At 42.3% G+C, this 60611-nt stretch overlaps 1 long non-coding RNA gene across 2 annotated transcripts; it reads left to right on the forward strand.

Annotated features, from left to right (window-relative positions):
- Window positions 1-29059: 29059 nt before the first annotated feature.
- LOC119215868 (uncharacterized) lies at window positions 29060-31980 on the forward strand. 2 transcript variants are annotated; one of them, XR_005120064.2, is made up of 4 exons: window positions 29060-29264; window positions 29793-29863; window positions 30171-30274; window positions 30603-31980. It is a non-coding gene; the product is annotated as an uncharacterized LOC119215868 (long non-coding RNA). The 2 variants fall into 2 exon arrangements; XR_009942530.1 differs by having other exon boundaries at window positions 30171-31980.
- Window positions 31981-60611: the final 28631 nt, after the last annotated feature.

The following is a 60611-nucleotide window of genomic DNA, read 5'->3' on the forward strand; positions in this document are numbered from 1 at the left end:
AATTTATTTCCCTTCGCCCCGCTATCGCGAAACGTGCCTTCTTTTCTGTCAGTGGGGAAAAAGTCTCTTGTAAGAAGCCAATGTAATTTAGGTTGACAAATGGAGTTTTGTTTCAGGGCTTTGCAGGCATGGAGGGGTGAGACTTGGAGGTTCCCACGTCTCTCCCTGTGCTCACAACGGTGTGATCTTGCACTTTAACACGACACCAGCTGAGCTTAATTAAAAGTGCATATGAAAAAAAAACGGTTTTTTTTCCCACATAACTCTGTGGCTGTCTAGTTTTTCATTGTTACTATGCAGTGGGTGTGTTTTTATCTCAACAACGATCAAGGGGAGAACTGGGTCCCATCGATGGCTGTGCCACGCAAGTAGCTTTACAAAAGCAGCAATCTACCAATAATCGGATGTTTATTAGTCTCCAGGGAAGAATTGTACACTGTTGCCTCAATCTGCCGATGGAAAAAAACGAAAACATCACTTCACCTGAGGTGACTCCCAGGCCTGTACATTTTTTCATTTTTATATTCAACATTTATCCTTTTAAAGATCCTTTACAGACAGATACACGAAAACACCCCACTTGGAATCCTAACCATTGACAAAGTCTTGCGAAATGTTAGCGTCTCCCATTAGCTTCTCTCGTTGCACGCGTTTAACGGTCAAATAAAATACGTGCTACTTCACATGAATTGTTCCATCCTCCATGTTTACGGAAGACTCAAGTTTTCCACATCACACTTGAGCATATTTGATTGTGATTAGCTCCTTCATCGGAGAGTTTAGAATTGGGGGAGATGCGGTAGAGAAAGAAAGAAAATGAAAGAAAGAAAAATGGCCATTATTCTGTGAGCATGGAGAGACGTTTTCCACTAGGACCTTTCTGCAGGTGTCTCTGAGTGATGAAGGACCCCCCTTCTGTGGGACAGAGACAGAGATTTTTGCAGCTGAGTTTGCTGCCTCCGTGACGACAGAAGCGCTGGGAGAACATTATCAGGAGAGAGATTGAAAGAAGGACAGGAAGGAAAAATGAACCCAGAAAATTACCTTAGACTTCAAAGGTTGCAATAGAACCAGATTCTCAGATGTAAAAAATGTGATTGCGGTTCCATTAATCTCAAAAGAAAATACAATTACGCGTAAACGCTGCACACAGTCATTGGATTAAGTCTTTCTGGTATTGCATCTTGGTGCCTTATGATTCATTTTTATAGGCTGTGCAGGAGATTTCCTGCTGTTGGAATGGCAAACATTTTCCACATTACACCAGATGAATAGCTCTACATGGGCAAACGTTGATTTTATTAGTATTTTCTCTAATGTTTAGAACATTAATGTGTCAGTTGCTGTGTATGTCTTATCAATGCAGCTTTACAAACATCAAAAACAACACCAATCCCCATTTACATTTAGGCTTCACTGCGTGGGTTTGACCGTCTGCTTCTTCAACAACTCACCTCACTGTGATGTGACTGTGATCACGGTGACGCAATTCCTCTTGTAAACTGCAGTAACTGAAACTGACTTTAGGTTTAGAAAGCGACAGCAGTGGAGGTGGCATTGCTTTAGAGTGCAACCCATAAATCAGCTGCTGGATTTGTCTACAGCAAAGCAAAAAAAAAAAAAGACTACATCATCCAACCTCATCCAACTCCCTCATCAATTGGCTGCCATAGAAAGAAACCCCTTATCTAATAAACTTCAAATCTCGCTCTCTCTGCTGCCTAATTGTTGATGAATGATTGATGGGCTTTGCAGAAACGACGAGCGTCTCTTTGTCCCGTGGAACCCAAGATATTACACAGTCTTTGTCTGTTGTGAGGAGTCATATCTGGCGGAGTGATATTGAACCGTAGAGGTCCAAAAGCTAATAATATGCTCACCCTCAGGCCTTGGTTCGTTAGAGGAGATAAGGATATTAATCTTTGTCCCGGATCCGTGCAATTTCTTGTGATATTGTTGGCGTGAGATGCTTTCTGGGAGGAAAAGTAAACGAATGAGAAAACTACAACGAGAAGTGGAGAGAGAGAGAGAGAGAGAGAATAAAAAGTGTGGCATCTGCAGGTTTTTCCCTCTTTGATGGTGCTGAAAAGAAAACGTTCTGGAAAGACAAACCACGCCTCTGGTGAAATTCTTTCAATGTGCTTTCATTTTTAACCCAGACACTCTTCTTTCTTCCTTCCTTTCCCGCAGCCTTACTCGCATTCGTCTCCTTCCCTCCGATGCCTCATCCCACTTTCCTTCTTTGAGGACTTCTCCCTCTTCCCCCCTTATCTCTCGTCTTCATTTCAAACCATTGCAGCCTCTCCTTCCCCCCCCCCCCCCCCCCCTTATTCCTCTGCGGTCTTTTGCTAACTCCTTCACTCTATATTTATACAATCCTTCTCTTGCAAACCATCAAACCGTAACCCTTTCTTCTTGCGGGCCCCGTTCTCCTTGCCAGCTAAAGGTATAAATTTAGGTTGCCGTTGTTGCATGAATGGAGGCCGCATTCAAATCACCTCCGATATCCGACCAGGCACCTCGCTCACACGGAGCCGTGGAGACCGATCAGCTGCCTCAGCTGACCCCGTGAGCTGAATTAACATTCAGAGGCTCAATATGACCACAGCTCCCGGTAATCCCATCGACAGCCAACTTCCCAAAGGTGGGGGGGGGGGGGTATAGAAAATACACCAGTTGTATAATCAATGTCCTCAAGCAGAGGTCGAGCTGCGTAAGGCCTGCTGTTGGCTTTTATTGAGTGCCGGATCAGCGCGCTCGCCCTTCAGAGAGTGAGACAGCGACCTGATTGAGATGCAGGGACAGAAACCGATTGTTTCACTGTGAAATTTCAAAGAAAACGACCCATAGTCAGATCTCGGACGGATTATGTCCGAGTGATGGAATCATTCAGATTGTAGATGGAAGACAGACGTTTACCCTTAATCGGGTCTCTCGTCTTGTTTTCTATCTCTTTCTGCCTCCCGCCATCCCAGCCTCTCATTTTCTATATTTTCTGTATTAACAGCACAGACACACACACACACACACACGCGCATGGTCCTCTCCTCGTGCTGTTCGATGCTATTATTATTTTCTGTGAATTTCCGATGTGGAAATGTGCAACGGAACCTACATGGAAAGCAGCCTCCAATTAGGGGAGCTCTTTTCATGTGGAGGCGCCGCGCTGCATATAAAACGGGGAGGCGGATGCATGAATAAGCAGGAGGTGAGCTGAGTCGCACTTTCTTGCATTTGCACAGAGACGCACAGAGACGCACATGCATGCACGACCCTAAAAAAAAAAAAAAAGAGACTAAACCCCATCCTGAGTGCCCGCAGACTCTCTCTCACTCCTGTTCACCTCCGAGGCTGTTGAAATAGGAAATCTTTGTACCATTTGCAACGGGGGATGAAATAAAACATTAAAGGGACTTTTACATCTACCCACAGTGCCTGCGCGTGATTGCAAATGAAAAAGTTCATCTTTCAAAGTACTTCCTGTAGAGCAAATACTTTACAGAGCCTGAGGTGAGATGAATTTTCTTTTTTTTCTCTCTCTCCGGTAAATCAAAATCAATCAATGCACTTTTCCTAAAGATTTTGATGACGTGAGCCTATCCAGGTCCGTCAATTACAGATCATGCCGTAACCGGAGACTCAATCCACCTCCTCCTTTTCCTTATGAAAAAATGTAACATAAACCAGCAGGTACTAAAAGTGATGTTTATCTGGCCCCCTTCTTTCTATTAGTATCACATCTTCTTTGCCTGCCACCGGCCTCATGCTTGGTTTCTCTGAGTCGGACAAAAAGCATCCGTTATAAACCTCTACGGGGCTTTTCTTTGTCAAAATATACCAGGCGGCCAGGAAAGCAAGAGGGATTTGGATGCATTCACAGCCACAGGGGGAGGAAAGAGGAAAGCAAAGGGAGCCAGCTGGGAGAAGACAATAATTCAGAATCTGCCAGAATTGTTCTTCAAGGCGTCTTCCCTTCCTAATTCCCTCGGGGAGAGGTGCACTTAGTCACGTAAGCTCTCTGGCCATGTATCATGGAGGATTTGGATAGCAAGGCCCTCTACTGTAACGGAGGCAGATTTAGACGTCAGCACCGGGGCTTCCTCTTGATACTTAAGATACACCCGTTCTTTCTCATGCTTCAAATCACCCAAGTTACAGCAGAAGTGCTGAGCTGGAAAAAAAAGCACCGTCCACCCCACTGCGAGTTTGGTACACGGACTGGTGCCTGGCTTTTGCTTTATGTGCAGTTTTGTTAATGGACTGTTTATCTCTCCAGCACAAAAGGGCCTGTTGCTTACTTTGGACTGTTAATGGTGGACTTGCAGCCCCTTTGGCTCCCTCACTTAACTCAGCAGCATCAAGCTTCCTTCTACAACAGTGTGAGTGAGGAAAAAAAACCAATTTCTTATTCTGGATTACAAGAGTCTTCATTTAGTGTGTGCGAGATGTATTATACTTTAGCTGACTCTTTCCTAGTTTGGGAAGAAAGGACATGAAATTAAATGTGAATTTGTCTTTCAGGACCTTTGCCTCACTGAGTATGACATTATTTTGTGATTGACACAATGAGACGGCTGGCGGTACCACAATTTAGCATTTCATGACTTTATAATCTGACAAAGGAACGTGTTTTTTTTTGTGGGAGAAAGTTTCCGCTTTAATCTGCTGTTTTCTCTAGTACCCTCAGCTATGTAATTAATATATTTTGCATCCCTAATTGGCCATTGTACCCTTCCCTGGCTTTCAAAGTGAACCCTATGCAGAGAGGAGAGTGAGCTCCCAAGAAGAGTGACACAATCAAAACCTTAACCACATCCCTGTCATTGACCATGACGGTCCCCTTAACCTTTCCAGGTTTCATATTTCAACCCAAACCATGATCTTTTTCTTTAAAGTGATCGCCATTGTCACCATGGTCTCATTATAAAACTAATGAATTTTGGAACGCTGTGGAGGACGATGTCGTCAGGTATGAAAATGGTTACAGATGTTCTTCTGGAGGTAACAGACAGATAACAGTATTCCTAGTTATTATTTGACACTTATGCTGTATATTTATCTTTAATTTAATGCAACATGTGTATGGAGTAGGTGTACAGGAATGTTTAGGAATAAAAGCAATTCGCCACCATAAACCTTTTTTACTAAGTTCTAATAGCCACAGATTTATTTTCTAATGAAGAATTTCACTTACAGCAGGCAGGGAGATACTTTTGGCTTTTTTGTTGTTCCTCCAGTTGCGAGTCTGGAAGCTCATTTCATCACAACATTTGAAATGTTATGCAACCCCACATTTTTGGAAAAATCAATGTCTGCCAGTGAGAGGTCAACGGCAACACCGGGGTGCGAATTCCAATTTCTCAAACTAAGGAATCTGGTCATTTTTAAAGAGGTAAAAAGCTGTTGAAGGTCTCAAGAGAATGAGTTATTGATCCTATTGATCCCGTATCATGCATAAACATTTGAAAAAAATCAAGCTCATTCACATAACCCTTAGTCAATCATTTATATTGTAGACAATGAGCCCTAAATGAGTTATCGATTACATTTTTGTTGAATAAGACACATGCATGAGAAATTCATTTGAGGCTAGGTCTCTTTACTACAGCTCTGTCCAATTAAAAAAGATTAAACGAACCAGTCAAGACACTGTGAATTAATTAATCCCGACCACATATCAAAGCCGCACTATATTTTTATTCTGGCCGATACCACGCTTGAAACGTTTTTGAGAGAGCGGCCGAAACGACAGGGAGAGGATCATCTCGCAGAGGAAGCCTCTAACTGGGTCACGGGAAGGCAAGAAAATAGAGAAGGAAATAGAACGGAGATAAATCTGGGTACGGGGCTCTTTTGGAAATAGTCTGCATGTGAGGATAAGAGGTGCGATGTGGCTGGTGCGTCTCACTACATTTGACACGTCTCTCAGCCTCTGGCATCAGATAAGCCACTCCGCTCAGAAGAAGTATTTTGAAATCTACGGGCTTATGTTGGATCCGCTTAGTAGGTAGACTTGAAAGATGAACGCGGACCATTGAAACAGTGCAGAGAGAAACAGTAGTTTGGCTAAAGCCATTTAAACAAAAGTAGTCAAAGTAGTCCACCTTTCAAACACCTTTTGTTTGTTGGGGAAAATCTTTAGGTCCAAACCTCAAAAGGGATGGAATGATAATCTTTCAGTTTGATGGTCTAGACTTTTTTCTCCATTATATTTTTTGACCTTTTCTCAATGACATTTTTCTACTGAACATATTTTGACATTTCTTCAAAAGAATTGCATTTCTTCTCGGAAAGATACCATACAAGTATGACGTATATCAACTGTTACTTACTTTCATGATGAATTACTTTTAAAATAACTAATTAACTATTTAGCAAAGAGAAAGTAAAAAAACAAAAAAAATCCCACATCACCATGAGAAGCTGTTTGGATTCAAACTTTTCTTTTTGCTTTTTTAAAACAGTCTAAAAGCCAACGATGTTCATTCAAATAGTTGCGTGTTAACATCCTTTCAACAGATGGTATCACACGGCAAAATCATTCAAAGTAGCCAAATAAGCATTTGTTAATTACATTACATTTGTTTCTGTTACTGTTACATAACTGTTCAGGTTAAACAGTCAATGCAATCAACTCCTGCGTGTGACAGGGTGACGCCAATGGCTTTTTTTTTGTCGACATTTTTAGCTTAAAAGTTTCCTGCTGGACATTGTTTTTACCCACCGCCTTGTCACACACACACATTCAGACAATGAAATACACAAAATACTTAATGAAGCAACCACACAACCACATTCCCTGTGGAGGGCAGAGGGGGGGGGGGGTCCACTGTCTACCTGTCAAGATACTCTGACACAGAAGGCCGTGTCTCAGTGTGTGTCTGTGTGTCTGTCTGTGTGTGTGTGTGTGTGTGGGGGGGGTGAGTGTGTGTAAATCACCAGTGGTATTAGAGAGCATCCCGCGGTGTCTCTGTCTGGATAATAAAATGACTCGAGGCTGCTTCCCGAGAAGAACACAGCGCGACGCCACCTCCTTCCTTAATCTGCAGCCCCCCTTCTGGTTCACCGTGACCCGACTCTCCATCACACTCACTGTGCCATCAGGTGGATACTTGTGTACTGCCCTCGTCGTTCTATATGTGTGTGTGTGTGTGTTTGTGTGTGCTTGTGTGCGTGCAAACAAACAATCTGTGTGCGTGTGTGTGTTTGTGTGATATCTGCATTTACCTTTTAAAAACAGATCAGTGTTGTTAAATGCAGTTGTCAAGATGGTGGGAACATCCCAAGCAGGAGGTAAGTGATAACTTACAGTACAGTCTGCAACCACCACACATGAACCTAAGAACGCCACGTTTTGGATGGAGACATGAGTCACATGGCTATGACATCGTGCGCGGTCATGATGGTGGAGGTGGATTTTTTTTTTTTTCGGGGTCCTCTACCTTGGTCCAGTGAACATTAGTGTCTCCGTCAGGGGAATTGGTTCAGAATTCAAACAAACATCCACTTGGAATCAATAATGAATTGATTAGACTGATGATTACAGGCTCAAGTTGCTGTTACTGCCTGGCACCGGAGAAAGTGATGAATCGCTGATATTTTGGGCGGACTGCAATTAGTTGGCTGGCAAAGACTTACAACTGCGGTTTCTATATCAAAATTCTTGACAAGAAAAAAAACTGCTGAATATACTGAATCAGCTCTGAAGCTTTTTAGTTGTTGCAGTTTTGGTTCCCCAGCATTGAACAAGTTAATCCCCCCCCCCCCCCCTCCCCCCCAAAGTGTACAACTGCTTCAAATCTTTTAGAATGTAATTTATTTATCACCGGTTTCTTTAGTAGTAAGAAGATGTGAAGATATGTTGAAGTGAGAAACATCAGAAGAACGTGTGAGAACAGAGTGGTGCCCCAGTGCTTTTTGCTTCAGCCAAATTCAATCCGTGCCATGAATAATTTTGCAGTCGTGCGAAATATACAAATATAGCCCATCGGGTGGAAAAAGCAGGTGTAGTAGATATATGGAGAAGACAAGAGACGAGGAGATCGTATCAGAGTTCCCTCGTTGCTGTGCAGTGCATAAACGGCTTGCTCCGTGCCTCTGTTATCTCTCGCCATCCTTCATATCAACTGAGGCCATTCTTTAAACTGAAAATCCGGTTACGTGCGAGATGAATCTGCAGATGCGGGGATATCGCTTCAATCTGCTGGCTTAGGAACTGTCCCGAATCCTAGCGTTTTCTCTTAGCTCGACACATTTCTCAAACAAGGGGACATGTCCACCATCGATACTTCACTTGTTGCACAGTAAAAAAAACACCCTGTGGGTGTTTCCTATACACCATGTTCAGGGTCAATTTTGACCCAGGCCAAGAATTCCCTCAAGTGTTCATACCAGATTTAAAACAGATCTACTTATAGCCTATGCTTCATTAATACATGCATCGATGATCCTTGCTAAATGTTTCAAAGAGCTGGGAGAGTCTATTTTTTAAGTTTTAACAGCATTCATTTTTGGAGAAAAACTCCTACAAGACATGATCATTTTTCACGTTGAGGTGAGTTCCAACACAAACGCTCCCCTCCTCCTCAGAGTCAGCTCCATCACGGGGGCTGTAATCAGAGTTTTCATCCACGTGGTCTCCCTGCTCTGGCCCCCGAAATCACTATCAACCTCCTCATCTTGGAAGAACAGATCAAAGGGTCTGTGGCACACCAAATCCCGCTGTTATGATTTCAGTCACTGAAATGGCAGCTGACCTGAAAAATAGTACTCTTAAAAATACACGAGTATCCATAGGTTTTGAGTATTTTTTTCAATTGTAAAAGTTAGATAGCTATTTCAGCTGAGCCACATTATATAAAAGCTTTTTAGATGCTGCAGTGACGTTGACAGTATTAAAGCCTGTCTGCTCGTCACTAAGCGGGTAAGAGACCGTTAGTTCTGTTTCTCTACTTGGCTCAGCCTCCTTTTCTGTACAAATGACAGTGTTCTTCACTGCAAAAAGGGTATAGCCTGAACATGGTGAAACATCTTGTTTGGGCTGGAAACCTTACCAGCCATCAGAGGCGTTTCACGGTCACCCTAAATAAATAAGGAGTTTAAATGATGGGATGAATGAATTTTTCTTTTAGTTTTGTCGTCTACGACAACCACAGGAAGTGCACATCTGCTGACAAGAAGACCCAATCAAAACCTGAAATATGTTCTGTGCTTAGTGTAGTATTTCAACGCAGAAAACCCAAATGCATCAGTCTCATGCTTATTTCATGCTGTGGGCAAAGCAACGTTTCGTGAATATTTCAGTGTCCTATTACGCTTCAAAGTTGTATTTGTCAGGTTCTCAGAGTCTGTTTACGGTTCAAACTTTTCGGAGTCAGTTTCACGCTGCAATTTCCTGTTAATCTTCTACGTCCCCGGAGCCCTCAATTCCCTGTTTTCTTCCTGATTCACACCATTTTACGTCTGGACCTGGAAGGCAGCAAAAAACCTACGTTTGACAAAGTGTGAAGTGTGACGGGCAGCGACAGCTTTTATCCTCTCCCGCTCTTTTTTAACACTTGGAGTTGCTAAATCTATAGCGGCTTCTCTTTCTGTTCTGTCGATTTGTGTCCCTCTGTTTCTTTCTCCAAACGTCCCATTGCACCTTTTCTTCTGTCCACCAAATCTAAAAAACAATATTTTCACCCTTCTTGTAGTTGGACTGTCCTTCACGGGGCAATTCACCAAGCGTTGCATTCGCTCACCTTTCAGCCCCCCCCCCCCCCCCCCCCCCAAGCTTTAAAGACCACTTTTTAACAAGAAAACCCGAAAGGCTAAACAGCTAAAGGTGGAGAGCAAGAGGGAGGGTAGTTGAAAGGGAGGATGAAAGACTTGGTTCAATGAAAGCGTGATCTCAAAAAAGCGTTAAATCAATTTTTGCCAGCTGGGAGCGGAGTGATGGAGGAGTACGGTAACACGACGAGTTGTGTGTGTGTGTGTGTGCGTCTTATGGTTAAAGAAATCTGCTCTTGTCCATTGTTGCCCAGTCTGTAATGGCCCCGTCATTCAAACCCCGTTCTGCTGACGGCCCGCAGTCTTTTTGGGATCATTTCAGATATGCTTAGCCACAAACCTTCTCGCCACTTTTGAGCATCGTCAGATTGTTGTGTGTCTGTCGGGGCTGTGACGTTGTGTAAAAGATTCGAGACCATTGTGCGTCAATGTGGTCCTTCCTTGTATGTATGAGATTGACCGGTGGGTCACCGGTGATTGACGGTCAGCTGACATCCGGCTGGGGGGGCGTACCCGTCTGAATGAGTCACGGTCAACACGTGCTTGACAGAAACACACAAAGAGTTCATTCTCCTTGTTGTTGAACAAAATACATACATTACACAAGACAGCAGGCCCACAAGACCCACAGGCCTGCGTAAACGTTGTGTTTGCGTGACTGCATGCCAGTTTAAATTGTATGCAAACCAGTATGCAAATGTTTCCCCATCTCCTCAATGCATCAGCGAGTTCGGATCGGACAGCGGCTTGGCAGAAGAGCCCGTCGCTGCTCGTGCCAACCTGACGCCTGCAGTAAATGTTTATGGAGGTTTTGAAGCCCGAAGTAGACCCACATCATGCAGACAAATCAGCTCTGGTTCCCGCTGTGTGTCCCTAAGCCAGCGAATCTCATCACCAAACTTTTGTCACGTTAGCAGCTCAGCATTCCCCCATGACAGCGTGGAACGATGCCATCTGTATCGCAGTTCCAAGAAATTGGTGTCGCTAATAGTCCTCTCTGTTAATCGGTTTCTTTCAGTCACGGCATTTTTCCAGATATAGTCAATTTAGACTGATGTTCGAACGGCTGCGGGGCGGGAGCTGCACAAGCAAATCAAAAGCAAACGAAGGAAAAGATGTAACCAGGTGAGACGTGATAAGTCGAGGCAAGACGGGGCGAGGACAAAGAGGGAGGGCCTGGGACAGGGCGGAGAAGGACGGGACACGTGTGACAAGACAAGGGGAGGGCGAGGCATGGCAAGGTAAGGTTGAGATAAGACAAACGTCTTTTTCTTGGTTATTCAAGGATAAATTATCCACCAGCTTTTGTGATTTGAAAAACTTAAACCAACAGATATGTCCTACTGCTTAGTGAAAGTTATTCTCCAAAAAAGCTTTACGGGGTTTTACACAACGTCCCGATTTGATGTGTTTTTTCGTATCTTTTCTACCTTCTCTTCTCCGTTTTCTCTGCACTGCTGCTCAGATTTGATGATAACTTAAGTGGACTCTATTTTGTCGGACAAAATCCTCGCTCTCTCACTCTCTCTGTGTGTGTGCGTCTTACCTCACACCTGTACACGACAACGTGCGACACGGGCCGATGAGTTGTGACAAAGCGCTTTGGGTCACGGAGATTCTCTCCGTCTCTGACAAAAAGCAGACGTGGCATCGTGTGTCAACAAAGGACCTCCTTGTTTGCTGCTCCGGCTGTAATCTCTACCCGTATAAATATATTTACTTGTTGAGGTGTTTTCTTATCACGAGCCAGCAAAGATGCCTCGGAAGACGGCAATAAAGTGAAGAGCTAAGCCCGGGAGTGGACCTGGTCTAAGCCGGGCTTATAGTGGCACATCTTGATCCCATGGTGTGTTATTCCGGTTAACTCAAATAAGCAATGGAAGCTTTGACTGTGAGAAGGATTGCGGATCCTACAGTCCTAAAGGGGGGGGGGCCTTGGTGGACTGAACCAAAGCCAGAAGTAACTTTCTTATCATCAGCATGTTGTCATTTTTTTGTCGAGGAAAACAGACAGAAGCGGCAGTGGGTAAGATTGAGTGCTGCCAATTAGCTATGACAGGCACTGGCACTCTGGAATCCATTCTCCCAAAAGGCCGTTACACTTCCTCCATTTTCAGAGTAGTCCAGGCGAGTGCTAAAAAGTGCTGGATGTGAGTCGGGATACTCGTGAAGCCACAGTTGAGTGGAGCTGTGACAACTTTTTTTTTTCCAATAGTGAGGCTCTGCAGGTCTTGGCAAACTTCTGAATTTGACAGGTCAAGAAATTTGAATCTGTCTCCTCTGCAATTATGTTCCCACAACTAAACTGCATTTTCAATTTTATGATATCATATTATATTGATATAATATGTAATATAAGGTTTTTGCCATGTTACAGTTGCAGTAATCAACAAAGGGAACTTATATCAAACTGCATATTCAGCATATCTTTTTCTCTGATACTTTATTTGAATTGCGCCTTGTGGCTCTTTCACTCAAGCCACAGGAGTGGATGTGCCTTATCAGCCTTTTTAACAGAGATAAGGGCTGTAAATGACTTCATCAATCATCATTAACAAAATGCCATCAAAAGGCCTCTTTGTATTGTCAACGATTCAGCTTTTTGTATCTTTTTTGGCAATTGTCTACATTAATCATCTACATTTTAAACATGTTGATTTTCCTCAACAACAAGCTTTTCTGCTGATGTTTGAGTCACTGTGTCACCGCGTGATGCAGGCAGTGGGGGTGCCGGCGCTCCAGCAGGAGCTGCCACGTTGCATTATTGAATTTTTACCTGTGTGATAGAAATGCAAAGGAGTGTCCTTTAATGTCACGGGTTTGAGGACACGGGTGGCGGAGAGCCTCGTTTGTACGGCTGAGCTTTCATCATTCGTACCGGATGCAAACTGACTGACTGAGACACTCTCCCCCCCCACCTGGGCTTCTCTTTTCAGTCTGTACCTAATTGAGTGTCAACACTAATGATGCTCTTTTTATGCGGTGGCGATTCTCCTGGCTTGGTCTGTCGCTCCTCGCCGCTCCTCTCCCAGAGGTCACCTCGGGTTTACCACTTGCAGTAGATCTACGTCAACAGTGCGTGCGTGGGTTCTCTTTTTTTTTTTTGCCAATCGAGCAGGAAAGTTTTGCGGTGTTCGCTTGTCCAAGGGCCCATGCATCACAGCTGTCTCACCCTCAGTCAGTCCACCCTGTGGAGGATGCCTTTTTATAGAATGTGGGTCAAAATAAATATTCAGAGATGATAAATGTTAAAGGAGATTCCCTTTTTTCCAGGATGGGATAAGTATCTATCGTTCTACAACAGCATGGAAGATGGTGATTGGTTGTGCACTGCAACACTTTTAGTTGGTCATCCTGGAACTCCATAATCCAATACTTCATATTGATCATATTAATTCAACAGATACTGTACATACCTTATACAACATCAACCATTTTTTTGTGCTTTATGTTCAACTCATGTTCACCTGTGATTGTGTTTCATTACAAAGGCTTTTAAATGGGCTTCAATAGAATTAGCCTCAATGGCTTTTAGAAGAGGAAGAAGAATAAATTATACAATATACACTTACAATAACACTGAACTGTCAATCCGCTGCTTGCGTAATTGTAATCTTGCATGTAATCTGACTTTATAAAAGGATTTAGTTATTCAAAGGTGAGAGCTGGGCCAATAGATGACACAATAACAGGATTTGGCCATCATCCACTGTTCCACTGCAATTTAGTTATTACATCGGGTGGTTTGACTATTAAAAAAAACACAAGAACTTACTTTGTTTGCTGTCTGTGTTAAATAATATACATTTTCCTACATACTTTTACCAAGTGTAATGGTTAAAAAATAACTCAGCGTTGTGCAGATGCAATGATGGAACAAGTGAACTCCCTCAGCCTGAGTTATATTCACACTATTTAGTGCCAATCATCTACTGGTTTAAATTGATCAGACAAGGCAATTTAAACTCAAACCACCAACGAGCGCTTTTCCATCTATGTTTTGTTCTTTTCTTTCCTTCTCACCCTTCCAGGCGCTTGTTCCGGCTTTCCCTCTAATGAAGGTGCTAACAACCTACACGTAAGCGATGTCTCTCTGCAGCCCGGACAAGCGATCCGGGCCTTTATCGACGTGGCACACACACGCGCGCACACACACACACTCACACACAGCCATCCCACAGATGTAATTAAATATGAAATAGTCCGTGGGGAGACGGAGAGCGCCTCACTTCTCAAACAGACATTCTCACTTGTGAGGGCACGCACACAGGCCAACTCTCTGTGGTAATGGAGACAATGTATTTCTAATGGCACCACCCAGACTGAGTAGGTAATTGTGATGTATTAGCATGCTGCGGTTGAGATTGGATTACCGACAACAGAGTTTTGCAGGCGCGTGCCTGTCTGTGTGTCACTTCCCCGCCTTCCGCACCTCTCATTGCCCCCCCCCCCCCCCAGTGAAAGAAGAGGTATCGACTCGTTTCTTTTATTCCAAACCATGATTAATCTCACAGTCTCATGGTTAGTCACACCTCAGTTGGGGAGTCTCGAGGGGTTGGGGGGGGGGGCAATCGGGCCTCAGTTCGAATCGGGTTACGGCGTAAACTGCAGTGCTCGGATCGGTCTCTCTGGCATCTGTGCCTGAAGGTAGCGCTGAAAGTGAGAAGGCAGAATGCAGTGCACTGGGCAGGTTCTTGTCACATTTGCACAGTCATTGAATTAAAGTAAGGCTCTCAGTTACCAGTCTGGAATGATCGGTTCCTGTCCTCCAACATTCTGTCGTTTAAAATGCGTGATCATGCTGGTTAAGTCTTGGGAGATCTGCCGGTATCCCACAGATTTGTAGTTAAAGGCAACATTTGTTCTGATAACTCCAATTCAGGCAGGTGCTGTGGTTTATCTTAATATATCAATACCGGCTGTCCTCTGCAACATGTTATTACTTCCACTATACAATACAGTAGCTGGTCTTATTCTGCCTTAGGCCAGCAAGGAGGGCTGTAACGGAGGTAAACATTAGATTGTGAAAATAAACGGCAGTCCGGATCTTGGAGTTGATAGTATTTTCCACACTGTCTAATATTTGTCAGTGGATAGGCGTAGAGACAAGAGATGCTGCTCTTGCTGCGCTTGAGTCTTAACCTTTTTCCTTTGCTCTGTTTTCTATCCCTCCCGGGGCGGCGAGAGGAAGTTTCCTCTATTATGGAGCGTCTACCGTTCATTATTGGGCTGCCTTTCGATCCGAGGGAGGAGGGTTGTGCTGGCAACGGGACAGGAACAGCTTGCTAAGGTGGGTTATTATTGAGTAAGTTAATTTCATTTTCAGTGACATGAACTGAAGGCAAGCAGACACAAACAATGTACAGAGTTGCTACGTGCTCTGTCTACAGTACAGAAGATGAGAGATGAAGGATTGTAACAGTGTGTGAACAACATTATAACACATATTACAATGGCCCATTTTTCTGGTGCAAAAAACAATTTGCGTGTTGAGGAACAGCGGCCACACAAAATCCATTTATGGTGATGCTCATACATCCATAAGCAAACAACCAAATACAATGACAGTTATGTAATGTATCACTTTATAAGAAAACAACAATAGGTGTGAAAACACAACGATCTGCACATAATTCAAAAACACACCACTGAATTATTCCACAGTGCACTGAAAATGCCAGAACAGCATTTGCTTGCTGCGTGTACCCGGAGTAATCGATTTGACTTTAAAAAGATTGCAGTTTTCACTGTGCAATGGTGCCCTGGCTACTATTTATTGTTTGATGAATGTAATCACCACTGGCTGAATGGTACCATTGTCTTGCTGAGCCCAGCTAGTATCCTTAAAGCCCGAACTAAATGATCTGCTATTATTTTGATGATCAATGAACTGTTTAAGTCAGGCTTCAAGAAGTGGTGGGCAACAATTAAAACTTTAATCGCGATTTCTTTGCGATTAATTGCAAAAAACCTGTTAAATACGGTGCTTTTTAGCAGTATCCGAAAGCATTGGAGCAAGGTTTTGCTGTTTAGTGGTGATTCATTAACATTTCTTCCTCTTTTTATGCCTTAGAAACCTTCACAGTTGTGATCATTAAGCACTAGCTTTCTGGATACATCTTGCTCTGAAAATAAAACCCATGAATATCCTTGGGGGGGGGGTGAATTAATTCAGCCAAAAGCTTCAGTTTGTGTATAGCTGATTTCTAACTGTCACATGTACTGTGAAAAGTAAAAGTAATATCAGTACCTTCACAAATGGCTATTACATAACGTAACTGGGGGGAACAAATATAACTAAAGCTTGTAGGTTCGTCTAAATGTATTGTCATCCTTAGGACTAAATAATATAAATAATCTAGGAAAGACAGTAAGCAATTGTGGGTGAAATCACTGCCGTCAACTGTGCTCATTAACCTGCAATTAGCGGCTACATTTCTGCTTTTTCTGCTTTATGGGTGTTCATTTAATTGTAATTGGTAAACATCCGTAATCCTGCTAAAAACACACAAAGGACATGAGCTAATGAGACAGTCCTTCTGCTCATGTCTGTTGTTGATTATGTCGTTATCAACCAATAAAATAAGCTGTTCAATTATAAATGTATTGTTTTTTGCAAGGCTCATAGGTTTTTCATTGCACGAATCAAGAATGCCAATAATAATTGTTTGATAGTTTGTTTAATCTAGAAACCCATATTTCTTGTGGAAGGCAGTGGGATGTCTGAACAGTATGTTAAGAGATTTAAAACCCGGATCCCAGCTCTCCACCATGCATCTACCCGTGCAATTATAGAATAATTCAGGATGGTCAATATAAAAAAAATGACATATGAGAGATAATGTGATGCATTCTGCCACCAAGCGTTGTCAGACGTCTGTAAGTTGTTCTGCCATAAGGAGACGATCAGCAGGGCTCCCTCAGCGTGACGGCTCCGTCTTTCTTTTCCTGCCCATCTGTTTTCTCGGATAAATCCTCCCCTGCCAGGCTCCATCGCCGTGAGGAATCCATAAAGAGCTGACCCACACATATGGCCACTTCACTCGATGGCCATCATAACTGAGCGGCGCGCACCAAACAGTTCTGGATCTTTGCTCGCTGCATCATCATCATCATCATCATCATCATCACGCTGGGAATGAGACGTCTAATGAGACGGCTGTACTTGCTCTCGGCGTTGACTTTAGCTATGACCGATATATATTCTCACCAAACTTTTTTTCCTTGTGGCAGTGTCCAATACGGCAAAACATGCAACATCTGGACAAGGTGAGTCCAGTCATTACAGTATGGTCATGACAGTGGCTATTTAAAGGAAAGATGGATTGTGATGGAGTTTGGTTTTAACTAAAAACTTACACCGAGTGATGGATAAGTTAAATCATTTTAAAACTTAACCAGTAAAACCTTTTCATAGACAGTAGAATCAACCGGAGAGATCACTTACCCGCAACTATTCTCCAACTTTGTTTCTTTTGTAAAAGAACGTTGCTCTTGAACTTCCCACAGACAGAAAGATGCGATTTGAACTGATATTTCGGTGTCTTTCTTTTGACGGTGAAGCTGGTTTGAATGCAATCTTTAACCCTTCGGGCCTTCGGGTGTTCATTTTGACCCTGGTGCCTCTGGGTGCTTTTTTTTTAGAAGTTCTACAATTGATTTGATTTTAAGTAACTTTAACGTTTAGAAATGTACATCAGAGGACCAAGTGGACTTCATGCGTCTCCTCATGCGTATTCTTCTAAACCAAGCGGCTTGAAAATCCTACATTTGATTTTAATTTGAAGGCTGGCGGCTGCGTTGTCTCTTTTGACACGACCTGCAGCAACATAAGTAGGTGAAACCTCTGTGCAATGCTGATTATGTTTTCTCTGCATGGCGTTCACTGTAAACGTGACACAAACCTCCAAAACGGACTCCCACCACTTCAACGAGAACGTTTGAAATATTGACTACGTCAGGTACACTCAACTGAGTTTACTGGAAGGTGGGTGGTAGGACGCATCTGGTCTTTTCCGTGTATTTTTCTTGTTTTTACACGTTTCTTACACCCATCATATTTTTCAATCTCGACTTGCTTGCAGTAGCTGTCTCCATCGATCAGTCGACAGTCCCTCCCGTCTAGACGCTGACTGCCTGGTGAACTCGGGCTCTTCTTCCACGCGCCAACCCTTGCTCGGCGTTGCGTATGCACCAGATAGCCAGACATCAATTTACATGTGAAGAATCCCCCCCCTCCCCACCCCCCACCCCACTCTGAGAATGCTGCCGCAGCAGCAGGAAGGAACCAGACTTGACCTTGCTGGTGTCACAGCAGCTCAATCACACTTTGCTCCGCTTCCTCCTCCAGCGTGACAAGGAAAAGGAACAGAAGCTCCCCCTCCGCACAGCCAAAATCCCTCAGTCGTGTCAGTTGCTCCTTCCGTCAACACTTTCAAAATCGTGTGTGTGTGTGTGTGTGTGTGTTGAAGACATTCTTTTAAGTGATTAACGTCTAAGACTCAAATGTCACTCTGCGAATGCGTCCATCTCCGTACTGTCTGCACATCTGTTTCCCCGCTACCATGCGATCTGTCACGTCTGTCGTACACAAATCAACTACACTTAGGTTTTTTTGGACGCAACAGAGGGTGGTTGTCTGTGATTGATTGATCCGTCTTTAATATGACAGCCATTCATGTTCAGACTGACAGTTCAGTCTGAAAAGGTTGCAATGAATGTAGCAGCCACCGAAGCGGCATGACTCGGCTACTTTTTGTTCCCTTCTCTTTTTTTTTTTCCTCTTCTCCTTTCGCCCGGAATTAAACTCTATGTTTTAAACGAGATTGCCCCGATCAATGGAGACCCCTGTTGCCACACTTATTTCCTGTCACAAACGTGACACGATGTGACAGAAAGTAAGTGTCGTATCGGTGACACTATGGGGCGGATTGGACGAGGGGCGGCACATGTCTTACATCCCCTCTTCGTCCATTTGACAGCACAGCAGTTGGGCAGCTACACAGTGAATAAGCTTAATATACACGGGATTTACACCTGGTGCTTATTGCTGTGTTCAAATTGTTCAGCTATGGAAAAAAAAAAAAAAGTATAATGCTCACATCAGTCTCTCTGAGGGGAGGATGCAACGCTGTGAAGTACGTGTTGATATGTGTGTGTGTGTGTGTGTGTCGGTGCACTTTTGTGGGTGTGTGAGAAATATATTCAGCAAGCCTTTAACGGAGGAGAAAAAGTATTTATGATGAGTGAAACTCTCTGTGACTTTATATTTCTGTTAGAAACTGGCCATTTTAAAAAGTATCAAACAAAATGCCCCTCCATGAGTAGAAAATCCTCTACAAGGTTTTGTACTCATGCACATGGTGTGTGACCGACTATTACAGACTAAACTGGGAAAATTTCAATAGACTATTATTAAACAAAAGCCAATGATGACAAATGATTTGTTGGCAACAGGCCACAAAAATAAAGTATTTGCAGTTAAAAAATAGTCAGTATCCGTCTTTCTGGGCTTCCGCATCCCATCATCCCCTTGAGCGTGCTACCCATACGACAAATATCAGACCCGACACCATTCACAGACACACACAATCACAATATTTGATGTTATTGATTCTTCTCCTGCCTTTTAATTTATTTGATATGCAATTTGTCTTATATATATATATATATATTATATGTATTCTAGCTTGCTTTTTTAGTATAAATATACAGATATAGAAAAACAAACAAAATACTGGTAAGTAGAGTGTTAGGTTGCTTTATATTGATCACATACTCTTTGCCCGAAGCAAACCATGAACTCAAATCTGTTGCAAAACCTGTTCAAAACGTTCTCAATGGTCTCTAATTGTCAGCTGTGTTTCTGGGGATAGACACCAGATTTGGTCTGTGATGAATTTGTGTTTTAGGGTAATGATCTGTATTCTGTGATTCTCACGCAGCCTTGGGCGGGTGCCACCTTGGCACCGCCACGTGCACCGTTGATTAATCTTGCGCCTTGTGTTCCAGCTGTCATGGTGGTTAATGTGTTTTGGTTACCGTAGCTACAGTAAGTCAATACATTTAAAATTGATGGGGCTCTCCACAAGATGGAGACTGAGAAGGCGCTAGAGAAATGCTGGGGTGAGACTGATATACAGTGCAGAACAATACAAAAAATGAATGAACCCGCCTTTATGGAACCAAACAACTGCATTCATGGAGGATGATATTGCAGTCGCTGTCCAAGAACCGCGTTGAACCGCCTCGCTGCAAGAACCAATCATTTGCACCGTCATGCATGTGTGCAAAATGATTCCTCCTCACGGCAGATGCAGCAGCAGCTGTTTGGAGGACCTCAGAAGTCTTCTGATGAAACGGACTTCCTCAGTTTCATAATGACACAGGGAAAAAGAAGCAACATCGCTTGTAGTGAGTCATCTTTAAATAAATGCACCACAGGCAGAAACACACGTGGTCGGCAACCTGTTGGCTCCCTGAATTCAGCAACTGTAATAAAGGCGTTTTGATGTTGGAATGTCAGCATTGCCCTCCTGTTCATCCTGTTCATTCTTTTTTTTCTGTTCTTCACATGGTCAACTGGTGAGTGAATCCTCAAACTCAAGTGACTTGACATAATAAATATAACTGTCGTGGCGAAGCTTCAACGACACATGAAAACCTCTGATGCTCCGATGAGTTTTAACAGAGCTCCTCAGGTCCTCATTTTACTACAAAACTGTCCCCAGGTCCAAATAAAAAAGGCACAACTGTCCACAGAGGATCCTTTTAACGGTGTCATTAAGTTCCACACAGTTCCCCCGCCTCTCTAAATGGGTGCGAGCTGGCAGCTTCTGTCTGGCACTGGCGACAGCGGGGGGACTCTCAAAATAATTGGGATGCCATTAAATTGCCCTCTCCAGTTGCTGTTAATAAAGCCCCGTTCAACAAAATGCCCCAAAGACATTGTCTATGGGATCATTTAGACCGCTTGCTTTCGCAAAAACCAGTTACCTTTAAATAAGCAATGGAGACCCAATTAGCTTCATAACGCTTCTTTTTGCAGAGGTGCTTGCTTTGAGGCTGATGACACACAATAGGGATGGACAGAGTGAGGGAGAAGGACGTAAACTGGACCGACAGAGAAGTCTCCACAGCTAATGAGTATAACATTATATGATTCATTTGACTCACCGGGGGGGACCGTAAAAGGGTCTGAGCTCATTTTAAATCATTTGTTGACGAGATAATTCCGATAAGAGAATTTCTCCGAGGCGCGTTCCCGAAACTACTGCAATCCTCAGTATCCTAATTTTAGCACTCGTTGTAAGGAATGTTATGTGTGTATCTTACACATTGCCAGGGCATTGTTGCAGATTATTAACCTCTATCAACATATTCTACAGCTAATCTTCTTCACATGTGAGCTTTTCTTTGCTACATTTCATTATACCTTCTGACAAAGGCCAAATTGAGGATGAATTCTAGCCAGCAAGTGTTAATTCACCAGAATTCATTAAACGGCAATAAAAACTCATTGTCTTTGAACCCCCACTTGCTTGTTTAAATTTTTTCCTTGATAGTTCCCACATTTACTTTAATATACTTCTATAACAAGTGGCAATTGTTTTTTCAGCATGAAAAGTAACCCGCTGTTCCCCAACTCCCCCCTCCCCCCCCCGCTTCTTGCTAAAACAAATGTTAATTTAAAATGTACCACACACCACATTAAGTAGGTCATTACACACTGCATATTTCTGTCACTGCACCTGTTACGTGATACATTCATTCTATTTTTAATAGCCTTTCTAATTGTGCTGAATTGGCTTTTCTCAGCACACAAATTGCACGTTGTGTTCTTTATGTTGATACATCTACTGGCGTCCAACACAGATTAACAAGTGCAGCGTTCTTAACACACACACACACACACACACACTGCCTCGCTGCAGACCCATGAGACACATTTACATTAGCACTTCCCTCCTGCTCAGTGACCCCCTCCTGAGCACAAAGCAACGCTCACACACCGGGGACTCGTAAATCCACTGGCTGGCAAGGGAACCCCCTCCCCCCTCCCCCCCTTTGGGAGACAACACATTGGACGCTTCACATAATCCTGCTGACATCGATAGCCGGGGGTTTTGGCCTGCAAACAAGGTAACGAGCCACTGCGAGAACAAGAGGCTTCCAAAATGAGAGAGGTGACTAAGAACATCGTATGAAAAAAAAAAAATACCACTGGGATGACAGAACGAAGGCCTTTGGCCTGGGAGAGAAAACAAAAACGAAAATGAATATGAATACATTTATTAGGGAATAGTGGAAAGACAAAAAAAAAAAATGAAATAATGACAGGCTGAAAATGTATCAGGTGCATTAAATATGATGAGCTGTGTTGTCTTATAAACAAAACAAATACAACAAAAGCAGCAAGATGTGTCGTTCCATTTGAGAGATGGAGAAACCGCATATGTACCATTGCCTTATAATACCAAAGTGTTTGTCTATTGTATGTGGCGTAACTTTTCTTTTTATGGATGCATGCAGTGACATTCACAAAGGGGGGGGTGGCGTTCATTAAGGATGTGGCCCTTTCCACTCGTTGCATGCAGTGTCTTTTGAAAACAGACTTTTGTCTTCAGGAAGTTAGGTGGGAGTAACAAAAGCACTGAATTCGGTTAGAGGAAAGAGCACGGTCGACGTTGACGTGACAGACGGGTTAAGTGACAGGTGACTGACGTGACTCGCTTAACTGTCGACATCAATTCAAACGCTGACTTTTTAGTTTCGACATTAAATCCTGTGTTTAATCCCACTGTCCACACCCCGTCGCATGCTCTGACCGTGTATTCATTTGGGGATTTTGTGTCCGTGGTGTCCCTTGCGTACGTCACTCTGCGCGCTCCAACGACCGCCCAAAGACTTCAGGGAAGTTGAGGAGAAAAACGATGGAGCTTTTGTACAGACCGACTCACCGAACTTGCTCTTTAAAGTACCACTAAATTCTTGGATATGTCAATTCATCTCACATAACACATTCTTCTATTGAAATCTTCAATGCACTTTTACAAGATTGCTTTCTGTGCTCATTAATGCTGTTGCATGTCTCACATACATGAACAAAGCCTGATCCTTTTTTTCTGGCTACTGAAAGGAAACACGGTGGAGGGATAAAATACTACTTTTTTTAGAATCTTGTAAAACTGAACGGAACCAAAAAAATGCCATTGAAAACTTTAAGTCTATTTGTTCTTTTTGCTGTTTGTTTCCGCAAACTTGACTGCAATCTCTTGCTCCTTTTTGGATGAGGTAACGGATGGAGATGAAGGTGAGCGGCGCCTTAAGAGTTCGGCCATTATTTCTGACGTGATTCTCCCGCACCACGGGCTCCTTCATTTAATTACAGGGGCCTCTGCACAGTGGAAAAATGGGATTGTTTACGTCAAGTGATAGGCAAGAGGCTCAAGGGGAAAAGGAAATACGGCCTCCTTTCAATCAGACGTAATGGCTCATAACTGTTGAGCTCAAACGCCGCACTAAGTTGATTTACCACCAACATGGATTGAAGGAATGAGGGAGATTTATTCAGACTTTATTGGATATAAATAAAGGGGCCCGTGCTCTAGACTGTGACACTTGGTCATTATTATTTCCATCAGCGTTTGACTTTGCAGTTGAAGAGGGATATTTGTAGGTGCCATGTGCACAAACGTGCGGTGTTGACACAAACGTTGTGATCGAGAGGGATTCATTTTAAGTCAGATGTGATAGCAGCGAGGAAACCAGAGATCTCCTCTGTTCCTATTCCGCAGGTGATATCGTTCCATCCTATGACTGAATGGAATGAAAACATGATTTAACATTCATATCATTTTATTGGACAATAATTTAACGAGTAACAACAAAGGTACTGTGGTGCATGTGCATCGAGCTCCACAAGATGAGCAAATGTCTAAACTAAAATCTGCTAAGCTAATAATGTTTATGGTTCCAGGTCTGTCACTAGATTTTATATTCATCTGAATATATACTTAATGGATATATTGCAAATAAAAAAGTACCATAAGCTCATGGAAAGTCGGAAGAAGAAAGTTTTAAACTATTTTTTTTTTTTCTTTTGTCACTCTTCCTCAGTGTTTCTCTGCAACTCACAGCCACAGGCTTCTGATTCAAAACAAGCCTGTAAAAAACAGTATGCAGGGGGGGAAAAAGGAGAAGCAACCCGTCAAACTGTCAAACATGCGGCACCCGGAGTTATGGAACAGTCGATGGCATGTCTTTGAATTTATAATCTTGAGAATGTTTACCCCCCTGGTGGAAAGGTTCACCGATTCCCAGTCTTTTGCAGATTTTTGGCAATTGATTTTAAAGTTAAGATCTCGACATTCATTAATTGCATACATTGTCCAAGGGGGCAATGGAACCCTAAGTGAGCAAAGCAGCAAGTGGCCAAAAGAGACGGGTTTGGGGATTTCCTGTTTATGTTAAGCAAAAGGTGCGACTCGGGAAGGTGAGTCCCTGTGAAGAAGAATCGGGACGGGTCACATGTACGCAGGCAGTGCTGCAGAATCCTGGCAAAAGACAAAAATGTAATGTGGTTCAACAGTGTTCATAGCAGGGGCAGAGTGAGGAAAGGAAAGAGGAAAGGAGAGGAGTCGGGGCTTCGCGAGAGATCCACTCGCGGATAATCCATCTTGTGGAAGCGCTGGCAGCTTGATCAGCCAAAATGGATTGCAGGTGACAACAACCTGGTTGTTGCAATGAACCATAATATCAGCTTTATTTCATTTAGTTTCCCTTAATGTACCAGGGCTTCGGTACACTCACGATACTGGAATGGGAAATTAGTATCCGGCTCTCCCACACCTCGTACGTCACAGTCCAAATATGTTATTCTGAGGTGTGCCTTTTTTACTTCAGCAGTCGAAGGAAGCACTTAAGAGGCTCCAACCTGACCCTCACCTCGTGTAAAAGCAATACTCCTCATTTTCAGAAGGTCGGGCATCATGCCTGTGCATCCAAGATATGTTAATGCCATTTCCCATTGATGTATTTGCCGTTTTTTTTTTTAGTTTGCATTTAGCTGTGCAATCATGTATTAGTAAATGCACCAAAACGTTGCAAAGAATCTGTGGATTTCAGACCACACTATATGGGCCAAGTGCTTTTTCTGTCTGTAGCGTCCCAGTGAAACAAATCCAGAGCAGAAATACTGGCATGTCAAAACGTCTTAGCCCCCCCCCTCCCATTTCATGTTTAACAACATCTGCAACATGTCTCTTGACGACAGTTTTAGCGCTCTTCAAGCACAGTGAACAAAGGAGGAACGCTGTTTAAATTGCATGTGACCTGTTTGACTCTCACCCACGTGATGAATGAATACTTATCCTGTTTGTACCAATTGAAGCCGAATCTTGAGTTCTTCTCGGTGATTACGTAATGAAGATGTGTGGTGGCTCCTGTGAGCGGGGGAGGTCTGTCCCGGGCGCCTCACTGATTAGCTGAAGTAAAGTCATGAAATATGGTGATTGGAAGCTTGTGATTGTCTGCCTCGACTCTATGATCAACTCAAAAGGAGAAACACTCATTTTGTCATTGTTAAATGTTTACTCGCTCGAGGTGGCTTTTTTTTTGGGGCTTAATCTTCCTGCAGACTTCATGTATGTCTTCTGGAGCCTTTTTTCCATTCCTCCATATGTTCACGTGCCTTTGCATTTTGCTTGCAAAATCACCAGCAGCCCTTTCTCCCCAGAGTCTATCACAGCTTGACGGTGTGATGTTTTACAGCCTCTGTCCTAAGCAAAGGCATTACGATCTTCCATTTAGTATTCCTTACTACGATCAATACTCGTTTTGCATGGTCTGATGGCTCCTGTTATGAGGCACCGCCTCCAATCTCGTGAGATAAAGAAACCATGTAGATAATAATAAGCATTTCCCTGAGGTTTTATTCTGCTTGTCTGAATGTCACTGTGATATTAAAGAGGGGTGATTGGGAGAAACGTTTCTGACAGTGAAAACAACTCCCACCTGTATCTCTTGTTTATTGACATTTGGTGGATGAGCAGCGATTCTTTCGTGAATTTCTTTTCAGGAGAATGAGGAGGACTGTTTAAAGCCACCATGACGGCATTAGGTTTATCACACTTGATCTATTAAATTACAATTTAATGGTGGGAAACGTGTGCCTGACTTTTCCGTTTGGTCTTAATTGGATCTGGTCTTTTTAGGGTTTAGCCTCATTTCCGTTATGTATCAAACTCATTTCCTTCGGTTTGCCCAGTTGTACCTCTCAAATGTTAACATACAGGAGATGGGATTTTTTAGTAGATGTTCATTGATGTTGTCTGTTTTATTCACTCCATCCAAATGTCATTTTCCTTTTGAGCTCAAGTTCATCTGCCCCGGAATTGACTAAAGCTCTCAAAATGTATTCAACCCACATCTGAAATGAATCTCCTCGTTGGGTTCCCAGTGGTCAAACCTTTCTGAGGACATATCGAGCAAATTATTGATTTTTGAACACTTCACTTCATCTTCATCAAATCGCAGTGGGACCTGAACGCTCCAAAAGAGACAGCTTCGTCCATCGTTCCCGTTCTCTCCTTTAATGTCCCTGTCCATTTCTCCCTCGCTCTTTCTATCCCACGCCTCGCGTTGTATGAATGCTGTGGACGATCCTCCGATGCCGAGGGCATTAATGGGAATAACAGTATTTATAACACATTTATAACACAATCTCCTCTGTGTGTGTGTCCCACGTACTGGAACATTTAGAGGTCAGCAGAGAAACAAAAGAGTAAAGGTTTGCACAGTGAACATAGTCTGAGGAACCATTTCCTCTCACATATTCTTTCTTCCTTCTTATCCTTGGTGAGATGCATTTATTTGTATTAAAGCTTCAAATAGCACTGAACTTCCTTCATGAATTGTCCAGGGAAAAGACAAAACCAAACAACAGATGAAACAACCTCCAAAGAAGACGAGCTCTACACGTTGTAGCGGCATCAGCTGATTTTTACCACTGTGCCCCCCCCCCCCTCGATAGTCAATAGTTAGGACGTCTCATGAGTCCATTTCAGAGAATATTCTGATTAGTTTTCAAATGTATGTTTGTATAATACAAATTTCATGACTTCTTTTTGCGAAATAATCTTTGTGAATAATTTTTTCAAATCTTCTGTGTCATATTACAACCCCCCCCCCACAATTACTGTAGTGCATTCCAGCCTGCATCGGGCGTAAACCCAGCACAGAGGGGCCGGGTGGGTGGTGTCGAACCCCAACCATCACACCACCACTTTTAATCAGCAGCGTTGCGACAACAAATGACCAACGTGTGTGACAAAGTAGTTTGTGGATCAGCCGCCGCTTAAATGAATCCCCAAAAAGAACCTCACTGCACTGCTTCCATCCAAGGCCAAAGGCTCTTTTTCCCTCACCGGTAATTGAAAAATAAATTAGCGAGGCAGAGTTTCCAAGTAGTTTTACAGCCCAAAACAGTTTTGATGGAATTGAGAGTCAGTTGTTCCTTAATGTGTGATCTTCATCATTGAATCATCTTTGGGTTTAATTACGTCTTTATATAAAATCTGAAGAATTTGAGTGTCTTTGTGTGAAGAAAGTGATTGAAACTGGGTAGAAAGACACCAACCACTCCTGCTGCTGTCTGTGAGTTTGATGTTTGTGTTGAATTGTGATATGTTGTCCGTTTTACCAGTTTCAGAGTGCTTAATAGTTTTTTTCTTTTTCTTCTATAAATGAGCAAGATGCTCGCCTTGTGATTGGAGCTCCTGGAGTTCGGTCTGATGGCCTTGCGTCAAATCAATATAAACAAATCAGAAAATCTGAAAAGCCAAAAGCAAAGTTACGAGGTCAGTGATTTTTTTTTTTTTTTTTTTGGATGAGGGAGAATTCATCATCCCCGGAGCTTTAAAACTGCCTGTCGTGGGGTGCGCTGTGACTGTGGTAAAACTACACCAAAGGGCATTATCAAGCGCAGAATAAGTGCACGCCGTGGTCCGTGGCCTCTTAATGTGGCACGCTTCACCGGCACGTTCATTCCATACTCTGAGGCGGCTTTGCCCGCAAGGCCGCCGTCATTTCCCTCGGCGCCGGAGGACACAACGTGACTCTTATTTCGCAATCTGTGCTCAAAGAAGCATGAAACATCTCATCAACAGAAAATGGCTGGCAGTGGCTCGTATAGTGGTGTCTCCCCCCCCCACTTCCCCCCCTTTCCTTCAATAACATAAGCTGCTACGACCCCCTTTAAAGCGGTTTCTACTTCGTGTGGCACTTTTTTTTTTTTGAGAGGGAGGCGCGACGAATGTTAACGCCTGAGTGTCACAGAGGGATTTGTCCGTGTCCCGTCTTTGGGGTATTTATAAATAAAGGTCTGTGTTGCTTCACCATCTCTCAGATCTAATGAAGATGAGTGAGCGGTTGTTGCCTTGTCCTGTAAATCCCATATAGCATGTTGATGAAATCCTTTTATAATGTTCTTTTCTCTCTCTCTCTCTCTCTCTTTCTCACTCTCACAGACACACCGCATTGAGCGAAGTTGATGGGATGATCACGGGGCGTGTAGCGCATCAAATGCATTTCTGAGCTGCTTTACCCTTTTGCATTTCTAGGCCACATCCCCACTGACAGCTCTCCTAATTTAGGTCTGTAGTATAATATGCAGTGCGTCTACAAAGCACAGTTTATGTAAAGTCAGACGCCATAGTCTCTTCAAGCATTTCATTTTAATAATGACAAACAGTGCAGTCGAGGGTGAGAGTGAAATTATGAGATTCTGGAAACGGATCACAATCAGGTCTAAATTTTAAGTTGTTTATTGAACAGCAGAGTACAGATGGGAGTCAAATAGATGCTGATGTAACGACACAACAAGAACAAAAATAAAGATAAATAAAGATAGATCGCCTCTATTAAAATAACTAATGTTCCAACACGGCTCTGAGATCTCTCGCTATGTTGACGGGATTCAAGGATCTAAAACACTCGTTTCTCCCCCATCTTGTTCACCAGAGCGTGGCGGTCAATTAATTCTTTAACAAGCAACCTTTAAAGAGTAAATGACTCGAAGTAAACACACTGATGAATAAATAATGCAAGTAAACGTTTTCCTCCGTTTGCCTCGCATGATCGATCAAACCTCAGGAGAGGTTTTTTTTTTAACAATATTTCATGTCCAGCTACTTACAGCACTGAGGGGAATCAGTATTTTTTTTTTTTTCCTCATTTAGTTTTTCCTCACACTATATCCTCTGGCAGGCCTGTTGAGGAGGAAGGACGACAAGAGGGATGAGGTTGTTTTTGGTGACAAAGACATGTCATCGGGCTCCTGGCGCATTGGAACGCAGCCTGAGTTAGACTGAGTGTGCCGGGCTTGAGGAATCGCTAGAAGTGGATGCGAGACTCGCCTCTGGGTGCCGTCCAGTGGCTCTTCGGGCCGTCCAAAGAGGGATAAGGGACGGCGGGCCTGGCTGACTGATATTCAAGTGAGTTGGTCTCATCACTCAGTCAATGACGGCGAATGTGTTCACATCAAACATCATTTGTGAGTTCATTGAAAGAGGTTTTTTTTTTACCAATTTTTGTAAAACACTGCAGCTTGTGGTGATGAATAGTTGATGACAATAAATGTACCAATTAATCCAATGCAAATTTGAAAATGTTTTATGAAGTAGGATACGTTTCAAAAGCCCATACGAGAAATTGTTGAACGTAAGAATGTAAAAAAAATGCCAATTTGAACTATTTCTATGTTCGAAGTAATTGAACTGACACCTAAAAATGTAGGTGTCACTCTTTGTCGAAGCAGACAGGCCATTGAGGGCTGGGGCGAACACAATTTGTTTCAGTGAGAATATGCCCCTACAGTTCAATCAACCTCCAAACTTTCTGCATTTTGTTTTGTCCATTATACCTTTAGAAAATCTTACCTCATCGTATTACTTTCTCTTTCTTTTATGTAATGTGGTGGATTTTTTTGTGCAACGATCTCATTTTGGCTTGTCCCCGAGCAGCAAGAATTCTTCAACACTAGACTTCAAACCAGACCACGAACTGTCAGTGTGACGACACCCTGAGACTCAGGGTGAGTGACTCACACAATCAGTATGTGGATAACAAGGCCCTCGTGCTATCCACTGTGATCCCGAGCCTTGTCTTTATCCAGAGGGTGTCATTCAGTATGCTTTGGGATAGCCAGAAAGAAAGAGACAGATTGGCAGAGGAAAAAAGATTAATAGAGGGGAGGGGTGAAGGGAATAAAGGCCAGTCTGAGCAGGAAGATTACTCTCCCTTTTAGATCCTTACTGCTAGAGTCAGGGGTGTCTTCTGCACTTTTCCACTGTGCCTCCCTATTTATTATTAAAACGTTCCGATGAATCTTTCATGCACAGGAAATTAAAGAACATAGTCGAGGAGTACACGGATGGAAGCAGCGACCAAAGGAGGAGAAGAAGAAGAGAACGATGCACAGGAGCCAGCATAAGAGGAATGTGACGTAAGAATGAAAGAGGAGAGCGACAGAAAGACAGAGAGACTAACACATGCTATTGAGGAAGAGAGAAAAGGATGCAGAGTGAAGGGTGACAAAGACCTTGTGTGAAGAAGAGGGGTGTGGATGAAAGGAAGCACCCTGCTGCTGTGGCCTGGTTCCCACATCCCTAACAAACAATGAGAAAAGCTCTTACTTGTTTATAGCCTGTTTCACACAGACGCAATCAATAGCTGTGACTCATTCAGTGCATTGGGACATATTTGGATTGGTTCTAGGGTTTCATGTGAGGTATTTTGAAATAATGATGTTTTTTTTATTCCTGCATTTTCAGGGGCTGTATCAATGGACTTAGATCCCTGCTGTCACTCTCCATGGTGCTGAAGACACAAACTGTCTCCCAGTATATAGAGAGACTGTAAAGGGTAGTACGTGAACAGACTTTGACGAGTGGGATTTAAAAAAAGTGCCTTGTTTTAGTTTACTAAAACTTAATGTAACTAGCGGTACATCACCCCTCTTACCTCTGCAACTGCTGTAAACTATTGCGTAAACTTTAAATCACTATACTTCTTACTTAAAATAGCTTTCCTTGTAACGCAAAAAATGTCATGATTTAAGCAGCTTTTCCTTTCACTTGTTACTGTTCTTTTTCACAAGGTACAACTCAAATTTACGATATATAGATGATTCAGGGTCAGGGGTTAACCCAAATCTCCCCATTAAATGGGTGAACCTTTGATTTCGCGTGCGTTTCTTTAGCTGTTCGATTTTTTCATTAAATTAAACAGTGTGTATATGAGAAATTGCTATACGGTGTCTTGGAAATGTGATTTTAGCATAGCTAGAATAGTGAGAGAAACTAGAACGAGAAAGAATAAAGACTTTAAGATATATGAATAACTGGCAACCAAAGTGAAACCTAAGGTTCTCCCCCCGAGGCTTCAGAGAGGAACCCAACATACCAAGTCCTCCTCTATAAAGTAAGCTCGTAACTTCAATTTTCACCAAACAGTAAGCTAAGAGATCAATACATGTATTTGTTTTTTATCATGAAAAATGATCATTGACTGTCCCAGTACGTGTCATCCACACACAGACAAGGACCTCAGTGGAGAGAAACCAGCTCCCGTGGCCATCAGACCATACATCACGGATCGCAGAATGTAATACTGTCCCAGCATTAGTCCCTCTGGGTTGGGGGATGGGTTGCAACAAGCTAGTTCATATATAACCTTTAAAACTATAACCGTAAAAGACCTCTGTCCACAAATATTTGTGACAGGATGGTCTCAGTTTTTCATCTTTGACTGTAGAGATGCTCTTGAGATGAATCAAAGGTTACAGTATCGTACTTCTATCAGCACAGTGAGATTCATCTACTTGGAGGGTAATATCCATCCCGATAACACATCCACCCTCTGAAGATATGCAGGGTATTCCTCCTTGATAGTGGAACGTGTGTGAATTATAATATGTTATTAATTTATTTATTTGGAGAAAAAAATGGGTTAACAAACTTTATGAAAAAATGATGAAATGATGAAAAAAATCACACTACGACCGGATGAGAAAGCTGTCACCATTATCTTTGGAGGATTTTTTTCAAAATTTCTTTGGTATAAATACTTATGAATAAAAGTATTAAGACTTTATAATGTGTAGTAATTATCTCACAGGATATATGAAACGAATAAGTTGTAGTTGATCAGTCCGACTGATATAAAATGATTAAAGCATGGAAGGGTGACCTTCTGCACTTTGTTTACTGCTTAAGATGATTTATTTTCTATCTATCTATGAACACTCACGCAGAACTCTGTTGTACTCATTGAGCTATGCAGCTTTTTTTTCCATTTGGGAAAGTCCAAAAATGAGCACTCAATGTAAGGTGGGTGGGGTCAGTGAGGCTGTCCTGCTCAGGTGCACAGTGTGGAAGAGAAGCTGCTTATTTGAAGTTCTGCAGTAGTGAGTCGGCGGAGAGAAACAAGAGTAAAAAAAGAGAAAGAACCCTCCTTCCTCACTGATAATACGCTAATTATGCAGATTGTATTTTATAACTGGATACCCACAGACCCTGTATGTATTTAGGGGCCTCTAGTTCAAAAGGGGTGGTGCAAAAATAGTTCCAGTACACACACGGCAGCCTTTGACTGACAGCAGGGTTATCTGTAAAGCTAGCGGGGAACAAATGAGAAAGCAACACTATTTAAAAATGTGTCTTCACATAAGCTGTATCAGAATCATGATCATAACCAAAACTATTATGTTATTGCACTTATTTACCCAGATATACTAAAGTTTGACAGATGGAGAAATTCAAAGTTCCATTCCCACTTCCAAGATCTCTTATCGTGTAAAACGTTTTTACAAAAGTGACAACAATATTTAATATGACTTTAAATATGTTGGAATTAATTTTGTCACTTGATCTGAGTCTTCGGAATGATGGAAGCATACTCCATCTAATGCAAACCAAACTATCATTAGGCAAAGCATTCCCCCTTCATGTGGCACCCGCCTGAACCGTGATTGATTAGGGCATGTTTGGTATTTGTGAGATGAATAGATAAAAATCAAAGGAGCCAGACGCTGAGATGGAGCGTCTGCCAACATGACATATAGTTGTCTCACTGTTTAACCACCCGTAAAGGTCTGTTTGTTTGCATGTCGGTTTTTCTGCATTGGCCCATTTTTCCCTACAGAAATGTACGTGTGTTTTCTGTGTGTGTGTGTGTGTGTGTGTGTGTGTGTGTGCAAGGGGTGAAGAGCCTTGAGCTCACATACACAGATCTTGGTCTACCAAAACGTAGTTAAATGGAGTCATGTATCAGAATGCAAATAAATGCTCTGTGGATGAAAAGTGAGAGAAATGCCCTCCAGCCACAGAAGTCTTACGTGAAAAAGACACAACTATCAGCACCTTGGATAGCGACCATTTAGAGCCAAAGGAGCTCATTGCTGGCTCTTCCAACAACGTTACAGTATTACTAAAAATACACACACAGTTTCCGTACATAGACAATAAAGGTATATGGTGCAGAGTGGATTTCAATTGTTGCACAAACATGATTGTGGAAGCTCGACAAGATGGATTTGAGCAAGATATGGTTCCATCGATTCTCAATGAATCTCAACATTAATCGAATGTCCAGCTGTGGAACGAGGTGAAAAAGACCAGCCGGCCCATGAAGGATCTTAAATATGAGTCAGAAGTCTATAAACCTTTTTAAGGTACATTATAGTACCAAACATCACTGTTTTATTTATTTCCGCTTAAATGCTATTTGGTTTTTTAATGCTGATCAGACAAAACGTGCTTTTGTTATTTGTGAGGGACATTTTCACTCATTTTCATCAGCTAGATTTCTTTTCTGTCCTAACTTGGTCCGTTTATTCCACCTTCCCTCTTGCCTTCCGCTGCGAGCTTCTCCCGCTCTCACCCTCTCCTCCTTTTTGTCCCTCGTCGACTCTCCCATCAATCTGCCTCTTTCTTTCCCACCTCGCTCGTGTCTAATGAAACCTCAGCGGCCCGCGAAAAAAGAGAGTCCACGCTGCGATGGCCTGAACCGTAATGAGCTCATTTGAAGGAATGTAGCAGAGGTAAGTCTTTGCGGCTGTGACAGACAGCCATTTAAGAGGTGTCTCCACCACGGGGGGGCTGTCAACCCGGCAGCCAGCCGTCTCTTTTTCTTCATCTCGCTTTAAAGCATCTTGTCCCTTATTATCCCACCAGTTTACCTCTATTTAGAAAGAAAAAAAAAGTCTTCTTCTTCTTCTACATGGTTGCCCTCCTCCGCCCTCCAGCTCCGCCTTGCCCTCCACTCTTGTTGGCCTGTTGGTGACGTGTTGTGAAACGAGGTGTCCTAATTCGGGAGCTCAGACTTGGTCGCGGTCGTACGAGAACACCATTTGAATGCGATGTGGGCCTCTGCGTCATGCCAATGAGAAGTAATGCTGCTTTTATTGAGAGAAAATTATCCCAAATGGTCCTTTTGTCCATCGGTTGGCCAAAGAGGGTTCACATACATCGGTGAGAGACCTGAGATGATGAAGCTCCCAAATCCCCTGTGATCCCTCCGGGTGTCAGGCTGCCCTTCACGCCTTCTCATTGATATTATAGTTACAGCAAAGTCTGGGACTTTCTCTCCAAACACATTGGCTGATCTTGTCCTCCGTTGCTACTAACTCTCCCACCTTTGGTTGTGTATTCCCATCCTCTAGTGTCTTCATCTCGACTCCCTCGCACTCCCTCCCACATGTTTCTGTCTTCATTAGATGTGATTTGGGTTTGATTGCTTGATTTGGCGTAATTTTTTCCTTATTACTGTTTCATTATTGGTTTAATGAAGACTGATAATTATGGAAAATGGAGTGCAGAATGAAGGAAGGGATTATTTCACTGATTTCTTCAGAGGGTTATTTCAACACTTTGACTTGTCTCAGCATAAAAATACCAGGTGTAACTGGTGAGATTAACTATGATTTCATTATTTGCATTTCCTAGCCACAACATAGCGTTGCTATTTTAGCTATTTTTGTAATGTGAACGTGTCTGTTGTAAAGAATAACAATAGCCCAACAAACACTCTGAACAACGTAATAACCAGTAGACCAATGCCAAATCTTCTTGATCCTCCACTTGTTTTAGGCCTCCCCAACTTGGTTGAATCGGATGAGGTGTGCCGAGCTGTGATAGTACGTCTAATTGATTTATTTATTTCAGTGTTTGTTTCAGTCTGAGGAGGGCTTTGTGCAAGCCTCTCTTGTCACGCAAACAACACATTAAATGTTATCTGCCCTCTGCTAATGAAGTGTCGAGCTATTTCTGATCCAATTAAGAGCAAGTTTGTTGTCTGCGCTTTGGAAAAGTCACTGGAGCGGATGCGATGCACGGATGAAACACTGTGCTTGCAAAAGGTATTCGAAAAAAAAAAACATTTCAACCACAGATGGGAGTTTGTTTGTTTTCAAATGTATCTCAAAAATGTGCAGTAATGAAGCTCTTAGATTCTTAGGTCCTAGGAACTCTACTGAAAAGCAGCACTATTCTATATTTCCACTGATCCTTCCCTCCTGTCCTGACCCTCCATCTTTCCTGCACATCCCTTGCCAAATTTCCCAGCATGCCTCTCGCATGCGATTCTTCAACTCATTTTGCCCCCCTTTTTGGAATCGTGATGCCCTCATTTCTTCCTAAATCCCCCCCGTACCTTCTTTACCAGCCTTGTCTTGCGCTCCCACTCCCTCTCTCTTGCCCAGTCATTGTTACCTGTGGTTTTTATTACTCTGGCAGCAGCCGTGTGATTTCCGCCTCCCTCCACCTCAGAGTCGCCTCTGCTAATAGAGAGACGGAATGACCAGGGACCCGGTGGACAGACCTCAGACCCAGTGCAACAGCAGGGGGCACTCTTCAGCCTCCACTGCCAGTCGTTGTGTGTGAATAAAGTGGTTCGAAAAGAGAACAGCCATGCTGCGGATTACTGTTAGTGTGCTTCATGCATGTACGTGTGTGTGTGTGTGCATGTGCATGTGCATGTGCAGGTGAGTGTTTTGTGTGTGTCTTTGTGTCTGTCCTTGCTGTACATGAGAAAAGGGCAAAAGCTTAGTGGGGTAAAGCAGAATGTGTCAATCTCTCATTAATATGTATGATCTGCTGTGTGTGTGTGTGTGTGCAAACACGCACACACATGTCTTCTGTGTGCTCTCCAGCACATGTGTCTGACTTTGTGATGATGCCTGAGGTCATGTTAGAAAACTGCAGAGTGTGAGAGTCGAGTGTGTAAATTTCAATGAGAAAGTATTGGCTTTTCTTAAATCAATATCACACATGGAGGAGTGTTCAATCCCAATATCTGTGTGGACAGTTTAAGGTGAAAAACAACCTAAAAACAACATTTTAAATTGTATTCTGAATTGCAGTGTGTATTTTTAGTTTTAGAAAGTCTCTAAATTGGTGAGAAATAGCAGGGCAGTTTATAACATGTTAACAATATGTTCATGAAATACTCTTGTTTTATTTGAACAGATCCGTCTGCCTGTCCCTCTTTAACCTTCTTATTTGGCATTCCCCTGTTGTGATTGACAGATTACACCAAACCTTCAGACCATTTGGCAGATCTATCTATCTCTAATTGTTCATTGTGCAGCTATTTTTTTCTGGATTGGCACATTTTGAAACATGAACTTGTGGACCAAAGGACCAGTCGGTGAAATAACCCGAGTAACTAAGATGAAACAAGAGACGTTATGCTTTCCTTTATAAAATACTTACTGACAGTAGAAAGTGGTCTGAAGCATAGATTAAATCTGGTCTACGTCCCTGTCATCTGACCACAACCATACAACAAGGTGGAAGATAATAAAATAATAATAGACAGAAGAGCTGAAAATGTCATGGTGGGATATTGTACTTTGCCTCTCCTCTGCTTTCTCCTGCAGGAAACACGACTCGAAATAAAATTAAACTCAGAACCGCACCTTCCAGCTAAAAATATCCCAAACGCGCTTTACTTTTTTTTTTTCTCTTCACACTACTCAGATTTTTGTGATTACACTTTGATTTCCCCTTCCGCATCGTTTGTTGTTTAGGCTGAAAGTCTTTTACTCCATTCATTGTGGAAGCAAATTAGTCTAATCGTTATCAGGTTCATCCCTTTTTATGACCTGCTCATTATACTGGAAGAGGCTCTAATTGTGGATCAAGGTGTTTCCTGGGTATTACAGTTTAATGGCTGTTATACGTAGCTTAACACACTGATGGGTGCCAAGTACATACTGTATGAGCGAGTGCTGACACAAATGAACCTGATGTGATTATTATCCATACCTAGGGCCGTAAGCATCAGTGAGTGGGAAATGTTAAAATAATGTCAGAGAACTCTGGTCCTGACTGTTACACATTGACATCATTTGACTGTTTGTATGCTTAGGGATGAGTGATAGGAAAATTAACTCCATGATATGTCTATACAAGCACCTCGATGCCTCAGTGACCTATGAATATTCCATATGTCTTGTGTTTGATTTAGGGCTGGCTTAGTGAGTGGGACCATGTGCCATCAACAAAATACGCACTTGCCAAACATCTTTAGACCATCTCCATATGACCTCTTATAACAAATGGGTAAATTCCCCTTTAAAATGTTTGTCCAACCAGGGAACGGACCAGTGCAACAACAGTGCTCCTGGTTCATGAGCAGCTGCTCTGGAATCAGTGGGATGACGTCCTTGAGTATAATGGTTCTGTGAAGTAATTAGTATTCCCTTTTCTGGCCTTAATTCCCCCAACCAGTGCAAGGATGTGGAAATAATGTTAGACCTTTTGTCTCTCTAAACTCTACCTTTCAGTCTTATTTGTGCAGCTCCATACTGCATCACTCGTGATCACGTCGTAAAATGTCTAAAAAAACCCCAAATGAATAATATGAATAGAAATGCACCAATTATTTCTGAGAAAGCCTTGTTCTTGCACAAAGACGTTTGAATTGATTTTGCATTGAGAGCAATGACTGTCCGGTTAAAATGAGTTGTCCCCTCCCTCCACCCGACCTTCACCAGTAGACTGTTGTGGGGCCACGTGCATGTACGCGTGCGTGCACACGGGGGCCCAGGGCCTGACAGGTAGGGCAGGAAAATGCATTATTGATAGTGTTTGAGGCACGCAAAGCAAAGCAAGGAGCGTCTTTGATCTCTCGCTGACGCCGTGTCGCCCTGCAATCTCCCCCCAGTGCGAGTCGTGTGCACAGAGCACCGGGAGGCAGCAGCAGCCACAAATTTCGCCTTGATCACTTCTCCCTTTTATCTTCTTGTCTGTATGTCTCTTCTTCTCCATTTGGGAGATGTTGCCCACGGAGAGCAATTGTTTTGCTATTTGTCCTGCTCTGTTATTATGGGGGGGAAAAAAGGGGGGGAAGTGAAGGGAGAAAGGTATAAAAAAAAGCCGTTGTGATTGAAAATTGAATTGGTGAAATAGCCGCCAATTAAGTGTATATTCATAAGGTACTCTTATCTCCCCAATTCAATTTACATGCAGAAGGCTGCAGCATGTGTTGGAACAGGGGCCATAATTGCAAAGCACGGCCAAGTGGGTTATGCAAATGGTGCTCATTTCTCCACAAATTTGAAGTGACTTTGCCTCTACCCGTATTCATACAATGCCTTAATAACTTAAACAAAAGGTAGCGCTACTGTAATTGTTGAGCTAGATCAAAGTTTCTAGCGCTTAGGTGAACAAAATGAATGTCCCAGAGGGCCAGATGAGAGCAGGGAAGCGGAGAGACAACACGTCAAAATATACTGAAGAACTAACGTTATTTTTAAATTAAAAAAATTAAAAAATTAAAATTATTTTTTTTTAAACCAATCACGACATCAACTTCATGTAGCATTAGTGGAGTTAGAGACATTTGCTCGTCCATGACGCAAGCTCAGTCCGAGGGCGAGGGGGGGGGGGGGGGGCATAGTGGACACCGGGCAACTGTGTTTTCCACCCCCCAGGTGTGCAGGAGTGAAGAGATCAAGCTTATCCTTTGTGACAGACCCTTTTAAGCCCTTTTCTCCAAACTGGGTGGTTCAATTTACCGCCGTCGTCTGCCTTACCGCCCCCCCCCCCCCCCCCCCCCCCTGACACACACACGCACGCCCTCTGATAGGCCGTTGGACAAACCATTGACCTTCGCTTTGTAATCTCCGAGGGTCGATCGGCAGGCTATTCTCCGGCCCGTGGTGTTTACATCTCGGGGGGCTATTTGGCCACAATGAGGGGGATTGCCTTCGGTCAACAACCGGTGTCCCCCGGCTTTCGGCTCGAGGTCGGGACGCCGTAGTGTCACTTTTTCCACTCATTGAAAGGAGTCAAAACATTAGGGGTTGTGGGTGGGGAGTCCGATCTAACGGGCTGCTTTTCGGTCGGTGAATCCACGACTCATGAGAGAACTTTTTCATTAAGTCATAGGTTACCCCGAAGGGTTTTGACACGTTAATACATATTAATGGAGATGTATGAAAGTTTTCAACGGTTATTTCTGTGAAATCCAAACACTTTTTCAAATGGTTCAGTTGGGATATAAATAATGACTTATGATTGCTTTAATTAGCTCAATTGAAAATGATTACCATACCCACCGCGTCTTTAGGCATCAGGGTAGTTTTCCACTTATTATTTGATACTTCATGATATATCTTACACTGGAGGTTTTCACATATTAGAAATGTTTTTGATGATAACATGGGACCTTATTTCAGAGATTACTTGTGAATTATTATTTCTCAACTATGGGGGTTTACATTAATATTTGTTTTATCATCAGTAGAAGGCGATCGTGATCAGATCACTTCCTTTAAATATTCATCAGGTTTTGTTAAAACACTCAAGGAAGGCTTTGAACCAAGTTGTAAGGATCAGAATAAAAGGGAACAGTACTTATTGTTGAACTAAGGATTCACTCATTAGTATGATTTTAGCTTCGTGTTGTCACTAATAATTAGATGTTACATAACTAAAAGAAGAAAAAAAAACATTAAAAAAAGGATAAAAAGGAAACACGACCATGTCTCTGGCCTTGGATGACTCATGAATGCTCAATCAAAATATATGCATGACAGACTCTGTGTGTGTGTGTGTGTGTGTGTGTACTGTGTGAGATCAGTACACGGGTGTGAGGGATGACAGTCTGCCTGCAGATCCACAGGGACGGGCCAGAGAGCAGGTGTACCGCTCCGTTCTGCCGCCTCGCCAGGCCGCGCCAGTGATGTCCGCCTAATGCACCCCTGCCTCTCAGCCCTCTCCCTCCCCCGCCTCACCTTATGGCTGCTTCCTTCTTTTTCCAAACGCTCCCGACCTCCGCTCACCTCCACTTCCCAATTCACCTCACGTTCCCACCCAACGTGCCTTCTGTGCCCGCCAGGGAAACCGAACTGAACCCAACTCATTAGTTTTTAGGGTTCATCTACCGGAACACTGTTCTGCTACGTGACATTAGACCTGACTGTATCAAATTGACTGTAAACACCATTATCTTGTGGTCTAATAACATAATTGCCGCAGGTGCAATTTAGCTGAACCAAACACATTTCTGCCTGCTTGATTTCACCTTTCATCAATAATAGGCCCTGGATATCTGCTCGCCTTTTCAAACAATAATATAGATATATGTATGTATTTTTTGATTTATACAAACCAAAGAACAAAAGGCAGCTTATGCAGTGACCTGGATGCTTCAAGCAAATTATGGGAAATCAAGGCATGAGATCCTGTGAAAACATGCATTATAATGGGACGTTGTGTTGTGTATCTTTCACAATCTGTTTGGATTTAATTTGGTTCTCCATTTCTAATTCATGCATATGTATGATATACTTTTATATAGAATAATAAATACACCATTCCCTGCTGTGGGTAGCTTGGCAACACACTTTTCTTGCCCCGCCCTGCCCTGGCACGGATGAATTCTCTCTCTTCTAATTTCCATCTTTTCTCTTGAACTTTGTTAGAAAAGGCCCCGGCCTTTTAATGCCACCTTTTCTAAGCTCCCTGTTGTCATCCAAACTCGCCGAGATATATTAAAACACTCCCAAAGACACAGCCACCTGGTTTATACCCTCACTCCATCTTCACCGAATGCCATCAACCACCCACCCACACACACACACACACACACACACACGCACACACACACACACACACGCGCGCGTACGCTAATTTAGCCCCACATGCTAGGCTCCAGAATCTAATCAAACCTTCACACCGCATTCAACTTCTGCTCCGGTCGTCTGAACCCTGCTTTCACTCCGGCAGCCAATCACACACACACACACACACACACACACACACACACACACACACACACACACACACACACACACACACGCGGACTCCCAACAGATGCATGGCCACTTATCATCACTCATCTCTGCTGCCTTCCACCACATCAAGCCTTGCGGTTTCTCTCCTTGTCTTTTGCTGCACTTTCATGCTGTCCTCATTTTTCTCTACACTTACTCATCTATTTCCCCATGTCCACATCAGTGGCTGATCCATCTGAATGTTGCAGTGTGGAGTATTCTGTCGTTTAAACTCTCAGCACAAGCTACACAATTCAATTCTTACCTTTGCTCGGCCCGGAGAATGTGTGACCCACTCAATTATTCATGGTATTTCACACACACACACACACACACACACACACACACACACACACACACATGCATCATCAGCTTTTTCATACAGCATACATTGCCAAGTAGGTTGGTGCAAACATCTTTGCTGAAACATATTTAGAATGTCTCTCATTAGAAGAAATGTTGGTTTTCTCAGAAACTCTTAGATGTTTCTACTCTAACGTGGATTTGGAGCCCATTTGAGATCAGGTATTTTGGGTTTATTCTATTGCGCTTGTCATTGGCATCTCTCAGTACGAGATGAGACCCGTGTTTAGTAAGACATTATTTCCAAACTTGAAAGTGTTTTGCACATTATCCTCTTTTATGTGATTTAATGGACGGCTTGCTGTACCCTTGGTGTTGTCGTTGTTTGTGTTTCACTTAGAGGGGCGGGGGGGGGAGGTCAACACAAAAAACTACACAGCAAAAAAGGAAAATAAGCCAACGGATTAATACAGCGGGAGACATCTGTGAAGCTCAGCCACAGAAGCAGTGGCCACAAAAGGCAGGAATCAAAAGCTTGCCAGTTGTTACGCTCGTCGCCGTCTTTGCAACCACACATTTTACACAACGTGTTTGTGGGTAATTGGTCAAATGCCGGCGATTGTATGGATTCGCAGCAATTGGCCTTTGATGTTCATTCGGACGACCTGTTTGTCTCCTTTGAACACGGCCTGTGACGTGTAAAATGAGTAAATGTTGCGTGTTCTGCAGGCGTTACACAACGTGTTTGTTCATGTACCGTGTTTACTCTGATCAAGTGAGCATGTGCATGCGGAGTGGGTTTTTTGCGGCGCACGTGTGCCTGTGTGTCTGGCATTGTGTTGCATTGTGTTGCATAGACAGTATGACAGCTTGATTCCATTTGGGTTTTCTCTTGTTCCACTTATCTGATGTTGAAATGAAAATAACTTGATTTCTAGTTCGGTGTCGGCTAACATTTTTTGAATTCATTTTTTACTTGCAAAATAAGACAGATCCAAGATTTTGATCATAGAAAGGAAATGTAAAGTCACACACACACCTACCGGCCACAGCCATATTAATGGCTTACAAGTATTCTAATTCTGTTCTGCACAATAAAAATGTGTTAACGCTATAGAAAGTCGTTAATAAACCCAAATAAATTATAGTACTTGCCTGCCAAATGATTGCATTCCAGAAGACCCTAACCTGCTCACAACATTATTACAGGGCATTTGAGTGAATATGCCATGTGCAACAATTTGCTAAGTACCTGTGGTGGTTGTTCAATTATATTTTTTCGGCTTTTTTCAACAGTTTGCGAACACACAAAACACAACTTTTAAGTGATTGATGGATTCTCACCTGAACTATCACCTGTCTCACGCAACATCCCCCCCAGGCGGAGCATTTACAGGTTGTTTGGGTTTCAAAGCACACAGAGGGATGAATGAGGGACGTGGGCCCTCCTGGGTCGGGGAGACTGAGTCCCATTCAGAGCGGCTTCATCGGCGAAGGGGGTCGCCGGGTGTTCACATGATGACAGGGCACCAAGGGAGGAGGCGACGCTGAGGGTAATCATCATCATAGCATCATATCTGATTAAAACATTAGTGTGTGTGAACGGAAATTGATGGACAGAACTGATCTTGGTGGACGGATTGGTGTTGATCCAGAAAGCGTTAAAAACTGGTCACAGTGTAAATGAGAGAGACACCAAAAGTTCATCCTCAAGTTCAGAAAAAATAGCAATGGACATGTCTATATATATATATAATATATATATATATATATATATATTTATGTTACTGCGTATTGTGTTGCGTAACAAGGCTATTTCAGCCATGTTGATGGATGTCACGGCACCTGCTAATTAAAGCTGCTGTGTCATCAATTCATCCTATTAAAACTTCAGAGCAGCACAGGAGGCATCAATGATTTACTGGAAAACCTTCATAATGAAACAGAAGAGATGACAACACAAAAAAAGGAAAGCAAGCAAAGCCTCCAATGCGAAGAAAATGAGAGATGACAGCGACGACAGTGTAAGAGTGTAATTACAAATAGTTACTACATTACTACTTATTTACCTCATGTCTAATGGTGCTACAAAGTGTACATCCGGATTGAAGGCCCCAAAAAAGGGAACATCTCCATGACCAGGTGAAGTAAATATTCAAGATAAACATGTTATTGTGTTCCTCGTGGTTGTAGAGGTACCACTTTGGTGTCCTGCTAAACCTTCTGACTTAGTAGATATTTAAAAAATATTTTAGAATTTAAAGATTACTACGTCCCTTGCTATTATGCTGCTGCTTTTTGGTGTTTTTCTCTTTGTATCATGCTCTTACTGTCTGTTTTATTTTTTTTCTCACTCCCTCTCTGCTCCTCCTTTATTTAAAAAATAAAGGTGTCGGAGGAGTGAGTGGGTTGCAGATTGCAGATTAAATAACAAAAGGAGGAACCTTGGACTGGGTCCATAAAAGCTCCATGGCATAATGCAAAATGAGCCACAGAAGTGAATGAAACACTAAAGTTGTACCTTTAATTCAACAGAGAAGAAGAAGGAGATAAATGAACTGCAATTTAATTTCCTCATGACAGAAATGTTTGGCTTGATCACAATATGAATAATTTGAAAAAAGATTTGCTCCTGCGGTGAATGAAATGAAAAGAAATCAACCCCCCCCCGAAGACGATACTTTTGATACATATGTTGTTCATACGGTCTTCTATAACCACTTTGCGGAACACAACACCATTTAGAAAGAAAATCCAGTGATGCGCTAGATGTGACATGAATCAAAGACCGGACTGGCCGCCAAAAAACCGAAAGCCTGTGAAATTAACACGTCTAGCTACAAAAAAAAAGCTCACCGCCGCACACACATGACGATGAGCTTTAATAAACTGCAGAACTGCAGAGTCCAGCTCGCCTCTGGTGGTCCAGGACCAGGCACAGTTTAATTGAGGTTGTGTTTAGGGACCTCTGGGGAGGAATTTAACTCGTCAAGCTAATCTTCATAATGTTGCCCTTGGGGCAAGGCCCTTGTTTCACCCATGCCATGAGAAAGGCAGGGTCACTTGGGTCAGATGAGGACTCCTCTGTAGTTATAAACCGGGCCACAGAGAGAGAGGCGAATGTGTCGATTCACTTTTAATTGACCATCATTTGGTGGGTTGCCACATTTCCCCAACTATATTGCTTTGGGTCTGTGTAGAAATAATGCGAGGGGGTCATTGCGAGCACTATTAAAGTTTGAATAAAATGCTTTAAACGCTAAATCAAAACGGCGTCTCCGTATGGAAACGGTCATGGAGAAGTCATTGTTTCATTGCAATTGGACACAAATGTTATCTTTTCTTGTTCAGTTTGGTTCTGTTGGAAATTGCCAAGTAATTCCTGCTTTCCTTTTGAAGTCAGTTCAGGTCCCGAGGGTGTGAATAACTTAGTTGTGCTTCTTTGCCTAAAACGTGCATATGTGAGGGAAGAGAAAAAAGTGAATGAGCTTTGCATTTAAATTGGTCTCTCAGGATTATCAAGCAATTCCATGAGGGTGGTCACGTTACCATATGAATACAAGATATACTCTTAATACTTTTGCAATAGATATGCTTATGATAAATTGTAAAGCAGGTACTTGCATGCAGAGACACTGTCACAAAAAAAACTCATTATGTGAGTTTTAATATATTACATCACAGTCTTTGTGTCGTTGCCTACCCACATTTTTAAAAAAATTTAAAAAAATTTAAAACTTTCCCTGCCTGTCACATTTCACTCCAAAGTCACGACCCTGATTAGCACATGAAGGATAAATAAGGATCCTGAATATGTTATCATGTGAAAATGACAGCGGGGATTCAGTCAGCAGAAGCGGGTGACACTGCGTAGGAGAGGGCTGGTATTTATCTCACGCTGACACTTTTTGATGGAGACAGAAAAGCGTGAAATGAACCATTGCTTATATATCGATCCATTTCCGTCCTGACGGAGCCAGATTTCCGAAACGCACTATTGATACGTGCCCGTTGGGCGTGGCATATATATATATATTATAACATAGTACCTGGTATTAAGAGCCGACTGTATGTGTTTGCAAGAGAAAGGTCGTGCTGTGCACTCTGAAGGGGGTTACCGTGGTGATGGCGTTGTAATGGAGAAGGTTTCATTCATTCATTCCCATATGAATGAACAAAAAAGAAAAAATCCAAGAAATTGTGAGTGAAATATCTATACCAATGATTTATAGTTGCCATGGGGTCAACATGTGATAGATGCTAGTTAGGGGCTTTCTACTAAAATACTATTCATGTCAATGTAACTGAAATAATTTGAGAAGAAAACAGTTAAGTTTGTGACAAAACAGTTAAAAACACCTTAAAATGTATGATCGAGATTTAACCATTTCAGATGCTAAAGGAAAATAATTTGGAAATAAGAGAGATAGAAAGCCTTTAGTCTACTAACTCGGCCAAGGGCATCTTTTCTTTCAATCGAAACCAGTGTCTCTTATGTGTGCGTCCCACAATATCACACAGATCTTTACTGGGGGGGGGGGGGGGAGGTATAAAACGGTCTTCTCGTGGCTGTCGGGTTCCTCTGTATCACTTGGCGAGGTTGGTCCATTACATCCTTTTAGTAGGGTGAACAGAGGTGGACTGAGAGACGCCGTGTGTGGAGTCGGGACAGATAAGCTGCAGTCCAGTTGTGGCCGAAGTTCAGAAGGCGACTTTGGGCTGCCGCCAATACGGCAAAGTCCTTCTTCAGTGACAAAAAAACACTGCTCAAACTATTAAATCATACCTCATTATGGGAAAAAAAACGTTGGTCCTTGTTTATACTCTATGTATTTGTAAAAAATAATGTATGGTATACTCTAAGAAAAGAGTAAAAAGAGGGTGAAATGGTGGCGTACAGAGAAGATAAAAAAGGGATCACATTACTATGACAAGAATGTGCAAACTCTGCACTTGGTTTAGGTGAAGGTCGTCTGCAGGAGGTTACAAACCGACTGTTAAGGGCTTTTTCTTCTAATGATATGCAAGATGCAAACTAGCAGGGGAAGCAAGGACAGATACAGGACACAGCAGCAGCAAGCAGTGGGGGTAATTAGAATCGTTTCAGCCATTCTTGGTTTATCATTAAAGGAGCAAGCATGCCACGATTTAAGCTTTTCATTACAGCTGTTAATACGTGCTTTGGAGAGCAATAGCACAATTTATCTCAGGTATTACTGAAGTTAAAAGACTAGCTTTACTTTTATTGACCTGCCTTAATAATTTATTGCGGCTTTGCACAAGGTTTTTACAAGAAATCAAACCGACGGTTGTTTTATAACTTGAATTAAGTTCTGACTTTCACCCAAATTACAAATATGTTGTTTTCGTTAGCAACCAGCAGATTAAAAAATAGATTGTGTGGTTAAGTTGTCCCTCTTTTGTTTTTTCTACTGAATACACGTGCTATTAAACAACTTAAATGTTCCTTCTGAAAAGTATCTATAGAAGATCCTCACTGTCTAGTATTCCTGTGGCATATTTAAGATGACAGAAATCCCAATCGCCAAAGGCACGGCGTAATTGATCCATGCGAGGCTGAACCAATATCCAGCCTGGCCACAACAACCGGGCATAATGTCTCGTCTTTTTTTTCTTTTCTTTTTCTTGTAAATGTGAGTGAAATGGATATCTGTATTCAAAAAGTTACATGACCAATAGCCTGTCCAATCGCGAAAGGCCACGGGGAGTCTAATGAGGTGCCTGCTGGGAAAATAACAAGGCTCTCATGCCTCGATACACACCGCCCCGTGTCAGAAGAGGTCAGCCGCAGCCTGATGGATGAGCTTCGCCCAAGAGACGCTGGGAACATTTTGATGAGTGCAGCGGCTTTTTGTAGCAAATACGTTTTTTTTTAATTTTGTGACAAAAAATGAGTAACTGTGGAATAGATTCATACCTCTGCATCATCCTAAAAAAGACCAGCCTCATATTAGGAAGATTTTAAATGATTCATAACTCATCAACATTGGATCAAATGGTTGTTTGGCTTCTAATTACCACAACTCTGATTTTTTTTCTGGTACAAAAGTAACAGATGGAGCTAAATGAGGCCAAATGAAGTTTTAATTATTTAGTTAGGAGTGTTTACTGGTAACATTTACCTTTGGTGTCCTTTGTTACTCATTTAACAGCTACTTTAATGGTTAAACCCTGATATATGATGGACTACGCCTTTTCATAATAAAAGAAGTTCCGTGTATGCCAGATTCAAACAAAGCATGTTACCACAATGGCGTCTTTAGAGCTCTTGTTGAAACGTAGGTTCATAACTCACCACTGCGGAGCCACCAATTTTTGGAACCTTATGTTGAAAAGAGGGCTCCAGGCGAGCGACAAGTTGGCAGAAAGTTAAGAACAACAAATACGTTGATTGAAAGGGAAAACATTTCCAAGGTAATACTGAGCTGTGATCTTTTAGGATTATTCTCTCCCCTTTAATCCATAAGCGTCAATACCAAAACAGATTTGAACCCCTAAATGCGGTGACCATTAAGTAAATATATCATAAGATTACCTAGAATAAACCTGAACCAATCTTTTTCTAAAAGTTGAATACATATAATACATATAAATAATACTATATAATAATCTGCAGCAATTTGAGATTCAATACTAAGTTGCAAAATAACGATTTGAAATTTGAATTCAACAATAGTTAATATCTTTTAACTTGTCATGTAATTCACCACTGATTTTTTTTGTTTTTTATTACTTATTTAATTACTTTGTTACTTATTGAATACGAATGCTGTGATGGCTGCAGGGATAATCATTTCATGATAAGCCAATATATATGCAAATTCCCCTCAGTATAAAGATGGTTTCTGAGATGTATTATTAACAGGCTTCCATACCAACAAAGCAATCAGAACCCAATGATCACAGTAAAATGTACAAACTTTAACTCTTCAAGACACTCCTTTGAAGTCGATCAAGGAAAATGTAAATGAGATCTGGACTTGCATCAAGTACAAAGAAAAGTTCTCACACCTCCATAAAGAGTTTGATCATGTGATCTCTTGCTGCACCCCGTAAGTGGAACTACGACGCCTTTGACAGTGTCAAGACTGTTGAACTATTAGTTAGTGCTTTCTTTCTGAAACATGTTCATAAATGGAAAACTACGCGGGGGAATACCTTCTTGAACTTCACTACGGACTTTGCACCACCGGGTGTTAACTCGAGGAAAATGATCGAGGTCGAGCCTGTTCAGCATGAACCGCCCCAGCATGTCTTGGAATGCAAGCCGACAGTGGTTTTCTTTCACGGTTTTATCCTTTTGCTGCCCTCAGAGTGGACATTTTGAAAAAGGTTTGATGCCCCTTTCATGCCTGACTGAGGCTTTGATATATTTTTTAAATGTATTACCCCCCAGCGGCACACAAGCCTTCTCGTCCTGTGTCTCTCTTTTTCTCTCTGCCTCTGTCATGTGGCTCATATTACATTTTCCTCCTTTTGTATATTTCTTCCAAGTGCCGTCCTACATTTCATTATCAAAAAAAGAAATTCACGATAGTTTTTAGTTAAGTGGAAAATAATCCTGATTGGACATCGAAGCAAATTCAATTCAGAGCCAAACCTCGCTTGCATGTAATGGTAATTAAAAATTAAAGCTGTAAAGCAGCAATATTGTTTGGCTAAATTACTATTTGAGTATTTGAGTTCAGAATGGTGATTCAGGCATCCTGGCTAGTTCATTTAATTAACCAAGCAGGCCGTCGGTCTTCATAGCAGCATCACACAGGCGGATGGATATCAAGACCGCTGATGGAAGCCAGTGAGAATAATGGAGAGATTTAAATAATGGAAGCTGTTCTTGCGTGACCAATGCTAACATCACGATTCTCAACCTTTTTAATGCGGCGCCAAACCTGTTTGTGAGGTTCGAATCGAAGATTCAGGGGGATGAAATCTAAGGATTTGATCTGGTCCACTGGGCTTAGTTGGCTCTCACCTCCGTGTTTTTGTCCAGCGCATTCAGCCTTTGGCTATTGAGGGGACATTTTGCTTGACACGCCACTTAATTAGATGGCAGCACTTCTGTTTCTGCAAGCTGCTCAACGAAAAAAAAAGCAATGTAATCACGTCAGCCAGCACCTTGCGTGTGCTCACCAAGTCAATCTGCTGGTTTCATTTCGGAGCTTCGGTAGAAAAACATTGCACCTAAATGGGCTCCTTTGAAGACCGTTCGCCCCCGACAGGCTGACAAATAATTAACCAAAAACAGAATCCTCATGTCATGCCCTCATTACTGTGTGTTGTTTTATTCAATGCTTCGCCCAAAACAGCGTTTTGCACAAGTCCGATCATCCGTTCCACATTACCAAGTGGAACGGATCAGACTTTTTTCGACACCCAGAGTGGTTTTCCGTTAGGAACAGTTCCTCTTATGCAGGACGATGCTTTAGTTTTTTCAAACCAGCAAGAAATCACTTTTGAAGTTCTTGCATGTTGCAAATGAAAGGACGGGCAACTTTTTCAGTTCGACGTTCCCCTCGCGGACAACAACACACAAAGGGTTGCCAAATCCGTATTATTACCACGAGCACTCGCTTTAATCCTGAATCGGGGCGGTTACATCAGTCTCTCCGACAACCCCTCTGCTTCTTATCTGGTGATCAAGTGAGATTAAGGCCCCATAAAACGGATTTTAAAGAAGTAGATCTGGTGCTATCGTAAGAGGTCACGCACAGCAATCAGATTTTTATGGGTTCATCCAATAGACCCTGTTATCTGCTGTGCACCTCCCCTCCCGATCAAACACCACCCGGCACTCCAGAATAAATACCCGCCCACCCTGTAGGACGGCCAGCCCTTCTGGGTCACAAGCTGAAACTGATGAAAGCAACCTTGACAGGGAGTCCGCAGAAGTAAACAGTCCACACGAAACCCACGAGGGACGAGGGCGATCTAACGAGGCCTCCGTAGAGTGTTTGAGTAACGTAATGAACCGTAGCATGCAGTGGACAGGTAAGGCATGACTGAATCAATAGTATCTTTCACAGGATGGTGCAGCTGTATGCCTTCTTCTCACTCAGGCTCGTTTGGCAGACAAACAAGGCCACGGGCTAGTATTTGTTCATGTTTGCAGGTTAACCTGTGTTGCCATTTTGTGTGTTGTGGTGTTTTCGTGCCCGCATCCTTCTCTTATCTTAGGTTTTTGCGAGGCAAATGAGTCCTCCACCCTGGCCACGTCGTAGTCAGAAGCCGTGTGATGGTCACCAGGTGCAGTGGTAAACACACAGACAGTAGATGTAGTGCACATGGTTCCCCCATCATCATCATCATCATCATCATCATCACATGTCCGCAGGGGTCTGATAAATCAAAGGTTCCTGCAAAGATAAATCGCCAAAAAAGAAGCCTGACGGAGGCAGATTTACCGCTAATTGCTGCATTCATTATCGCGTGATGGAGAAGCGGCGCGAGGGTCGTTGCAACACGGGAGCCGTTGTGAACGATGAGGCAAATTGGTGTTGCTCTGCCTTCTCGCAAACCACAGTCAGACAAATAGGAATGTCTTTGGATGAAACGAAAAAACGGCAACCGCCGCGTTGCATTTTTCATGAACATGCCGAGCTCGCAATGTGCAGCCTACAAAGCGCTCAAAAAAGAAAAGCTTGAAGTGACTTGATTCCCCCCCCACACGGATTAAAAGTCAAACGCGCTGAAGATTGAAGTAATACAATGAATTTTAGATCACTAGTGTTCAGTTTGTAGGGTGTTCATCAATCGAATAGACCAAATATGCAAGTCAGTGATCTACAAAACCCATTTCATTCAACGTCTGAACTCCGAGTCCTTATTCATTCATTGCCCTTTTTGTCTCTTGGTTTATTTTGTTATGAGCCGTCGGAGGAACAAAGGCGTCAGACACACAGACAAGAGTCAAAATCGCTCCCAACGAGGTAAGATCAATCATGATTGTCAGCTGTGGAGTCCCCCTAAAAGGGAATGCACAGAAATACCTTTCAATCAACCTGGACAACCTGAGACAGAAATACAATGAAGAAACAACCCAGAAATGGACCAATTTCAGAATAGAAATTACGGAACCACTCTGATACCTTATATATGTTTTCACTTTTGTAGACACAGATAAATGGGACATTTAAGTGCAGCAAACCATCCGAATTTTACCAAAAATATTGTATGGGATGTTAGATGGAGTATTTTCTTTTTACTTTATAATTGGAAGTAAACTGCCTGCATAGTTTCTGTAAAAGAAGCCATCGCATCATCAATGTGAGCCATTTTTAACTGGCTTCATCACATTACATTACATGTAATGTAGCACTGACACTTTAATCCAAAGCGACTTACGATATTTGCATTTCAACCATGAGGATGCAAGAATGTGGAATTTCATCAAATACGCTGATTTGCTGTAGATAGGAGCCATTATAAGTACAATTGAAGTGCTAAAATGTTGGTAGTGTTTTTAGTCAAGGTGTAGTCTGAAGAGGTGTGCGAGGTGTGATGTCATCAGAGAGCTCGTTCCACCATTTCTAAAGTCAACAAGCTCAGGCTGTTCAACGATGTCACGCTGCAAACTCACATAATAAATGACACCTTCATCACAAATGATTGACTCATTTTGCTCTCCCAGCTAAACACTGCAGTGTTGCTAAGCACCGACTTAACAACGCTCATTTCTTATTCCCTCTGCTCGCTCCGGGGGACTCACAACTTGCCAAAGACGTCAGAGGTCGAGAGAAACCTGCACAGCCAGAGTTTAGGGGCAGCACTTCTTTACTGCAGTTGGATATCAAGGTTAGAATGTGTAGCTTCAACAGGAAACAGGCTGCAGCAGTCATGGTAGGTGGCTACGCACAACTAGTGAAATAACACCATCCATAACATGGATTACTGATGCACATTTGATAAACCTCTGTCTGTTTTTTACACATAGACAAATGTACTGAAATCATACACCGTAAGTATGTCATCTCATATATTTATGGGCACGACAGCATCAACACAGCTACACAACTATAAACAAATTCTCCCCTGGAGCAACTCCTAACACTCAGAGGGGGGGGAAAAAATAGAGTGCTCCTTTTTTTTATTTTTATTGCTGATTCTGTTAAGCTTCATTTTTAGCATCGACTTTTGAAGCCTAAAACAAACATCTCTGAATTTTTCGAGGGGCTCTCGTGCAGATCTCACTGGGTGACTGACACACACCGTCCCGAAGCGATTTGGTGAAACTGTCTGAAGAGATTAAAGAATTATCTTTTCAGAGATGCAACATTCCGTGGCCTTAGACAACGTCAATTATGTTTTTCTATCTTTCCGCCTCATGAAGGATGTTTTCATGGACTCGATGGCAGGGAGCTGTCGGGCCAGCTGGGGACTTGCTCTTCTGGAGCAGTTAAATATAAACATTTGTGATTAAGCTTTATTTTGTATTTTTTTGGTGGACCCACGTCCAAGACAAGAAAACAGTCCCTTTGATTTGTGTTATTCAGCTGCCCCCTTTTTCCACTTTGGCTAATGGACAGTTTTCAGCACCAGGTAGCACATTTCCCAAATGTTTGAAAAAACACGTAGAAGTTTCGCTGTAAAATTTCATAGAAATCCATGCAATAGTCTGAACCCAGTTGGAGAGAGATGGAGCCATCCCTGCATGGCTAATTACACCAAGTGTGCAATTTCCCTCATTGTCCGCAGGCAAATCCTTTTGCAAATTGCTGTAATTGCGCAATAAAAAAGAGCTAAAGCTCATTTTTCTATGAGGAAAACAGTTTCATTTTTTCATATACATCATTAAGTTAAAAAAAAAAAAACACATCCTCACAGATTCCATCACCATATTTGTTTTAACTTTACACTGACAACTGACAGATTGCCGTTCACTAGGTTCATGAGGTTCTTAAGCACCTAAAAGTCCGATGGCGGATTAAGCCGAGTTGACAGGGAAATCCTTGAGAAGGTAAGTGCCTTTGTATCAGAAGCTCTTCTACACATGATAGCGCTCGGCTCTATGGCAGAAAGGGCAGAAAACGTCATGGTAGAAAAGAAAATCACCTTCTTTTTCTTAATCAGCTTTGCTGTTTGTTAAATTCAATACAGAATATGAATCCTTTTGGGTTTGGGTTATGGAGGAAACTACTCTGTGGCGCCAGCTCTCATAGTTATGGAACCCCCCCCCCCCATAAAGGCTTGTGGATTTAAAATGTTCAAATATTGGAGCTGCAAATGTTGTCGGTTTGTAACTTTGTGTATTCAAAAAATCCATAAAGCTTTACCGATTAGCATCAGATGAGGAGCAGGAAATAAAAAGATACATTTTTTCTAAACCGAACTTGGATATCTAAGCAAAACCATTATGACATCATCATTAAGTACATTTTTGTCCATTTATATCTGCAACAAACATGTTTATTCTGTCATAGGGTTAATTCATGCAATCATGAAAATATTCAAATTATAAATAGTGCTCCCTTGTTTACAGAGCACTTGAATTTATACCTGCACGTGTCCTTTTTTTTACTTGACCTGCCAACGGAGGACAATGGAATCCCCCCCCCCCCCCCCCCCCATAGTTATTGTATGAGTAAAACTAATTGCAGTAACAGTAGAGATCTGGATGAGAATGGATCTATTTTGCCTACACAGCAAACACGCGGCTTAAGGCTCTATTTCTGAGACAATAAACATCCCCTCTCTCTCTCCAGTGAATCCACATGTCATCAGAACCCCCCCCTCCCCCCCTCCTTTCCTCTTTCATCTTCATCTTTACAAAGCACCCAATTCGTTAAAATCACATTCCCAAACCTCGTCTGTTGTTGGTACAGAAAATACGCCGTGAGGTAAAAACGGTGGCACGCGAGAACAAACGGCAGCACACTCGTCATTTCTATTCTTCTGTTTTGGATCGGAAAGATTACCTCGATGAAGACGAGAGGTTGTAATTATTTACCAAAACAAAACAGGTAGCAAAAAGTAGCTTTCATTTTACACTCCAGATATGCTTCAGTGAGCAATTGTTTTTCTGAAGATCATCATCCGGAGATGTTAGGAGGCACATGCAGATATTGACATTAGCGAAGGGAATGGGTCTGGAGACGGAAATGTCATGGCCTAAAATAAACAGGCCCCTTCTATTAAATATGCTTTATGTTTAATCTGTGCACTGGTTTGGATCCTCTCCCTGATCTTTAATCAGTGCTCATTTCAAATAAAAAAGAATTGGACTCAATGAAGAAAATCTCGTACGTCTTTTAAAATGTCTTATCTTTTCGGCCTGTACTTGTATTTTGACATAACCTTGATCCGACCAGCCACCGAGCCACCCTGCTTCCTCCATTGTCTTTGATGGAGGTCTTTGTGAGCCGTCATGCAGTTTTTCCCTTCCTCAAGCAGAGCTCTGGTAGTTGACTTTACAAGCACATTCACTTTCAGACAACATTTAACTTTTATTTTAAGCCAACGCCTGGCAAAAACCAGTGGCCAGCAGGGGGCGGTGTTTGTCCTCACAATGTCACCTGAAGTGTGTCTGTCCTCCTACTAAATCGTACCTTTTTCGTTGCGTCGGTGCAGTTCCTCCATCTTTCCTCTTCTATTTCATCTCGTCTTTTATTTTATCAATGCCAGGCGAGTCAAGAGCGAGACGGTTATTTAGTTTTTACCGCGTTACCATGGCGTTAACTCTGATATAATGAATATAATAACATCCATTTGCCTGCAGTTTGCTCGTATCACGGATACTTCCTGCAGTTTCTTTCTTGGGTGAAACTAAAGTCTGTCTCAGCTTGAGGCTCGTTACCCTAAATTCTAACTCTGGATTGTGCGTGGCGGTCCTTCTCCTTTCACAAAGCTTTTTTTTCTTCTTCTTCTTTCCTCTTCTCTCAGCGATGATGGAAGGAACCAGACTTTGAAGTGGAGGGTTCCACAAACACACCACCAAGCTGTTAATGAAGCGTCTCTGCGAGAAAGGCGTTTTGCTTTTGTTTTGCGTTGGTTGCCGGTTGTGTTGGGGCGGGTGGGCTGCTTGGAGAGTCAGCGGGGATGTGGAAGATGTGAGGGGTTTTGAAGTCGAGTCATTTATTCCAGGCTCTGCTCCCAAGGCACCGGGGCTGCAGCATCTACTTAGTAGTTGTTTAGTTGCTGTTGTTGTGTGGCACTGCGGTCTGTTGTGCATTCTTTTGTTGCATGTGTTGTGCCTTTAACTGAATGTTTTTCTCATATGCAAAGACTAAAGTTGGTGTGGCGCAACCACACAGACACACACACACACACACGGAAGTGTGAGTTTGAGCATGCATTTGTGCGCGTTACTCTGCACTTCAACTTCAACTTCAAAGGCAGGGTTTAAGAAAGCTTCTGTGTGCTGTCTCATGCAACTCCTGTCGCTTTAATGAGGTTTCATCCTCCCCGAGACTTTGTGGATAACAAGACACAGTTTGTGGTTAGAGGAGATATGTATATATTCTTGTTTGTGCTGTTGGTATTACAGATCATGCAGTTTCATAGCGGGGTAATGTATAAATATGTCTGTTATATCATATATCGTAAGCCTCCATGCTGCAATAATTTCAGTAAATTGTCTGGTCCTTGACTTTAGAGGCAGTTTGCTTTATTCCTGAGTCAGTGGAGTATTTCTGAATACATTTAAAAGTGAGAAGTAGGCCAAGCCGTTACACAGTCACGCTTCGTTTGGAGTTGAATGGAACTTTCGGAAATGCCGAGATTAAAAAGTGGTTTGAGAGTTTTGAGAGACGCGGCGTCGTGTCATCGTGAGATTTGCTCCCAATAATTCAAGAAAGGGTTGAGTTCGGTCCGACGAGCCGGATGAACTCAGTGCTTATGTTCTACACCTAAATCGGGCATCTTGGGGGTCACCAATGCAGCCAGATGTTTTACATCATAAGTCTATCATTCTTTCATTCAATTGATTTTTGGGGAATTTGCATCCAATGAAGTACTTCCAAGTCTTAGGTTATGATAACTCACTCTGAATTCAATTTAGAAAATGGTTTATACCTGATACAATTAAATAGATAATTGGTGGCAACAGATTTACATTTTCTTTTATAGAAATCTTCTCTATTTCACCGACCTAAGAAGTGATCTCTGAAGCCATGGTGCATACATACAGGAATCCATAGTCTCCTGGTAAAGTGCTGCTTGTAATAGCATGTTTAAGTATAAATTGCTTAAGTGAGCCTCCATGAGATTCCTATCAAGCGCCTATTCCCATTACCTATAGGCTGCATTGATTAGATGCAGGCAAGTGTGTCCAGTCAGCATTTCCACTGAGCCAGCTGGGATTTTGGGTGTGTTTCTCCTGCAGATGTGTGCAGCGCTGGCTGCCTTTTGTCAGGTCACTGCGGCATAGATAAACTATTCTGGGCAAACAGAAGTTTATTAATCACTTACTATTGTGCATGTGCATATTTAACCATTAAAACCATCAGCAACATATGGCTTTTGTTGAAAAAAATCAGAGAAAAAATGTGCAGTAAGTCAGTCATATTGTATTCTTTCATTTTAAAGAAGTTTTCTGTCATATCTTGGAGAAAAGTGCACGATGTCTTGCTTTCCAAAGAAAACAAACATTTTAATGACAGTTATGTTCTTGGGCTATTTGCGATGTTATAGGAACAATCGTGAGTTGTTGTCATGACAAATTGCCTGTTTGATTTAGAAAATGTCATCAGCTGTTTAGATTTATGTCTGGTTGTTTCTTGTCAGAGGCTTTGACTCGAAAGTGGCAAGGGCAACCGCTCAGAGGACTACAAAAGGTCACGTTTGCTACCAATACTTAAAAAATACCACATTCACACATTGTGTTTTCACTCTAGTCTATTAATCTCTTTTTCTGTGGTATTTCCATTCTTTATTGTTTTATGTTCCACATTAATAATGCATTTTATTTTTTGACTATACTTATTTCTGCCTTTGAATTCTCACCCTAGTGGGTCAATAAAGGCTTAAACTTAAAAATGCATTAAAAAATGACTGGATTTAGTTAGTTCATCATGCAGTTGTCACCCCTTTGGACATGTCATTGCTCAAAAACAACAGGGTCCCATGTGTTGTTGCGCTTGAGGATGGACGACGTTGATGAGATTCAATGTGAGGGGTGCAAGTCTATTGTTTTGAGCTGCCCATTTGCTGCCACGACAGTCGGACACCTGAGGGAAAGCTTGTCCTTCCCAACCACCTCCTGCTGCAGCAGCTCTGACTCATTCCAGGTGCGCACGTGTTGGTGCCTTGCACGTGGAATACAGAGAAAGAAAGGTCGCGCATGCTCATGCAGAGGGGGGGGGGGGGGGGGGGGGAAGCCGGTTGAGCGCTTCCATCAGTGGTCCTCGCGCGGTCGCTCGCGTGTCAGCAGACAGACGCCCTGTGGGCAGAGCGGAATAAAGTCTCCTCACCTGTTTGCGGCCTTTGAGGAAGACTTTGTGTGTCACCTCCCAGGGGCCAGTGCCACGCTGACTTACAGCAGCTGGAACAATGAGCGGACTTTACACGGCCGGGTCGGGTTGAATAGCCTCAGCCCGGGATCAGGGAGCTGTTTTTGTCTCTCTGTATGCGCTGAATGACTTTAGAGGATAAGTGTAGTGCATGAGCGGAGGTACATAAGCTCCATAAGTATTCGTTTTTTGAATTGTGTTCAGTGATGGAGTTTAGGAATTAAAGGGCGACTTTTCCCCTCATGTTGACATGTTCATATGTTCCCGTTCAGAGCTTCCCTCACCATAAGTTACTGTGGGCCGACATCATTGGTGACTTAAAAGCAACACGTGAAGAGGGAAGCTTGGGATTGCAACAGAAAATTGAAATGGACTGAAAGAACATTTTGAGAGATGAGATGCGATAAAAACATCAACAGTTGAATTTCTGTGTATTGCCAAGATATGAAATGACAGAACACTTTTATGTAAAAGGAAAACTTTGAAGTAATTGAGGTATTTAGAGGTTGAATTAGCAGAATCAATCAAAATGCTATGCTGCTAATGTTGCTTGAGAAGGAAATCTCTTTCTTAAAACAGAGCTTGTAGCCAACTATAAACTGATGAACTTCATTAACTAGACCTGCATCACATGACAGGCATTCCTACACATATGTGGATCTTTCCCATCTCCATCCCTCAGTTACACACGCATTGTGTATAGGGTAACTTGCATTTAATATAAGTTCCATTCAAGCAGGTGTAAATAGACTTCATGAACATTCTATCATGATAAGGAATTCTCAGATTATTAATATTCGCTCAATAAAAAGCAGCCTTATGAAAAGCTTTTCTGACCTTTACGTCAACCTTTCAAAAGCCCAGTTTCCACCCAGATGAACTTACTCCTTTTTTAAAAATCTACAATCATATTTTTGGAAAAAGGTCAGATTTAACCAGTGGAAATTACAAGGTTAATAGCATGTTAGTTTTGGCCAATGGAATGTTAATGTCCTTTTTGTACTACTCACTAGCTGCCAGTTTCCACTGCACAGATTGAAAATCTTTTGAAACATGGTTTCTGAGGGAGATTTCCGGGAAGCAAGTTCCAGGATCAGTTTGTTTCTGTGAAAAGAGCAGAAAACAGTTGTTGTCTGTTGATATAATCTAACGTGCGGATTACACAAGGTGGAATGGATGAAGAGGCAGTGGGGGAATGACTTCGCTGGAACAGGAAAGTCATTTATTTAACTTCCTCATGAATAGGGTTGGGTATCGTTTGAATTTGAGCGATTCCGATTCCCATACCGATTCCTTGTTTCGATTCCGGTTCCCAGCGATTCTCGATTCCGATTCTTTTAAGAGGCAGGGTCAAAAAAGTTTAAGTTTAAGATATTTTAAATGAGCTAGCTAACCAAGGGTCTTTCTGAAGGAAATAGTCTGACCTTCTCCATCAATGTTAATTCTATGAACTTTTTATTAACTTTACTATGAATTTCTAACAGGGCTGTTTTCACCTACAATATAAATATCAAACTATGAACTTGAATATTGTATAAACATTATAAATAACAGGGGTACACTTTCCTCCAGAGAGCTTTATTTTTGAAACCTCACAAAAACACATTTACACGTGAGTGTATGATACTGCAGGTACTTAAACGTTTTCGAAACGTTTGTTTCGAAAAGTGTAACCACACTTTGGCGCCGGCGGACTGAGAATCGAAACAAGGAATCGAATTTTAAACTTTTGAACGATACCGGGTAAATCGCAAAGCTAGTTCCGATTCCATTCGATTCTCGATTCTCGATACCCAACCCTACTCATGAATGAGACACTAGATTACGGTTTGCTTGTGTGTTGCCACAGTTTAAGCGTTTCAATAATTATTTTCAATGCCATCAATTCCCATGAAAATTGTGTGATATTTTAAAAAGAAGTGAGTTTTATCAGGAGATTATCAATTTTGACCTTGCGGAAATGATATATGGCGTAAATAATTGAACATCAAAATGACAAATTGACTCCTTCATGTTTAGATGAATCATCATATTTATATACAGTATACTGTATATCCGCATGGACAAACAAAACATTATTAAGCTCTCACCTGTGATTCGTTACATTGGATACTGTTTGATTCCATATTTTAACTCAAAACTGTACGCCACCTTATAGTTTGAAAACATTAATTAAAACAACCACGGAGAAGATCGACACCTCCACTCAGCTGCAAACCCTGCAAGGTCATGGATTTTATGTCTTTGCATCAAAAAAAAAAGAGCAACTTCACCGGCAAGGAGACGATTCCATGTGGGCGTGTGACGCTTTGCAGCTTCATCAGTAGTGCGTGTGTGTTTGCACGCATGTGACTGTGTGACCATTGTGTTGTGAGCATTAGCTCCCCTCACATCTCCGCTAGTCGCGCTCTGTCGATGAAATGTTGTGTGGTTGCGTCGCTGCCTCAGATAAGAGGATCAAAACGATACACCGCTGCCCTGGATGTGCGCTGGTGTGTTATCATCTTTTTTTTTTTTTTTTTGATCTTTTTGAGAGAGCAAGCTTGCGATCTTTGCCTCTTGGGGCCTTCTCAATATTTCATGACTGTGCAATGTATCTTTTTGCCCTGAAATATGCAGTGAATTAAACATGACTGGATACATAATCAAAAGCTTTTAATGCAAGTAGAGGAGCGAGCGTCTTTGCGTTTGCCTTTTAATTACAGAATAAATGGCCGCAGATTTTGGTG

Source organism: Pungitius pungitius, chromosome 16 (assembly GCF_949316345.1).
Source record: "Pungitius pungitius chromosome 16, fPunPun2.1, whole genome shotgun sequence".
NCBI lineage: Eukaryota > Metazoa > Chordata > Actinopteri > Perciformes > Gasterosteidae > Pungitius > Pungitius pungitius.